Consider the following 72,089-nt stretch of genomic DNA (forward strand, 5'->3'; position numbering starts at 1 on the left):
CAGATTACCTCAAGGATGATTGCTTGAAAATAAATTGCACTGTTGGCGTTGTGGTCTCAGTAATGGATTGTCCTAGGTTACACTCTATACAGGTTCCTGAGTCTGATATGGGGCTGCATTTTGGATTGCTTCTGGAAAAGCAAGAAAGTTCAGATGTCATTTTTGATGTGGCTGGGGAAAAAATTCATGCTCACAAGCTTGTTTTGGCTGCTCGTTCTCCTATCTTTAGAAGTATGTTTTTTGATGGGCCTGATGAGGCTCTTAGTGAGATAGTTATTACAGATTTAGAGCCAAAGGTATTTAAGGTGAGGATTGCCATTGTTTTGGTTAGTTTTCACCTTAAGGCTCATTTGGGTGCTTGCAGACAAAAAATGTGTTTTTGAAAGTGATAATTTTACTTTGTTTCATTTTGGCGATTTTGAAGCTAATTGTAGAATTGAAAATTTTATATTGATTTCAAATTTTGCACAACCAAATAATGGATTTCTTCATCATTTGAAACAGATCTTCAAACTTAATGCATCCAAATGAGCCCTTAGTTGATTCTTGTATTTTTGCATGGTTATATCTTTATTCTTTTATCCTATGTATTTATTAGGCAATGCTGCATTTTATTTACAAAGACACTCTAGATGAAGATGATGTCCCTGTTGGATCCGGGTCTCCAGGAATTTCGGTGTCAGACACATTGGCCGCAAAATTGTTAGCTGCAGCAGACAAGTATGGCTTGGCAAGGCTGCGGTTGATGTGTGAGTCTTACCTGTGCAAGGATATATCTGTTAACTCTGTTGCTGGCACTCTTGCATTGGCTGATCGTTTTCATGCCATGGAACTAAAGGCTGCTTGCCTCAGGTTTGCTGCTGAAAACCTTTCAGGTATTGTTACTGGTAATAAATTCTTTCATTTATTTTTCATCACACTCGGTGCATAAAGAGCTTCATTTACAGACAATCTTTCGACTCTTAGGGTGCTTTTGCATTTGATGAAAGCTTAAAATATTAACTGGGTTAGACGACCAATTTAGTAATACAAAAAAGTGCAGCCTTCGTGAACATTCATGTTAAGTTGAAAGTGACTGGATATATTCGTATGAATTAATTTTAATATGAAATTTCATTATGAAAAACTACGTCTTCACTTACTGATGCACAAGCTTTTTCCGGGCACTGTAGCTACCACAGTACCGCAACCCAAATTTCGTCCCGTCCTTTTTCGTTTCCCTCTCTCTTCCTTTCATTTTCTATGATTCTCTTATTTTATTTCCTACTTATTTTATATATTCCTTTTCTATTTCTTTACTTTCCATGAAATCCCCCATTATAAATTCTTGTCTATTATACTAATTCCTTTTATTTTATTTCTTAATTGAAAGCATTGTCTAATATAAGTCTTAATCCCTCTTATATATAGGGGCTGTTTTTGCGTAGGAAAGGAGATTTGGATTAGTGCTGCTTTTGAGACATTCTTCCTCTTTGGAGGTTGTATCCGCGACGAGAATGTGCTCCGGCTGTAACTCGTTTGAGGGGTCGTTTTTGCTTAGGAAAGGAGATTTGGATGAGTGTAAATTTTTTAGACATTCTTCCATCCGGGGGTTGTATCCGACGATGAGAAGGTGCTCCGGTTGTAACTCGTCCGAGGTGGTGACCGTCTCCAAGGGTTTAGGTGTTATTCTAGCTGTAGCTCGACCCCGAGGAGACATGTTATCTTTTCACAACCCTTATTGAGTCTATATTGTGCCTTTATCTTTGTGTTGTTGTTTTGTCGTTGTTTATTTCTTGTTTCAATGAGTCTTGTTGTAATAATATTATTATTTATGTTATGATTTGGGCTTCCTCCAGTTTTATTTGATATCAGAGCAAGCCCAACCCTAGATCTGCCCCTACCCAAACCCACCCCCGCCAAAATTTTTCTACTTCGGGAGATTGACGCTAGAGTTTTCTGCGGGTCGCGACACTATAGCATCTATAGTGCCACGAACACATTACTCTAGCTACTGCAGTACCGCGACCAAAATTTCCTCCCATTTCCTTTCTCGTTTCCCTCTCTCTTCGTTTTCTTTTCTATGATTCTCCTATTTTATTTTCTACCTATTTTATGTCTACCTTTTCTTTCTTTACTTTTTCATGAAACCCCCTATTATAAATCCTTGTCTATTATATTACTTCCATTTCATTCTATTCCAATTTGAAAACATTGTCTAATATAAGTCCTAATACCTCTTATGTATAGGGGATTTGGATGAGTGCAGATTTCTGAGTGTTGCCTTTGAGACATTATTTCCCTCCGGGGTTGTATCCGAGGGAAAGAAGGTGCTCCGACTGTAACTTGTCCGATATCCTATTTTTTCTTAAGAAAGGAGATTTGGATAAGTGCAGATTTCCGTGTGCTGCCTTTGAGGCATTCTTCTCCTCTGAGGGTTGTATCCGATGGCTAGAAGGTGGTGCTCTGGTTGTAACTTGGCCTCGAAGAGACATTTTATCTTTTCGCAACCCTTATTGGAGTCTGTTGTGTCTTTATGTTTGTGTTGTTGTTTAATTATTATTTTGACGAGCCCTGTTGTAATCTTTGAAATTCAACAATAATATTGTTATTTCTGTTGTGGTTTGGGCTTCCTCTGATATCACTTATTGCTTTACTTACTCTTTTCTTGGGTGAACACTTTACCCTTGGTACATACTTATGTAATATGTGGAGGAAAAGTTTATTTTCACTTCCTAGAAAGTTATAATGATGATTTATTGTATATTTAAGTGATTTATCATAAGAATAGAATTATAAATCTCAAGTAAATGTCTGATCATACTGTGTGGTAGGAACCGCCTGCCACACTGTAAATTTTTTTTTTTGTTGTTGGGTTGTTTTTTCTTTCCAAAGCTACTGCCGCTGTAGGAGAGTAGAAGATCTGTTGGAATGGAATTTTGAAACGTTTTCTAAGGCATAAAGCAGCTTTCTAACCTTGAGCTCCTCAAACTCTTTTATGTAATGAAGAATCCCAACCAAATGAGCCCTGGTGGTCTGCTTGGCATTCTGCTCCATAAATCATGATTATTGTTTTTGCAAAGTTGGTCAAGCATCAGTTGACTAAAGGATGATTGAAAACTATGATATGCGAGAGTTACTTGCAAGGGCTTACTAAGAGAATTTAATTTAATTTTTTATTTGAAGTAAATTTAATTTGGAATAAGATAGTTAATTTTATTATCATGTTGAATAATTTAGATATAGAGTATATATGAGTTAGAAGGTTTAGGAGTGGTGTGAGGAGTTGCAAACAATTATTAAAAACAATGTGCTTTTAAATGGTGGCAAAACATAATTAGTAGAGAGGCTCTTACGATTATAAGAAAAATTGCAAGTTTTGCAGAGAATATGGTTAGTAAAGCAAAAGCTTAGGCTCTGTTGAATCATAAAAGAACATATATAAAATTACTAATAGGATATAAAAAAAGACTTAAAGTTAGATATCTTAATTGAAGATAATGTCTTAGTTAAAGTTGGAGGCATCAAGAAGGGATGAAAATAATATTTTGAGAAATTATGAAATGTGTTTTAAGGAAAAAATTATACTTGTAGAACACAATGAATGAAATAATGTGGTATATTGTAGATTGTTTTTTAAAAGCGAAGTGAAATAAGCTTTGAAGGAGAAGAAGTGGAGTTAGCCTTGAAGATGCATTAAGATAAAAATGCAAGTTTAGTCATCTTGTTGAGATACCTATTAATGTTTAGAGAGGTACATGTGATTTTTTAGTGTTTTGGTAGACCAAATTTTTAATGGTATTTTGAATGATAAGATAATATTAAATGATAATGAATTATTCTGATACCAATATTTGATGTCGAAGAAGATTTTCAATATTATAGTAATTATAGAGTATTGAAACATTTTAGTCATACGATGAAGTTGTGTGAGAAAGATTGTAATAGAACATAGAGTAAAAAAAAACACACCGATATCATGAATTAGTTTGGCTCCATGCTAGAGAATTATAGAATCAATTTTGTGTGTTAAATGACAATGAAATAATATATAGAGTAAAGAGATGATCTTCATATAGTTATTTTTATTGGAAAGACATGGTTAAGTACTACAAGAATTGTTTTGGGTGCATTGCATTAAAAATGACAACAAAGTTATACTAAAGTTTTTGAAACTATATATGATTGGGCATCGACCAACATTAAAAGGATTAATCGAGGGAAAAAAAATATAATAGGATTACATCAATGATAAACATTATATTTCTATATTTTGTATTGGTTATGAAGCTGCCTGCATTTCACAGATAATAGTTTGAAATAGTTCTAAGGATGAGGCATTTATTAATGTTAAGTGGAAGGTTAAGAGTAAGGGAGAAATTATTATAAGGTAAAGGACTTAAGACTACAACAAAAACAACAACAACAACAGCAAAACCTTTATCCCTCTAAGTAGGGCTGGCTACATGGATCCTTTTTCTCCATTGCGTCCTATTTAGTGTCATATTTTGATTTAAATCTGATAAATTAAGATAATTTTTATACAATATGCCTAAGTTTTCCTAGGTCTACCTCTATCTTTCTTAACATAAGTCAAATGTAAAACATCTACTCTTTTGATCGGATCATGAGATGGTCGACGTTTAATATGACCAAACCATCTAAGACGATTCTCTCTAATTTTGTCCGTCACTGGAGCAACACCAACTTTATCACGGATTTATTCAATTTGCATTTTGTCTCTAAGTGTAAAGTCACTCATCCACCTAATCATTTTCATCTCGGCAACACTTAACTTAGTTATAAAGGACTTATGACTAATAAAATAAAAAGATTAAATATTTGAAGTGTAATTTGGTAGGTGTGATATTAATAATTATCTATTAACATATGAAAATTGAAGATACCTGGTTGTAATTGGGTAAGTATATTTAATCTTCTTATTGGATTAATAAGATATAATGGTTGATTCAACAACAACAACAACAACATTTTATCTTCTTATTGAAGATACCTGGTTGTAATTGGGGAAGTATATTTTATCTTCTTATTGGATTAATAAAATATGGGCTTAAAGCCGATCCCTGACGTAGTCCAACTGAAATAGGAAAATACTTCGTCAATCCTTCTATTCGAACACAAATATCAACTCTAGTATACATATTTTTAATGACTTGAATGTAAGTGATATCAACATCTTTTTTTCTCTAGAACTCTCCGAAGGACTTCCCATGGAACCTTATCGTAAGCTTACTCTAAATCAATAAAAATCATTTGTAGATTCTTTTTATTCTCTTTGTACTTCTCCATTAAACCTCTCAATAAATTTATAACTTCCTTAGTTGACCTGTTTGGTATAAATCCAAATTGATTACCTCTCAATAAATTTATAACTTCCATAGTAGACCTGTCTGGTATAAATCCAAATTGATTATGAGAAATTTTTGTATTGATTATGAGAAATGAGAAATTTTTGTATCACGTCTTAACCTATGCTCAATTACCTTCTCCCATAATTTTAAAGTATTGACACATGAACTTAATTCCTCTATAATTAGCATACTCTTGTGCATCCCCTTTATTCTTAAAAATGGAGGCCAAAATACTTTTCCTCGACCCCTCATGCATTTTTTTAGTTTTTAAAATAATATTAAAGAGTTTTGTAAGCCAATAAACTCCCAAATCTCCTAAATATTTTCACACTTCAATGGGGATATCATTAGGTCCTACTGATTTCCTACCCTTGATTTTCTTAAATGCTCCTCAATTTCTTTTTTTACTAATGCGACGGGAAAAATGAAATTTTTTATTATTATTGACCATATTAAAGATCACTAGGGTTTATTTGTATTTTTAGAAACGTCATTGAAAAGTTTATCAAAATAGCTCATCCATCTATGTTGAATATCTTCTTTTAAAAATGCTCTTTTTTATTTTCATCTTTAATACAATTTAATTTTGTTAAATATTTACTTTTTTTTATTTTGCTAGTTTATATATATATATATATATTTCACTATTTTTAGTATATAATCTATTATAAAGATCACTAAAAACAGAATTTTTATCATCACAAATTGTTCTTTTACACTCTCTTTGGATTACCTTATATTTTTTTAAATTCTCTAAGCTTTTACATTTAAACAAATTCTTATAACACAACTTCTTATTATATTTTTTTTTCTTACACATTATTATTCCACCACCAATATTTTTTATTTATAAATTTTTTTTTCTTTTGATTCTCCAAGTACATCTTTTGTCACTTGTGCAATAGTTTTTGTTACTTTATCCCACATAAAATTTACTTCTCCATGAACATCCCAAATCTCAAGACCTTGAAGTTTACTCGTAAAAATAATTTTTTTTTGTCATTTAGGTGTCTCTATCTAATTCTTTGCAATAATTCCTATTATTCTTTATGTTGCAGCACTTCATCTTAAAATCTAAAACTAATAATTGTTGTTGAGTACTTAAATTTTCACTTAGAATGACCTTACAATCTTTATATTCTCGACGATCTCTTCTTCTCATAAGAAAATAATTAATTTATATTTTATTAGATTAATTCTTATAAAGTAAATATACTCTCTTTTCTTAAATAAAATATCAGCAATAACAAAATCAAAGATTTATGTCATGATTTTTCGACAAATTTTATACTGGTTGTTGACTAGCTAATGCAGCACTCTACTTTTAACATTTGGGGCTTGAGACCCGGCAATGACAGTGTTAATACTTGCAAGGGCAATTCTATTTCAAATGTAAAAAATTTGAAACTCTATTTCACTTGCAAGGGAAATTCTAATCCGCTTGGCATCTCTTTTATTTTTCTCCAATGTTTGCACTTATTGCACGAGGCAATTTGGCCAACATCTTCATGGTTTTACTCATCGTATCATTAACCTGTCTTATTAACGTTAGCTTTTCAAATAAGTTAAATACGTTTTTCTTCTTATCATCGTTTTTTCAGGGTATTCAAGCTCTCAATCAAATTGTACATAATTGGTTTTGCTTGCACCCTCGAATCAAAATATTTTATTATTATTTTAAGTGTTATGGAAAAGTCTATCCTGCTGAGAATGAGGCCTATAAGAAAAAATACTAATAAAAGTATGAAAGCTTCGCCAGGGGGAAATGTTCCAAATTTGAAAAGGATTAACTTGATTTCCATTAGACAGCTAGATAAAGAAGGATGTCATTTGATTTCTTGCACCAATATTTGAAATATAATCAAAGACATTGTGCTGATAACATATGGCAAAAATTTGAAACTTTTTATGACCTTTGCATTGGAATGATAGGAGTAATAATAAACTCATATGCTTAGCTCATATGCATTATGTCATTGCATGTAGGGACATACGAATGAAAAAGGGTTGAGCATTCTACATTTAAATTACAAGTTTTCTGACTCGAAGTATTTGTTGAACTTTTTAATTTAAAATTTTTAGATTCCAGTGTTTGTAAAGAATGCTTTCTTAGAAAGCGATGATGCATTCTTGGAAAGCAATGTTGTTTAGTTTTGTATTGGCTGGTAGGGAACCTAAAAGGTAGAAGTTTGAACTTGTTCACACTGGTGGCATCTTCTTGTGGCACTTTGCTACATCACATTTACCAATGAATCCATTAGAATTGTATTTTTTTGTTTTTGAGAAGTTAATTTATCTTTTTGATACTTTGAAAAAATGAAAGATCTTGGTGAATAATGAATTTGGGGCAAAAATGTGTCCAAGCTCAGAAAATGGAGGGTATGAAAGCAACATGTTTTACTAGGAGAATGCAAATTTGGAACATCGTAATAGAATGAAAATTTCAAGCACATGAAGAATACGTGAATGAAACACATCATGAACACTTTAATTTACTTGATCAAAAGGAGATATCTAGGTCCTTGTTTTATGAGGTATCTAAAAATAGTTGGACTGTTAATGAGGTAAGCATTTCATATTTAAAAGTTTTTTTTGTCTTTTATATGTACATGTGTTTTCCATTAGAAGGGATACGCCGAACTCAAGCCTAGAAAAAGTTTCCTCTATTATAGGAATTGATGATTTTTTGTTATTAATTTAAGGATGGTAAAAATCATAGGATCATTAAAAATAGAAATGTAATATTCAATAAAAGTGTTACGTATAAAGAAATATTCGGTGTAGATTTTATGAATTCTGATAAGTAGACTTCTAAAGGTGAACAAGTTGAGCTGCAGTAGACTTATAAATATGATATGCATAACGTTCAGGAGGCTCCTAAGGCTGTTGAGAGATCTGAAAGATTGTTTTAAACCTACTCATATTTAATCTACTCTGTTGCGTTCTTTTGGTTAATCAATGTGAGTGAACATTACAGGTGGGAGTTGACAATGGAGATAGACTTCTTATGTAGACATTAAATATGTTATTAAAGGATGATAGATCTTCGTAGAACAAATGGAGTTTTTTGGATCATTGAAGTGTAATTATAACAAAATTATGGTGTAAGATTGGTGGTAGAAGGTCTTCACCAAAACAAAGCTATTGATTTCAATGAGATTGATTCTCATTTTGTCAGATGGATTAGTATTAGACTATGTAACACCGATGTTTCTAAAAAGGTGAAGTCCTCTTGTCGGACACGTGTTGAACACCAACACTTGTCTAACACTCTCCAACACTTCTTTGATACTTCTCCAACACTACAAAATATATTTCTGAATTTTTTTCAGTCCTAAACTTGTTCGGGACGCATCTCAACACTGCATCAAACGTGAGCATAACACGATTTTGAGAAAATGAGCACCAAAATTAGAAAATTATAAATATACGTATATCCTTAACTATACCTCATAGTCGAAACTATCTTGTATCTCGCATGTTGAAACTCCTAACATTCATCAAAATCGAGCATTGAATGTGCATCCAAAGCATTAGTAATTCCTTCTTTTTAGTCATAAGATTTTTTAAATTTTAGTAGATTAGTTGGATTATAAGTTGGATGATTTATTTTTAAACATATTATTTTTAATTTTAAAAATTAATTTTAATAAGCATGAGGATTTACAATATAAATTAAATTTATGAAGTTAAATTTTTTCTTACATAATTTATGTTGTGATATTTTTAATAAATAATAATGGAAAATATATATTTCATATTAATAATTAATTAAATATAAAAAAGTGTCCACGACGAGTCGTGTCCCCATATTGTGTCATTTTGTGTTTGTGGCTTAGTGACCGTGTTTGTGCTTCATGGGTTTTAGATTGAAGTTGAGCATTGTAGTTTAAAGTCTTGCATCTTGAGAAGTTAGATGTCAAGACTTTTTTTTTTCTGGTGATTATTTCATATCTACATGATGAAACCAAGTGCTTCTTAAAACTGTTGAAAAGAGAGCCTTTTTTAAGCCTATTTAACTTAATGTTTGATGGGTCAAGCATCAAATTAGCTGCATCAGATGCTATACAGTTACTATCTTAAAGGAGTTGGTATGAGCTGTGCTATCTTAATTTAATAAGTGAATGACTTTTTGATTACATGGGTAAATATCTTTGAGATGAACAAGTTGAAGCAACACTTGTGAAAAGATTTTTAAATAAATGTTTTGGAAGAAGCAAGTAAAATTCTCCAGGACGAAGTTTGTCAAGTATTCCATTGTTTTGTTATTTTGAACTCTGAAAGAAACAAGCACCTACAATTAATGAGCAGATAGAGTATATTCAGATGTTTATCTGCTTTAGTAATATGCTCAATAATACTTTGTGATATGCATAAGACTTTATTTAAGCTTATGTTGCTGGAACAGTAGGCATGAGAAATTCCGTACAGGTATATTGGGTGGATGTGAAATGGATTCAATGCCTACTTAAAAAATTGAAAAAAATAATTAACAATTTAGCTAGCACTGTTTGGTTTTATTGAATTCACTCGGGAATTGATTCGAAGCTTGGAGAGTGTAACTTGTTATATTTATATACGTAGCGTTGTATTGTTATCAATTGGGTATCATGGTTATGGAAGATATTGACATTATTAATCATAGAAATAGAATATGTTGCGATTATTGAGGCCTATAAAAGAAATAGTTTGTTTGAACGACTTCTTTGTAGAGTTGGGAAGATAATAGAATCAGGATTTTTCTTTCTTGTAATAGCCATAGTTATATATCTAACCAATACTATCATTTTATCTATGGCATATTTGAACATGACATCCTACTTCTTGTGCAGAATTAAGTGACCTGAGAAATAAAAGTTTGTAGTTGAATTAGTAGAAATGATGAGAGGCATAAGGCAACACAATAAATGAGCAACAATAGTGATAAAGGTAAGAAGAGGTAAGCAGTAAAGATGCACATCACAAAAATTGACTTGCAATGGAATGCTGCAGTTGATAGCAATTAGGGCAAAGGGAAAACAATTAGCTACCTGAAAACAAGGAAAACAATGGCTGTAGACATATCGAAGATATTGAACACATCAACATTAACTCATTATAAATAATCAGTTATGTTAGTGATTTTGAACTAAATTGTTGTTGACAAAATTCAATGGGATGATTTGAACCCATTCATTAAATAGTTTGACCTAACAAACTTTTTGGAGTATTACAGAACACATTCCATTCCAATGGTTGCCAGCATCACTGTTATATTTTCACAACATAGCTAAAAGAAAACAGTTAGAATGATACAATTCATGTAAATCATAATTTTTTATTCCGTTGACATTAATATGCTTTTAGATTTTTATCAAGAGGGACTTATGTGAAACATGTATCGTGCTATGCATGGGTACTAGCGCATGCCATTGTCTCTATAGCGTGCAACTAATATTTGGGCTTTTGATTAAGACTCATTTGAATTTTCTTTATTTGATATTTTTTTATTAATCTTGGCTTATTTTAAAACGCATGAATAAATTCATTTAAGAATCCCAGCTTATTTGAATTTTCTTTTGTTAGTATTCTAATTTATTTTTTATTATCCTATTTATTTGTTAGTTAATATTTTATAAAATTAATTATTTATTAAAAAAATGTAACATCTACTTAGTTAAAATAAATTGCAAATGATATTAATTTATTAGTGGAGCAATGTGATCTTATTGGAGAAAACATCTACTAGACCAACCTTATATGAATAAGCAGAGTTCATTGGGATTTGTTTGTGGATCTTGCTGGAAACAATATTTGATTGGAGAAGTGACATCTGAACAAAAAGAGTTGTTCCTAAAGCATGAGCATATTCTAAACATTTGATTTAGCTCAAAGCATGTGTAGATTTCCTCATTCACCTTCAAGCCTTTGGACGCATTTTGTAAGGCTTTGATGCACAAAAAAAATATTTTGATTTTTTATTGGTTGAGGCATTACGTACTTGAACATAGGTATTACTTATGTGATTTTTGTTGTCATGATTATTTTTCTTTAATTCTAGTATTCTTTCATATTTAGCAAAAAAATTATCCATAGTTTTTTAAATATTTTGTGCAATATTAAATATACCATGTGCTGCACCATGCACTATATGTTACGACTCCACAAAGACGTGTTATGGTGAATTGTTCACCATTGATAAGGTTGTTTTGATTAATTATATTATGTCATTTTAGTAAATATTGTCATTTTTTTTACTTAAATTGTCCTTTATATACTTTGTATGGGTTTTTATGTAAAAAGCTAGCAGGGCAATCAAATCATTTTGCAATCCAAGTGTTCTTACAAATTATTGCTTGAGAGTCCTTTAAAAATAATTATGGAATGAATTAGTATGTCCTATAGTTGTGCTTGGTTACTAGATCATTTATGGAGTCTGAATGTGTGATACTTCCCTTTCTTTCCGAATGTCAAAGAGCTATGTTAGATAGCTGGCATCCCTCGTGTGATTCAGGAACTATTTGACATTATCAAAACTTTCTTCAGGAAGTTAACCTTCCTTTAGATGATCCTTTGTATTTTCTATTCTCATAAATTTTGCTTTTGCCTATAGCCAAAATTTTTTTCAATGCGAACTTCTGCTAACCATTTGAGGCACCACTCTTACAATAATATTCCTTCAGAGAGCAAAATAAAAACTCTTAATAGTTTAACACTATTTTGGGTAATTTGTACATGTTATAGTTAGAAGACCAAAAAAGCAAGATTAGTGATATCATTCTAGGGCTCTTAGAAGGTATTTAGGAACCATATTTTGCCAAGTAGTTGTGGAATAGCATGGGTTTGGATGTTCAGAAGGTATTATAGGGATAAAGCTGTTGTTGGACAATAGGTTTGATGCCGTTGGCAATTGTCCCAACTCCAAACAGCAGAGAAAACTCTAAATCGCTGCTGTTCGGACGTCGAGGAGGTTCCATCACCTGCTCATAAGCAAGATACAAATACATCACTTGTAAAAAGAAGAAGATAAAGCACTCTATAGAGCAAAATTTAAAGAAACGTCTCTCAAATTCATATACTTTACAAACTGAAAATCCAGACAACCCATACAGCTATATAAAATTTTCTTATAGCAAATACCTAATTAGAAACTAGAGAAATGGGAAAGGAAAATAAAGGAAAGAAACAACAATAGGGAAATTGCTAAAAATAATTTAAATAAAATAAGACAATTTCTGTCGCTATTCCCACACTCACAAGAGCCACAAGTTGCATAAACCGCGATATCACCGAAACTTCCTTCTCCTGCGTCACTCTTCCGAGATAGGAGAGGCTTCACCCTTATTTTCAGAAACATCTAGATCTCATTGTCTGATGTTTTTTTCCATAAAAACCTATACATATTTTCAAATTAGTGATTAACCACTCATATTTTACCATCTATTGGTGATGACGCTGTTGAAATGACCTGTGAGAATTTCAAAAATAGCCTAAAACATTCTCAACTCTGTCTAAAATGATATCATGATGGGTCCCTCTCAATAGTGGCAACCTAGAGGGTAAACAGATTGTAAGAGAATCCTAAAACTCCTCTAGTGACGGTCGCACTGCGTCAGATTCAATGACACTAGCTTGTAGCATCACAAAGGCTAATTTTATTGGTGCCTTTCTTATAGCATATAAAATTGTGGCACGAGCCACTAACCTGTCTTATAGCATGTAAGAATGTGGTACGAGCGACTAAAGTTCTTGTATCGATTGGAGTATCCAATGGCAAAAGTACAATATGCTTTTTGTCATTGATAAGTGGGTAGGTGTTTTTTGCAGCCATTAAGAAATGTACCTGACATTTTGCCATAGTCGGCCTAAAAGAATATGATACACATCCATAGGCACAATATCACACCAAACTTGATCCTGTAGCTTGTCTACCATAGAAAACACTTTGAGATACTTTTTGTCAACTATGATCTTATTTTCTTTCAACTATTACAGAGAATATGTTTGAAAATGTTTCCGAGTAATAAGACTCAATTTATTTATCATATATGTAACTGCCACATTTTCAGAATTGTCTCCATCTATAATGAGGCTACACACATTTTTCCTCACGATGCAATGAATACTAATATATTGTGGTGGAACCACTGTTGTTCTTATTTGAGCTCAGTCAGAAGGACCCGTCAGATTACTAGCATCACTCCCTCATCTGCAAGCAGTTGGTATTCTTCTTCATTCTTCTCCTTTGGGCCTACTCTCTCTGCCTCCTCCATTACACCCATGTTTAGTGAAAGGTATCACCATTCTATTTGGAAATTAGACTTAATTTACCCAAAATCGTGACATTTGAAGCACTTCCTTGCTAGGATAGTAGGATGGATTTAGGAGTACTGGCAATCTCCACCTGTTCTCCACTTCTCTGGCGGTGCCAGCTTGGGTGCCTCATTGGTAGTATTTTTGCCTCCTGATCCTGTCATTGAACTCTACCTGTAAGGTGTGGCGGTCATCTGGTAACGTTTCTTCGCATTCAATTTCAGGGCCTGCAGTAGTTACCAATAAGGCTGCAGCTGAATCACATTACTGATAGATGACCTCATCCCTCCAAGATACTAATGCACAACTTGTAGAAGGAAGATGATACAAAACTTCAAAGAGAAAAATTAGATAGATGTCTTTCAAAATCATATTCTTAGTAAACTCAAGATCTAAACCACCCAATACACATATATAAAGGTCCTCTCATAGCAAATATCTAATTAGAAATTAGAGAAATCGGAAAGGACAAGAAACAAAGGAAGAAAAACATAGGGGAAAGCAGCTTTTGCAGCTATTCCCACCCTCCCGGGTGCTGCAAGTTGCGGAAGCCGTGGTATCGTTGGAAATTCCGCATCCCACATCAATTGCAAGAAATAATTTTAACAAATTGCATAAGACTAAAATGTTGCTCCTCTTTGGAAAGGTTTCCTTGAGGCACTTGTGCAATAGCAAGTATGGGCAAAACACTTCATGGTTTCTTATACAATTTCACTCAACCCCTTGTGGATGTTGATGGAGGTCATTGGCCAAGCTGATGAACAACAAGATGATGGCATTAAAGCAATCTTCATCAGATTCTTCTTTTTACGCAATTGTATTAATAGGCTAACCTCTCTCCTTGATTTGTAGATGTTATTATATTGGTGCTTACAATCTTAGCATGAAATAATCTTCAGCGTCATTAGCTTTACCCCAACCGTTTATCGTCGATGATAAAAATTCTCATTAAGGGTTTTTTGAGGTGTTGAATTTATTCTTCTCAATTATTTTAAAGAACTTCTAATCATAAGGCTTAGGTTTATCATTTATTTTAAATATCTATATTGGTCTTATCAACTCATCTAATATTATATTCTATCTTTCATTGTGTTTTTTCAAACCGTGAAAGTCTACTTTGATCATCTTGTCTTAATTAGATGTCACTCAAATCTGTCTCTGATGTAATTATTTCCTAATTTTGTTTTTTCTTCGTCACATAGCCATCTCAATATTTTTATTTTCTCATGCTTAATTAGCATATCAATGAGTTTTTATTGTCAAAAATTTAAATCCATACAACATAGTTCATGAAATTGTGGTTTTTTAAAATATAAAATTTTATTTTCATAAAACTCCCTAGATACTTCTCTACTTTTAATAATTTATTTGTAACTTTAGAAGTTATATTTCCATTTCTATCTCTCTTTTTTTTTTGTACTATAGCCAGATACTTAACCTATCATACTTAAAAATATTCTTATTTTTTAATGATATCAAATGATAATTGTCAGGCTATAAGTGAACCGAGCATTCGACAAGTTAATTGTGGCTTTAGCCAATTAAATATAATTCACGGTCATGGATATTACATTATGGGATTTTTGGCTTTTTTTAAAAGCTTGTTAAATTAAAATTATTTTTTAAACTTGACTTGATAGGGCTCATTTATAATTTCAAATGAAATGCTTGTTTAAAGCTTGAAAATCACAACTTGAATTAAAGCTCCAGCCTAGCTCAAATCAAAGTCAAACAAGCATGAATGTTAGTGAACTGAGCTTGAAGAATATCACAAAGCTCACTTCAAGTTTGAGCTGACCTTGGACAAGCTTTTGATAAAAGAACTTGAGCGCAAACAGTATCAGGCATAGTTTGTCTTGGTTTGTTTGCAGCGCTAACAATTGTTAGCGACATACCCATTATAACTACATATCTTATATGCAATTTTTATTCAACTAACAGTTCCTTTTATTTCTGAGCATTTTGTCTACCAATTTAAGTGGATGTGCCACCATTTATTGGTATATCATTTGCAGAAAGTATTTATCAAAGCACCATATAGTATTCCTTCTGCATTTCAATTATGTTTGTGCCAGTTGTTTCAAAATTTTGAGTATTGAAGGCTTCGTTTAATACAACCATGCTAATGATATATTTTATATTCTGCATAAAAGTATGGTTGGCTCCATAATCAATCCATGTGCTTATGAAGACATAAGGAAGACGCATGTGCAAACTCCGGATTTTCTAATCTCATTTCCTATATAGACCAATTTTTTTTAAATTTAAGCAATATAATATAAGTAGAATCACATGATGCCTAAGTTCATCTGTAGATAACTTATTATACTGATATGGTGCTGCGTGGCTTTGGCCTTAAAACAACATTTCGCAATAGACCTGAGTCCTTCTCGATTCATTCCTATCGGAGCTTCAAGAGATGTCAACTTTAATACAGCATGTCTTCTCAGTTACGTCACTGTTGACTTTAATCATTCTTAATATTTCTTAGTGTTTTGTGTATAATAATAATAGGATTTTACAAGTTATTTAGAAAATTTTTGTATTTAGTGGTGATTAAGTTTTATTAGAACTTTCTTATAGTGAAATTGAACAATTAGTAGTTAGTCTAATTGATTAGTATTTAGTCCATAATTAAGTTTGAATTGGTATAATTAATTAAATTGTGGTTGTAAGATTATTAAATGATGTTAATTATGCATTAATTGATAATTAGGATATTGAATTGGCATTACTAATTAAATCAACGAAGCCAATTAGTGATTAATTAATATTATATTAACAAATTATTTATAGATTTGTTAATTTGATTAATTAATTATTTATAGAATGATTAATTTATGGATTAATCAGGTAAGAATTTATTTAATAATTATTTGTAAGATCAATAATTCAAATGGTCAATCAGTAATTAATTAAAATTTTAAAATGAATGATTATGTTTGCATTAATTAATGATAAGAATATTACTTTTGCGTGAAATAAGTATATTAAATTACCGGATTGATGGGGAAACTTGGTGATTAATTACTTGTTAATAATTGTAGAATGATTAAATAATTTATTGATTATATTGATTGATGATTAATTTAATTAGTTTCTAATTAATTATTAGGATAGATTTGTTCTATTTAGTCGTTCTTTTATTAATTAAAAATAAGATATATGAAGTAGATTTTAATGATGATATTTAAGTATATTTTTATAAAGGTTAGTCAAGTTTTTATTAATGATTTAAATGTTAATTTAGCATGAAATTCTTGAATAGCCCAAGATAATGCAAGAAAGGGGTGAAGAAGAAATGTGTTAGCGCAAACCAACACCTCAAATGTCTTACTTCGATGATGTTCATTTTCAAAGCATAATTCCAATGAATCCTGGGCACCTATTTTAAAATAGACTAGGTAAAGCGTATATAGGTGGCATCAGAGTTAAATCTGTCTTAAACTAAAAATGATTTTTTTTTCACCTGAGTCAAGCTCGATTTAACATCAAAGTTTTGTGAATATATAGGTGGTTATCAGTTCACATTTTTATCACTCTTTTGCCTTCAACGGTAAATGAGCAAGTTAAGGAGAAAATCTTCATCCTTCTTGTCCCTGCTGCCAGTAGGTATGAAAGAACATGGATAAATAACTGTAATATGATTTTTTTAATTGAATTCACATAGCTACAACTTGGCAGTTTTTTTTAGGGCTGTTCCATATCTTTTTGGAAATGTTTTTTCTGGCTGTTTTTATCTGGACCCTTAGAACCTTACTATTTAAGCAGATTATCATTTGCACGATGGTTTCTACTTGTACTTGTAGTAATTGCCCCTTTTTTATTTTCTATTCCAACCATTCTGATATAATTTATATGGTCGTCTAATGCTAATCAAAATATTAACAGAATATTTCAAAACATTGTAATGCTTTCGAAGTGATTAACGAAGCACAATTTAGCGTCAATCTGCTGGTGGCATCAGAAGTATCTCAAAAAAAAATTTTCAAATCTTCTTATTTATAACCTGCAGCTGTTATGCGCTCAAGTGGGTTTGAATATCTAAAAGAGAATTGCCCCTCGCTGCAGTCTGAGCTTCTGAAGATCATCGCCGGGTGTGAAGAGGAATGCAGCAGCGGCGGGAAGAGTCGTAGCGTTTGGGCCCAGCTGTCCGATGGTGGAGATTCCAACGGTCGGAGGGTGAGGCAACGGACATAAAAACACAAAAACTCGATTGCTTGTTATCTGATGAGGGAGCATTGTGTTGCGCAATTAAAGGATTGGGGAATTGCTTAAAGCCTGATTGTATCTGTAGCTTTTCTTGTGGATATTGGTGTGAGTTGATGAAGTACTTTAGGTCTTTCTGCAGCTGCTGGTATGAATGTATTTGTCGGTGATAGGACAATACTGAACATTAAAACATGAAAGCTGCATTGTAGCATAATCAAATTTACTTTTGCATATCTACCATGACTACAGTAAATCGCAGAATTACTTTCGGTCTCATACTTGCATGAGCATCAATCTCGGTGAATTTCTTTTCTTATGAGATTTTGCATTACGGGAGTAGGAATAGTTCTTATGCAATTTAGTTGGCTTGAACATTTAGGAAGTCATCTCTTGTTGCACCCGAGGCTGTTGCTTTGTATCGTAGTGTGCTTTTTGTTTTTGTTATTAGTAAGCAGGAGAAGTGTTTAGAGTCTATGGTTCCTCATTGTCTTGTGCATTGTCAATGCTCGAGTTTTAGATGTTGGCAAATGCTTTTAAGGTATATTTTGGATAATTTTCATTGTAGTTTTGTTCTTTAGGGAATGTTTTATGCTTAATTTTTCTTCAATTTTTCATAAATTTTTATGAGATATCAATTTGTTAGTTGTAAGAAAGGTTTTACAATTGTTTTATGCTTACAATTACATCATTTATACCACCCAATTCTTATGTATTTACCTATCTTAAAGTTAAAATTTCTTATCTATATGCATAACTCATTTTAAGACAACATTAAAAATACAATTATCATTATTATTTATTTTAGTGAAACATGCATTTTCATGCATCTTTATGACTCAAAAGTGCTATAAATGTGATCATGATGGTTCAGGTTTTAGTTAACGCATTAAGAATTGGGTAATATGCATTAGGGCAACTCTAATGAGTTAATGACAGTATATTATCATTGTATATTGTTCCCATTGCAATCCCTGTATGATATTGATTATCTTACAAGCATATATGTCAAATCACTCCTTTCAATTGCTCTCATATTGTATGTCAAATTACTCTGCCATTTAGGCTTTAATAGGGGATCACTTGTTGATATTTTTTTTATGGTAGGTCTAAAAAATGTGTTTGGAGGATGGGTTGCCACTGCAGCATTTTATCCAGCATTAAGATATTTTTGTGATATTTTTAATTTATGTATTGGTTATTATTATTTTTTGGATTTTATATAATTTTATTTTCATTGTGGGCTACTTCCATTTTTTCTTCAGTCTGTGTCATGATATTTCTTTGTTGGGCTGTGATTATAACTTTGATCGATTTAATTAAAAAAAATTATTTTTTTCTTATTTTTTCTATTCTTATTGTATGTATGTATGTATGTATGTATGCATGCATGTATATATATATAAAAGTGCAAAACAGATATATATCCATTTATGGAGCGATTATTACGTGCTGTGTGCGCTCTCCGCACCTAATAATTAGGCCCATTTATGACACCCAAAATAGTTAGGTTGTACCGCCTTGGGATCTGAGTTCAGCACCTATACATTTGAGAAAATTTTTATCGGGACATCGTATGTCTGGATGGCCAACTGTCGGGCTCTACTTTGTCATACATGTCTATGCCGGCTGATGTGGCTGTCTGGACGTATTATTTTCTCCACATTTACACTCTTAATTTAGTGCAATAATTGAGTAAATAAATAAATAAATATTTTTTTCTGCTAAGATAATAAATAGCTAATTCTTTCATGAGTCGCATTGATGGAGATGTACTCACTTTCAATCCAATATGAGCGGCTGAGAAGATTTTAAGATTGGGCCCTTCAATTAAAACCTAACCTGAAATAAAATAATGATTTTTATATTATGAAGATAATTTCAGGCCAATATATAATATATAAGGATGGAAATGCAATTTGAACAATGCTGAGTTCAGCTTGATATTTTTTTGAAATTTTATAGATGCTGCCTCAGCCATTCAATTTATTTTAACCCAATAAATTTAATTTAAGAGATTCTTTCGTCAACTTTTGTAATTAAATTAAGTTCTATTATTCAATGATGTAAAATTACACAGTATTAATTATTTTCATAAATCTCTCGATTTGGAAGATGCATTTTATGATAAAAATCTCTCTCTCTCTCTCTCTCTCTCTCTCTCTCTCTCTCTCTCTCTCTCTCTCTCTCTCTCTCTCTCTCTCTCTCTCTCTCTCTCTCTCTCTCTCTCTCTCTCTCTCTCTCTCTCTCTCTCTCTATAATGTATTTTCAATATGAGAGAGTTAAGGAAAGAAATAAAACACATAGGTAGCACACAACATATTATGAAGTTCAATAAATGAGAGATATTGCTTCCACTAAGATAAATTATATTTATGATGACTTGGAGTAATAAAACATTGATGAGAGAAAAATAAGAAAATGTGACCCCTCGAATCATTAGATGATCAATGCTTGTATGATCAAGAAGTTATTATGCATGCAACAAAATAAAATGGTTTCACACTAATTAAGGGTTTGTTTGAGACAAATACAACTTATTTAAAAGCTGTTGCGCAATAACTGTGGCAGAAAGCTGTTGCGGATAAGTTGAAGGTTTGTTTGTTTTTTGCAGTTTTAAAACAACTGTGTTGCAAGTGTTTATGAAAAACTGACAATTCAGCCCGTTTTGTAAAGTTGCTTTCAACAGAGCTATTCATACTAACACATTACATACTTGAAGACAAATATTCAGTTCAAATATTACAAAATAAAAATAGACACCCCACTAAACAGTGAGTAGCGTGACTATCAAAATTAAAAAAAAACTATTAAAATAATAATTAAAAATATGATAATATTATTTTTAAAATGCAGTTGATGTATGTCACGAGATAAGCTGTACTCCAGGGAAACTCTTCTTGCCCGATTACTCTTGACGATGAAATCCTCCAACCCATCTGCCTACCTAAAGAGGTAACATTATTCAATTCATTTCCTTGGACACCTCTAAAACTGTCTCTCGTAGTTATGTAGTTGTTGCGAAGTAAGCAGAGAACATTATTGTTAATAGTAGCAGTACAATGCTCTGGAGATACCTAAAATCCTCAAGCTCAACTTTCCCGAAGACTCAAAAACACAAAGCACGTACCCTTTGATCAAACATTAGTAAAAATCAATAATAAAAGCAATCAATTAAATTTTATGCGACAGTTAGGTCTCAGAGAACACAATATTTAAACCAACAAATTTGTCACTACAAGAAAACAGTTGATCTTATAAAAAAGAGGTTGGTTGTTCTTAACCCAAGTAATACTGAGATTGTGTGTGGCACATATACATATCCCAAAAAAAATGTCGTTTAGAAGAGCCTAAAAAACCATAACGTTGAAAAGAGGTGAGAAACTTGGTTGCCTTCATTAGGATTTGATATGTGACAAGAACTAATAACAATTTATAGGCCATCTAGAAAAAACCTTAAGGTCGAATGTCTCATCATAGACATCCAACACCTGCCAAAAAATTGCAATATTTATAATACATTTATTACCCACGGTTGCCTCATCGACCATCCAAGTGGGAAATAATTCATGCATAAGGAAAAAATATACTTGTATAGAATATCGACACGATAAACATTAAATGCATAAGAAAAAGAAATATAAATGACTTGTATAAATGACTGATGCAATAAACAGTAAATATTTTCAACACACATTACAAATAAAATAACAATAAAAATAGATGTTCACTTCATTCAGCCTCGAACTATAACATCTGTAGTTCTTTCTCTCAACTCAACCTTCTCGCTTGAACCTTCCCCATCTTGAGTGCATATCTCGGGAACATCAATTTCGTCCTATGATAAATATTTTCCAACACAATATTCATATGCCTCACCAAGGACATGTGAATGGTCTTCATCAGTCATATTAAAGTATATGTCGTTACGAGAAGAATGCCACCGAATATAATTTTGAAGAACCATTGTGGCGAGCACAATCTGCACTTGTTTGAGAAATAAATGTGTAGGCATATCACAGTATGACCCATTTCTTCTTTCACACTTCAAATGCCCTTCAATGACACCGTGTAAAGAGGAGTGTCTCTTGTTGAACATTTCTCTTTTGCCCCGAGTTATATTGTTAGATCTCTCAAAGTCATGTATATTATATTTTATATCAGGATAGGGCTTCATATACCTTCTTTGTAACAGATATCCAACATCAACTAAATAATATTTACTTGACATTAATACAATGAGTATTGTAGTGAGAACAATATCTTAGTAGTTAGATCCCAAACAAACCTGAGGTGGATGAGGAAAGTTGTATTTCTTAATTCATGTTACAAATTTAAAAATCAGATTATCATATCAGTGTTGGCAATGACAAAAGTGTGGTACATATTGAACTCATATACTACCATGACAGCCTGCGCTGGTGAACCGCATCGCCCGATGAATGAGATATTTTCATTATTTTGAACACGTGTTTCCATATATATTCCATTGAATTCTCTAATACAGTTCTAAAGCATTAAACAAGGTTAAATAAATTATTGTATTCAATAGTTAACTATAGTAAATAAGTAAAATTACCTGAAAATCATGTGACATCTCCATGGGTGTTCTTTCAAATGTTGGGTAAGTTGTTTTGTTAACTTGTGATGAAAAATTGACTAATGCATTTAACCCAACTGAAAAATACCTACATATTATTTCAAATAATTTTTCCATGACTTCTCTCGTGGATTCATTTCGTGATAATGTTTAGAGGGTTATTGCTAACACTTCTCATGAAGTCATTGTGGAGGAGCTATAAAGTCCAAGATTCCTATGTAGTTCCTCCAAGAGATCGATGAATACGAGTTGAGTCATACAGAACATATTGGTGAATCTTGTTGAGTGGCCTACAACCAACTCCCTAACCCACTTGTCGCCAATGTACGAGGATGCCATGCAATGAGAGCTTGTTATGTATGAGTTATAATGCCCATACATCAAACATACTATAGTTGTAATTCTCCTTATGCATCTTTTGTTGTCTGCATTCATATAGCTAACACAGAAGAATTACTGATTCAACTACTATCATTTAATTATATAATCAAACACCACGTGCAAATAAAAGTGGAGAAGCAAATACAAATATAACGATGAAAGATAAAAATTCAAATAAACATTAACAACGTCTCAATTAAAAATGAAAATCCAAAGTAGCATGGATAGCAAATCATCAAAAAGCAAAAATGACATGTTCAACTAGAATAAAATGAAATTCAAGTGTCCCTTAAGTGTCAATTTTCACATGAAAATAATGTAAATAATGCATCATACTGTTAGGGGTCATCGTCTTGAAAAACTCTCCAGGTCAAGTCTTCAAGCAACTTCATAAAGAGCAAATACAACATGTCTTCATAAATTTTTTGAGTTGCCTCTAGAATTTGAATAACCCATTGAATGGATGTTGCTTGTGACAGGCTAGGGTCATTGGTGTATGAAGCCACCAACTATGAAATATGGATTCTAATGAAAGCTGCACCCTAGTTTTTCTTTTTCTCATCCTTAAGACGCTCTGATCGGCTGGTGGACTCAATTTCATTGAGATTTGAGCTAGGGTCTTCATTGAAATCTTCTATTTTTCAGCATCCCAGTTTGCAGCAATACCACAAAACTCTACCACACTAGGGGCGCATGCATTATCGCCCATTGTCATAACATCACCAAATGTATGGTATAATTTCTCCTCAAACTCAAGATCAATGCCAATGTAATTAATTTTTTTTACAGCTGGCACCACCTATAAAGTCAGAGGATACGTTAATGCATCTTAAGAAATTAAAAACTTGACAAAACCAGTAGATGTTTCATAAATGCTCACCTCCAGTCTCTCTGCCCACCATTTCTTCGAAGCATCAACAGTTCACTTCATCGGATCTTAACCCAAGCCCGTGTATCCTCGCTTCAATTTTTTCCAGATTTTTTAATCCTTATTAAGTTTATCTCTTCTATTTTTTAATTGTATCCTATCGTACTCCCTGCCTGTACTTTCCTTGAACTTTTTAATAATAGTTTGTTAGCCTTCCTTGTTGAAATAGGTTGGTCTATTTCTCAATTCAAACCCCTTAAGATAAAGGTCACAAAATATTATTTTTGTATTTTTATCACACATAGCAGATGAACCAACTCCTTTTGTCTTAACCATTGTATTACTAACATGAAAAGAATTAATAAACATAAATATTTTCCATAGATAATATTCAGCTCAACTCAAAGAGAAATATCAATGTAATAATTTCATCACCACCCTAAATAAAAACATACCACCTCCACACCACACACTACCAACTCCACGCCACACACCACCGCATCCACATCACTCCACCACCTCACAACATATTTGGTACCCGAAATATTTCTATCAGAAAATCAAGCACCCATTTTTCAAATTCTTACTCAAACATCAAAGGTAAAGATAAAACCACATCCCATGTTTTTTTCATTTTTAACAAATTCACAATGGATTGATTGTCACAAACATAAATGCATCGATTTTGGGTGCCCTGTAAGTAATTTATCCATAACATTACTATCTACAAATCAAGCACGCTCTTCATCCATTTTTCAGATTCTCACTCAACCATCGAAGGTAATGATAAAACTCCATGATGTACTAATGATTTTGATGACTTATTTTTTTTTGTATTACATTTACCACTTTATTTAACTATCTTACTTGTACATGTTTGTTGGAAGAGTTATGCAATGTACGAGGATGTCATGCAATAGGTGTGGAACAAGTTTGGTGGAAGAGTCATCACCTTGTTAACCACCTACAAGTAATTTTTTAACTTATTGAGTTTAAATTTACCACATACTTTCATGCATCTTGGTCCATCAATTTTAGAATGTAATAATAAGTTGAGGGAATGTGATATTTGCTTAAAGTCAGGATGGAAGTGAATATTATTAATTGTATGCCTGAAAAATTTTTGTTCCATGTAAACGTAGAAATCTTTGGATGTTGAGAGACGGGATTTATGAAAATTCAAAACTTCTCATTAAAAATGCTAAGCGCTAACATCGTATCTCAATAAGGGATAAAACATAACTTGATTGAGTCTATTTAGGAACTAAGAACCACAATAAGGGATGGGTAAACATATGATTATGGAAGAACTAGAATATATAAAGAAAAAGGAGAAGGAAAAATTGGTATAATGCTTAATCAAATATAGTAATTATTGCAGGCCTTATATATAAAGTAAAAAATGGGAGATATAAATTTCTAGTCAAAGAGTATATGCAAGGCCCTGAGAAGAGGCTTGAGGTTAAGTACTTTCAGATCAAACATTTTGATGTTCTAGCCTCTTCCCTATGTCAAATGATTTACTAATATTTTTATCAAAAATCTTAGGGAATTTATAAATGCCTGAAAAGCTAAGGGGAAGCTTTAGTTGTAATAAGAATTATGTGTTAAATCATTTTTAGCGAATTAAAATGAAATCATAGTCCTACTGATTTAAATGAGAAGAAATATTATGTTTAAATAGAAGATAATTCATGGTTGGTATAAAATTGTATTGTTCACATAATCCTAACTTGAAATTTGATATCATGGAACCTTAACAAAATTTTCACTTCTCTTTATTAATAAGACCAAGAATTGCATAAAATAAAACTACGTTATTTCATTTAAAATCTGAACAAATTAAAAGGATTACTTGAGGGCAAGTAATGGGTAAAGTTTGGGGGGATTGACATGCATCAAATTTTTACACTTTTTATGTTTCAATTTCAGCAATTCCTACTTTAAATTCATGATTTTATGATTTTGGAAGGTTGGAATGGCATTTTGCAGGTTACAAGAAGACTAGCATGCGAAGCAAAGAAAAATAAGGACTTTTGGGAAAAATCCGACCATTGTAGCCACACCTAAATCTTGCATGGTCAAGCCACTTGTGCAGTGTGATCACACCGATTTTTGGCATGGTCACGCTCAATCTATAAAAGAGACCCGCTCTTTGGAAGGTTAGGCGTAATTATGCCGCAGATCAGGCGTGGTCACGTTGGTGTATATTTAACAATTAATTTTTTTTTGTGTGGGATTTTAATGATTTTTGGAAGGAATTTGAACTCAAGCTATAAATATAACATTTTTTAAGACTTTTGGGAGGATTTTCGAGAAGAGAAGTCATAAGAAGGATAGGCTTAGAGGGAGATATGCTTCTTCTCTTAGTTTTCTTGTTCTATTTTTTTATAGAGGTTTTTTAGAGAATTTGTTTGCTACTTTTATAGGAGAGGATATCAAAGTTTTGTAAGTTATTCTTATTTCAATAAAAATGTTTTTTACATGTTTGGTTTCTATGAAATTTCCTTTATTTTTCTCTCAAGCCATGAGCAGCTAAATAATTTTTGTGCCTCTATGATTTGTGGTGGATTTCTTGTTTTTATTTTTGTTCTTGATTTCTCATATATGTTTTTTTGTGCTCTTTATTGATAAATGTTGTTGGTTAACCTTCGGGTCTTTTTTAAATCCTAAGATGGGCAGTTAGGGAGTTAAAATCTATCGTGATCTATGACCTCGACAGAAGTATAGTGGAACGATTAGGTTAACCATGAAATCTAAGTAAAATAAGAATATTTTATTCTGAATCTTGCAACCATTAGCAGGGATTTGAAATTTATTCAGGACGCCATAAATATAAGTGAAAGCTATCTTTGTTGAATTCCAAATCTTCTTTGGACCTAGACATAGGCTTAAGAAGAATACAATATCCATGTTTAACACACTTAAATCACAATGACACAATGGCACGATCCTCAACAATCTTGGAAAAACACTAAAGTAATTTGATCTATTTTTTCTTCTGTTTTGTTTTTTGCATACTCTGGTAGATTTAGGATTTCTCTTTATTATTTTTTAAATCTCAGTGAACTAGGTTATAATAATATGTAAACTATAGCTTTTACGTTTTCAAATCTATTTCTTAGCACACTTCATCATGGAAATGATACACAGTATTCCTTTAAACTACTTATTACTGGAACATGTATACTTGCGTGAAGTGGTTTCCCGCTTTGCAACGCTTTTAATGGCCATCAAAGTCTAGGACTTCACTTCTCATCAGAAAATCCTTTTTTACATTACTTTATCCTTAGCTTAGGGTTTCCAACTATTCTTGTCAGTCAAATCTGATATCCCTGATTATCCCTTAACTTTACCTAATCAATTCAAACTCAACGCCAGACCTTTCATTAAATCTTTCTAATATCTTGGGCATTTCCTCTGACATGTCCTTATTAGACTATAAGACCCACTTCCCTTTTTAATGTAATTCTCCCAATTTCAACTCGCATGCTAATTATGAAAGTCTTATCTCTAATAATTTGAATCATCACATTAATCAAGAGTTTTATTTAAGGCTCATAGCTTTAATGATATAATTAACTACGAGGACTTGCACTTGTAGGAAATAAGATCCCCTAATTAAAATAAACCTTATCTTACACCAGTAAAATAATGGAAGAATTGTTGTTCCACAGATCCATAAATCTCAAAGATTTCTCTTATCCGGATTTATGAATCCACTCTAAGGTAATGTCTCTATCTTTCAAGATAGAAATTATTCTTTGAATGTTGTATTCAATCATTTTGATAGAATTCTTTTGAGTTCCATGGTGGATCCTAAAAATAAAAATCCCACCAACTAAATGTCCCTTACGTAGTCTTCAAAATCAAACTCATTAACACTAATTCATTAAGTTCCTTTTTTCACTTAATTTATTTAAATCTTGCATTCCTTATTACACATTCTTCCATGTGGACTGCAATTTAACTCAACTTTTGGTTTATGAAAAAACTTTTACTTGCAATATCATCATAAAATTATCCTCTATGTTTTTTATATTACATCTCATTACTAATGTTTGGAAAAAAGTTATAATGGTTCTTAAATATTATGACCTCTCCTATGAAATCCTCGAGGATAAAATCTACTTTACTATTCATAAAAAATGCAAAAAATCAAATCGCAAGGGAAATCCTCCTTTTATCATTAACAACCTTTATTCTTTCTAGTTTTTAAATGATATATGTTATCATTTTGTTTTATTAGAGGTTATTATTATATTATTAAAAACTGAGACTTAATTCTTATGCCTACTTGGGTGAGCTATAATGAACCTGCACATAATAATTTAGATTTATTTTGCTTCTTCTCCACTTATTATTTTGGTTCTGTGGGAGTTATTTGGACTTGTTTCTCCAAATATTATACATTTTCAGTGATAAGATACTACACTTGCATTCTTTTTTTATGTTATTCTTTTTTTGGTTGTGTTGTTACTACACTTGATCTATATTTTAAATGTTTAACAAAAAATTCTCAGTTGCTGGACACATATTTTTTATAGTGTTTTCATTTTGATTTGTTGTTGCTCTTTTCCATTCATTTGGTTGTTAGTTGCATTTGCTCGGTTTTCATTGTTGGGTGGTTCTTTCCTGAAAGGTGGTTATGTTGATATTGATGGATACAAATGTTATCATTTTTTTTAGCAATGATGAAAAAGTATATTTTAATTGGGACTCCATTTGTTATCCTATTCATAAAATTTTATATTATCTTGGGATCTCTTTTGAAGTTCCTAATATTGTTATGTTTTCTTGGTTGGCATGTTCTACACTCGATCCACCAAAGTTGAACTTATCATTAGGTTTCTCCTATAATGCTTAGTTATCTTTTAAGTTGGTTACTTGGTTATTGGCTTCTTTTTAGCTTTTGATTACTTCCACAATTTTGAGATAATTTTTATTTATCTTCACTTGTTGGGTTACCATTTTTGGACAACTCTCCTTGCTACAAGTCAGATCCTAAGATAAATTTAGGGTGCATTTGGAGGCGCCTGTTGCTTTTACAGTTGTTTCATGGAGAAGTGGCTTCTAAGGTACTGTCAGAAAGCTGTAGTTAGAAAAACATAAGTTTTTTTTGGATAATATGTTATGTTGTAGATGTTTCTGATGAGAAAGATTATTTTTTCCCTTATATATGTAATATATATGAATAACTATAGTTTTTAAAATACTTACAGCAGAATAATAGAAACAGGTCGAGTGACATAAAAAACACGATATGAGTCTAAGATTTTCTAAAATATAAAAAGTGAGCAGTCATTTCATGTATATATCTACAATAACAAGGAACGCCAAAATAATCAACAAGTATATAATGACATTCATTTTCATGTCTTGATGATCAAGTATAGTAAAATTTCCTCCCGTAGCTAGCTTTTCTTCTTGATTGGTACTCAACACACTACATGCCATAGTGCAAGATGGAACTCTCAAAGTACCTGATGATCTTGAACTTATTTTTCTTGTGATTATAATACATTATGGATTCAATTGACAAAAAAGAATAAATATGCAACATAACCATTAAACATATTAAACATTGTTATAATAAAAATAAAATGTAGAAATGACACATCAAGAAATTTTTAATATAAAATGCTTTAAAAATGTAGAAATTATACATCTATAAATCCACTAACAACATAAATAAAAATCATCAACTAGAAGAAAGTAGGTAATACTACATAAATACAGTCGATGCATTCACTAATTTTTTTGTAATCACTTCTTTTAACTAGATCATCTCCTGAACACCTTGTCCTTTAGATGTGTTGTACTCATTCATAACAAAGTCCTCATTGGGTAATGATGCTCCGTCAGATGTTTGAATGCTTCCGAAGACATGCATGTTGGATATTCATCTAAAACCCTAAAATCGATATCATCTTGAAATGGATGCCTCTGTATAAAATTATGGAATGTTGTTGTTACAACAAATATCTTGAACTATTTTTTCAGAATAAGTCATCTTATCTAGAAGTATGACATATTTATTCTTCCATACATTGAATGCTCTCTATAACACTCTGTAATGACGAGTGTCTTTTTTTGAATAATTTATTCCTCTATTCAATCACTTGGTTGTTGCACTCAAAATTAAAAAGGTGGTAGCTCATATTGGGGAAAGGCTTTAAGAAACCTTACTGTAATGGATATCTCAAATGTACAAGGTAATATTTTAATAATAATATCATGAGTGCATATCCTAAAATCAAAAGATTCATGTAAGGTTTAAATGTACTAACCTGATGGAGGCATTGAAAATTTGAATTCATGTCATCAGGTTGAAAAATTGAATATGTGGATATCATAAGCTCTCCCTTTCTAGCTAGTCATCACGAACATAAAAGGCATTGAAATTACACTACTAAAATATTTTGTGTAGCAACTCCATGTGATTTTATCGTTATTGTTAACATGTGCATCGACATTCGTGTCATCAATTTATCTGATACAATCCTATTTAAAAAACTCATTCTATCATTATTTATTTTTGTTGTAATATTCTAATGTCATAATAAGTAGAGATATTGATACCTTCAAGAATGACATGTATCTCAGATCACTACGGATTTCTCACAGTGTTTGTGCAAAAGCAGGGTCGATTGACAATTTTATCAAAGAGTTAACCCAAATGTTGAAGTATCTGGTAGTCATCTCTATGGAGTGTTGGAATCACTCAAAAGAAGCATGAATTGACTCATTATGTGGCATAATAAATAGTGAGATGGTTAAAATTTCTCTGGGTGTGAAGTGTGATGATCCATGCAAACCATATTTAGACTGTAATTCATCAAAAAAATCACAAAAAATATTTTTTGACATTTAAAATATCTTATAAATTTTGCAAAAATGATATTCAAGTAGTTCACCAATGATGATGACATACAAGTTGTCTTACACAAATTTCTCTGGTAGCACTCATTAATGAGACAAACTGTTGTGGTTAGAATCATTGCTCTCTCGACTATTTCAATAATTTTCCCTTCATCTGATGTTTCCATGTATTTAATATATGCATGTTAAAATTTAATAAAAAGAACAAGTTCTTGTAGAAGGGCAGGTAAATGATGAAATGACTCATAATGAAAGTACAATAAATATTGCAATCCATAAATATTAAAATACCATATAGAAATGACATAATTCGTAATTCATCATTAAAATGTTATTTATTAGAAACCAGAAGTATGAAAAAGTCGTAAAAAAATAAAACTAACTAATGTGATTCCTTAAAAAATATTAGACGTAAGGAATCCTCTGTTTTGGCACTAGGGTGAAGAAAGCCTCCTCTTATTTTAGTCCTCCAAAAACTCTACAACAAATAAGTAAAGGGGCATGTCCTCAAAAACCTTTAGAATAGAATTTAGCTACTTTGCAACATCTATCATAATCAGTTATCCATGCAGAGTTATGCAAGCATTTGATGTGATATTGGTGCAATTAGTAACCAGTTGTGAGATCTTCTTGGATAAATGTGCCTCCTCAGTCTTCATTTTATTTTCACCCTTCTAGTTTGAGGGATGCAAGACACTTGGACTGACTAGACTCATTATGATCTCGCTTCTCTGGCTGTACCCCGTGGACCTCATTCGAGTGAGCACATTCAACCTCTTCAAATTCTGGGAGAAGTCCTGTTTTGTTGCCCATACATTGATATATGTAGCCACAACACCGAGGAATATAGTACCAAGCTTCCACTCTAGAACCAGGTCAATGTCAACAAGCTTTACTTTTTTTTTTGTTTTTGGTAGGGCCTATAATTAATAAAATTTGATTTCATGGAGGCCACATTCCAAAATAATTATAGTGCAATAAAATAGCTTTTACTTATTTGATTTTTTTCTTTTCACCACTCCTTTGGTGCACCCATTATTTTCTTAATAGGAACCCAACCTAATCCAGTAGCTTTTCTCTTCAGGTCATTCCACAATTTATAATTCCTTTTAAGTTAATCCCACTTGTTTTTTAGTTGAGTTTTGTCATATGATCTTCTGGTTCATTCTTAAAAGTTTTTCGTCATGTTTTTCTAACCTTTCTTTTTGAAATGTGTGGTCAATCTATTGACAATTTCTACCTTCCTCAAGGATTAATCACAGAATATTATCTTTGTCTCCTCATCCCAAATGATAAATATCTCACATCATTTTCTTTACCCATCTGATGTACCATTGAGTTAAAAAAAATGTCAAAACAATTTTATTTAGCAATTAAAACAAAATTACCTTAAGATAAAAAAAAAATCAATGAGAAACAAGATTTCAAAGTAGAGTTCGGTGAGAACAAGTTATCAAAGAAAGCTCAATCCAAGATCTCTAATTGTGTCATTTAGGATTTAATATCAAGTAGTATCTATGACAAATAGGTAGGGATAATTATTGAAATCACAATTCGTGATCAGTTGAACCCTTTGTTTTTTTTTTCATTATCGCTCAGCAAAACATTAAAAAAAAGAGTCATGGAATCAAACTAAAAAACCATCACTACAAATGGTTAATTGCACAAAGCTACCAATTTCAAGTGCCAAAACTCACCAAACCTCCACTGAATAAATAGTAAGAACCAAACCAACATTTCATAATTCATGTATCAATACATATCAAACATGAAAACTTTTTTTTTAACATCCAAACTTGCTCAACATAACATTTTCTTTTAACTTTCCTCCAATTCAACGAGGAAAAGTAATTTATGGATAGATATATGAGCACTTTTATTTCTTTTAAAGCTATGTTAAATATTAAAGTTTGAATGTTAGATAAGTAATTTTGTTTCACTCACATCTCATTCAATGTGGAACAACATTTATGCAGAGAATTATGAGCACAATTGGTTTATTTGAGATAACCATATTTTCCTTTTTTATTCTATCTGCTTTTCTAAAAGCTTGCTTTGATCTGATGAAACACTAAAAGTTCAATTGTTAGATAAGTTAGATAAGGTGCATTATGGTAATTACATTTCACTATCACTGCTTTAATCTGAGAAAACATTTTTTGGAGAGAACTATGAGAACTATCAATTTTTTTAAGAAAATTATACTATGAAATTCCATTGATTTGATGCAAACATGAAGTTTTGATGTTAAATAAGTTATTTCCTTTTAGTTTTCTCTTGTTTAATTGTGTAACCAAAGTTTAAAATAGAAAATCTCGAGAAAGAACATAATATTCAAATTAATACCTATAAACAACCAATACTACGGCCCAAATGCACCCTCAGAGCTTAGTGAGAACTATTAATCAAAGAAGGCTTCATCCAAGATCATCAATTTTATCATTCAGGCTTCAAGACAACGTAGTATCTTTGGCACACAACAAAAAAAATTGTGATGTAAGACCAAGCGGTATTTGTGACAAACACTTGCATTTGTGATATAAGAGTGGGCAATATCTATTGCAAAAATTATTTATTAATTTTAGAATTAACAATTGGTGACCGGTTGAGCCCTTTGATAGTTATTTTCTATCATTGCTTTAAATAACTTTTCAAATATAAAATGCCTCGCAACAGAAAATTCATCACAAGAACCAAAGCACAAACTAACAAAACCACAACCACCACACAAAATAGCAAGAACCAAAGCTCCATCACATAAGTGTATTGAGAAAATACTTTTTTCCATATTGAAACTAATGAAATTAAAACGTTACTCATCTAACATCAAAACTTTATTATTTAATATAACTTCAAAACATTTTTTTTAAATAAACAACAATGTTCATATATCTATCCATGAATAACTTTTTATAACTGTAGAAGAGGAAAGTGAAAGGAAATAACTTATCTAGCATCTAAATTTCATGTTTGCATCAGATCAAAGAAATATCACAAGTATATTTTTTTTTTCTAAAATACCAACAATGCTTATAATTCTCTATCAAAAATGCTTTTCTAGATCAAAGAAGAAAAATAAAATAACTTATCTAAAATCTAAACTTCATGTTTACATGGGCTAAAAGCAATGTCTCACGTGTATTTTTCCAAAAAAACAAACACTGTTTATTCATCTATCCATGAATAATTTTTCCTCATTGAACAAGAGAAAAGTAAAAGGGAATAACTCGCATAGCATCAAAACTTCATATGTTTGCATCAGATCAAAAGTATTTCTCACGTAAAACTTTTTAAAAAACCAACAGTGCTCATAATTGTCTCCAGAAAATGATTTGCTCAATTGAAGGTGAGACAAGTGAAGTAAAATAACTTATCTAATTAATATCTAAGCATCATTTTAACATGGGCGCAAAGCAATCTCCCATATATATCTTTCCAAACAATTAATAGTGATCATAATTTTCTACAAAAAAAATATTTTTCTACATTGAAATAGATGCATGAGAAATGAAATTACTCATCTAACATCATAACTTTAATAGTTAATATAACTTCAAAATAATTTTTCAAAATGAACAACATTACTCATATATTTATCCATAAATTACTTTTTCTCATTAAACAAAAAAAAAGTGAAAGGAAATAATTTGTTTAGCATCTAAACTTCATGCTTACATCAAATTAAAGGAATTTCTCGTGTATAAATTTTAGAAAAAACCAACAATACTCATAATTCTCTCTAGAAATTATTTTTCTTGATTGAAAAAGAGACAAGTGAAATGAAATAACTTATCTAACATCTCAGCTTCATATTTACATGGCTTCAAGTAATCTTTTGTGTATATATTTAAAAAAAAACCAATAATGATCATAATTTTCTACAGAAAATGTTTTCCACATTGAAGCAGATATAAGAGAAATGAAATTACAGGTATAATATAATAACTTTAATATTTAACATAACTTCAAAATAATTTTTTAAAACAAACAACAATGCTCTGTTGACCTCATTTTTTGTGAGGTTTAGCCTTCCTCTTAGGACTTAGGATCTAGCCATGGGACATTCCTATTGACTATCCTAGAAGCCTATTGATGGGACCCACCCCTTTTAGAACTTCAAACCACTTCTTGACTCTTTTTGTGAAGTCTCACATGAGCGGCCTCAAGCCCTCAATTCCTATTTGAGATGGCTAGGAACAACATGTGAAGACTCAAAATTATGCCCCCATAGGATCGTGAGGCCTTATGGACAATTTTTATGACCTTGAGTGGCTTGGGCACTTCACTTTACATACACTTCAATTAAACTTTACACCCCTTCACAAAATCCAACCGACATTCAAAATATAACCAAATTCACATCAAATTCCACACAAATCCAAATATGTCAAATTCATACTCCAATTTCCCTCATGATAATCCCTAAAAATCCACCAAATCATCAATTGTCTTATGTCATGTGTCTATAAGTTGAATTGAAGTGGAAATGGGTTTAGGCTAAGTTTGCGTTTGATTTGGCTAGACATAACCCCAATAACGCCACCTTAATACCACAACAAGACTTAATAACACCACTTCAATACCACAGCAAGACCTAATAACACCACTTCAATACCACGGAAAGACCCAATAACTCCATCCCATGACCATGACAGTACACCTCAATAACACCTCCTCCGATAACACCATAAATTCTTGAAATAACACCACCCTACCACCAAAATAACACTTGAAATACTACTGACATTACACCACTGTCGCATAATCCGTAGTATCACATCGCAAACTCCCTATAACACCATAATATTACCACAGTACCACCATAATAATACACCAGCAGCATAACCTCGCAATACCACACCACAACCTCGCAATTACACTACCACACTACTACCTCCAATAACATCGCTGCCCCGCTGCCACCACAATAACACCATGTTTCTGTGGAAAAACCCCACCAATACATCTGTAATGACACTAGATCTTTAATTCCTTCCAATAATACTGAGGAAATGCCAAGCCTCAGCACCAATAACATCACCAATGGTTCTCAGGCCAATAACACCTCAACAACATGTCAAATAACATCATTAGTAACACCATTATCATGGTTCAACTCCAATACTACCCCAATACACCACGGATAACACCGTAATAACACTTCCTGAATTACATAAAATCCTGAATTTTCTCCACATAAAAACACTTAGCCCCACTCATGACTTACTTTAACACAAAAAGAGGCCCTAATCTCTATGATAAGACTAAACCATAAGCTTTCCCGAGGTGGCCGGTAACTTGGAAAACACCCAAACCCATTTTTTTTGATCTAGCTTGGGTAAAACACCAGATGGTCTCAAACCCTTTCATTTTAAACCAAAACCCTAGGACACTTGACACAACACAATGAACTTCACAATCCTCCATCCTTGCACTTCCTCGACATGAAATTGACCTCACACACTCTAGCCAGCTACCCTAGCCGCCTGAAAACTCCGAAACCCGAGCCACCCATAGATAAAACCCAAAATTAGGCCCATCCAATGTAGCTCATCTCCGTTGGAGAGTGTCTCCACTGAACCACCACCTCAACACCCTTTTCCACCCATTATCCTGGCCAATTGTCCACCATTCGTTAGTCCATAAAATGGCCACCTTTCATGGCCAAAAAAAAGAAGTGCACAAAACCTAAGAAGAACCTCTGTCAAATTGTTTCCAAGCCTTTCTACATTCTCAAGAAGCTCATTCCAACAATCCTTGACCGTTGTCTCCCACCAAAAAAGCCTAATTTCACCACACAAAATAAGGGCTTTTTTGGCCTAAGAAATTAACTACACGAAAACTCCAAGTTAACTATCCTAAAATCTTCCCCACACTGCAAAACTACTTTCCCAATCAAAATCCACCTTACCCGAAGCCTCTAACCTAGCCCTAGACCAAACTCGAGACACCTTTTGGTCAAGCTCATACTTGGACTCATAGAGAAAATTAACATGTGAAGGTGGCTCTTAGGACTTAGGCAAAGCTTCTATAATCACCAAATCAAGGCCTCACCTCTTGGGCAAAGAAGTAACACGAAAACTCTTTTTTTTTCTTTGGTTTTGGACCTTTGTGAAGAGGATAAAAACTCTATGCTTACTTAGCCATATAGATATGTTCTCCTCACTTAGATGAAGGTGTAGGAAGAAACCCCATCTGATTTAGTTGAGTATCAAAAAAGATCTTAGGTCTAGAATTTGAACGGTTCTTGGGCTAGGGCTAGTTTGGGATGACAACTAGATGTCGTTCTTTTTGCATGTCTTAAACAAACGGTGGAGATCAAGTCAGACGCTGAGTGGAGCACAAATTGTTGACTGACATGGCGAGGATGTGGAAAGCGTAGCAAATGGCGGAGTAACACTTGGACCTGTAAAATTGGCGTGGTGTTATTCATGTGCATTAGTGTCATTCCATTTTTATTTGAGTTATACCACGGTATTATTGGCGCCGCCTTTTAGAGCTGCCGAGGTTGTGCTAGCAGTGACGTGGTTAAGTTAAAAAATTGTGATTTTTTTTATTTAATTAATTATAAAAAATTAACTTCCAAAAATCATATCTTGGTGTAGAAAAATCATAAAAAAAAATAAAATACCCCTATGCTCAATGAACAGAGGAGAATATTATGGAATAAATTTTGAAAACATTTATTTAATATGTTATTTTAAGATGATTTAAAACCCTAGAGCATAATTAAATCTTAAAAAATTAAATATTGCTCATTTTGACTTGAAATTGTTTTTGATGTGATTAGGGAGATCCTCAGATTTTTCCAAAGTCAGAGGACACCTCTAACCCCAAAAGCTCAAATTTTCTAACGAATTTGTATCTGTGTATTTAAAATATTCATAAAAATAAAATAAAAATAAGAAAAATATAAAACCAAATTTTTTAAGTTCATTAAAACCAAAGGGATCAAAGAAAAATAAAATCTTATTTAAAATTTAAAAAATATTTAATATTTATTTTTCTTTTCAAAAATCATTTTAAAATTACAAAAATTAAAATAAATTTTAAAAAATCATAAAAATCTCTCTAATTGATCCAATGACTTTGTGAAATACTATATATATTTTTTTAGGATAGAAAGCATGATTTGAAAAATCAAATTGATTAGCATTAGAAATTCACAATTAGGGGTTTAATTATTTACAAAAAATAAATAATGTCACTAAAATAGAATTTCACCTCTGATGTCTTAATTGGTCCATGATTAATTGATTAGTGAACTTTCATGATTATTTAAATTAAAATGTGAGAGTTATGGGGTGGAAATCCAAGGGGCATTTTGGGAATTTTATACACTAACCCTAACTTAATTAATCTTTAAGATAAATCAGAGGGGAGGGACATTAAATAATGATGATTAATTATATGAAATGATTGAAACCTTGGGGGTGGTTGGGTAGTAACTCATTCATGACATTTTCTATAAAATGATAAAATTGTAATTATTTGAATTATCATAAATTAGAAGAAATGGAAGTTTGGAATATCCAAAAGTGAGTGGTTTGAGTTAGGAAGTCCATATGTCATTAATTTAAACTCTCAACTAATGAAGAAACAAAATTCATATCTTTTCAATTAATATCAAGCACTTTTACAAAATTTTCTAAAATTACAAGTTTACCCCTAGGCCTTTAAGACTTAGTGGTGAATTAGGTTTGATCTAATATCACTTGAGGAGTAGTTAAGAAAAAAATATAAACAAACTTTAAACAGTTTAAAATACTACAGGCTCAAACTCAATTGAGGGGTAAGCACATCCCTGAGGGAGTCTATCCACACAACTCTCCATTAAACATTGAAAACAATCATTTTCCCTTACTCATGGGTCAATTAAGACATAAAATACTCAACATAATGTAATAATTCAATATGAAATGATTAATTTAATAGTATAGTAAGACCAAAATGAACTTGAGATAATCCAAGAGATTCTAAATTTGTTCAGAGGCACTCTCTAGACACCCTTGCAAGATTTTGGATATTTTATATGTCATTTTGGGTTTGTTTAATTTGTTGAAGAAAAACATCCTTAAACATAAGGATATTCCAAGATATGATTCAATACCCTCTTAATTAATTCACATCAATGAAATTTCCCATTACAACTTAACCTATAGTAAAATCCAATGCATAAGGGTATGAGTTTGAACATTACACTCAAATCCTTTCAACAATTGGTGATATTTAAAATGGCCACATATGGAGGTGTAAGTTAGTTGTCTTTGTGGTAAGAGCAATGATGAAAAAGGCATCTAGATATGTGAGGACTATTGCATATTCTGACCTGAGAGTCAAGGATTGGCATTACTTCTCCCTAACATTTAGTAAAAAGTTACGCTTTGCTCTTTTGGGTAGTCGATGGTCCTAGCCCATCGGTGTGACTGACTCATGAATGTCCAATTTTAAAAATACACATATAATATCATAATATACTTTTTAAATAAAACACATATTTTGTTTGCCAAAAAAATATATAAACTCAAATAATTTTGTATGATAAATTAAAACTCGTTTTTGAAAGTGTCACTTTGGACAAATTCATGCGTCGGTCACATAGACCGGGTTGAGGATTGCCCCCCTATGATTGCTTGGTTGGTAGCCTTTTACCATATGTTGCTAATAATTTTCCTGCATAGTCATTCGAGCAGAATTATCAGGGTTGTTGGTTCTGATTATCAGCTTCCCTATAACTTAAATTCTTATACCCCGCTCTGATCTTCTATATGTGCCATCTAATTTATATGACATGCTTATGTTTTTCCCGTGTTTCTTTTAATGTCCTATACATTATGATGTTATGATTATAATACTAACCTTTCAACAGCGGCAGAAGCAACAAGTACGTGAAACTACTTTTTTTTTCCAGCACTGTCCTTTATTGCATTTTTACAGCATGCTTAATTTAATGTATTCGCAAAGACCCCTAGGGTAGATAACAGTATAACATATGCTAGGTGGAACTCTACATCAGGCCACGAGACCCAACATTAATTACATGCTAACAAATAAACCGTAAATCCAAAACCATCACAGTGAGAAGCTCGGAGCAAGTTTTTTGGGCAACATGACAAGGATGCAAGCAGATGAAGAAAAACTTCAGATGACGATCAAGACATGATATGAAGAAATCTACCTCAACATAACTTTCCTTAACTTTAAACAACATAACTCATAGGACTTAGAGGTTGTTCGTCTAGCACGACATAAATTGTCACTCTATCTTTTAGTCCTTTGTACGATCATGTTGTGCAATATAAACTCTAACTCTTTTAATATTCTGAGGTTATCGTTCGGTACAACATAAATCATTCTATTATCCTAGATTATTTGCACGGTCGGATATAATGCGAATGTAAGTCATAAATTCTAAAATAAATTACATGATTGAAAAAGTAAATAATATCACTTCTAAAATTTGCAAAAAAAACAATAGGATAGTGCTCCTCAAGATCCGTGGCATCCCCTACTCTTCTCTCATTTGGACTCCTAAATAGCTGCTCCTATTTGGTCCTTTCTCACCTGATTTTCCATATCTAATTTTAAAAATCTAAACTTTAAAATCTTGAAGACAAAACCACTAATCTTAATCGAGAGTTTTCTTAAGTGACTTCGGTCATTTGAGATATAATTAACTATAGGGACTTGCCTTTATAAAGAACTAAGAACCTAAGTAAAATAAACCTTGATTAATTCCTATATTAGATAAGAGAATTGTCAGTCAGAAATTTTACAGACCAAAATAGATTCATAAGCTTCTTAGTTTAAGTGGTTAAACCTACTAACAAGTGATATGCTAATCTTTTGAGATGGTATATCACTTGTGATATCGTGCTCAACTATCTAAACTATTAGATATATAAGATCTATTTGGTCTCTTTTTTCAAAAATTAAAATACTAATTTTCAAAATAAAAATTATGTATATTAAATATCACTATTTTAAAGCGACATGCTCATATATCTATCCATAAGTTATTTTTTTCATTCAACGAGAGGAAAGTGAAAGAAAATAATTAGTCTAACATCAACACTTCATGTTTACATCAGATCAAGGAAATTTTTCATGTATAATTTTTTTTTTAAAAAAAACTAACAGTGCTCATAATTCTCTCTAGAATATGTTTTTATAGATTTAAGAAGAGGCAATTAAAATGAAATAATGTTTCTATCTTCTAATCTCCATGTTTACATGAGCTCAAAGCATTCTTCCATGTATATCTTTCCAAAAAAATAAATAGTAATCATAATTCTCTACAGAAAATGTTTTTTTTCAAATTGAAGCATATGTAAAAGAAACAAAATTACTCATGTAACTTCAGAACGTTCATATTTAGCATAAATTTAAAATAATTTTTCACATATATATATATATATATATATATATTATTTTTCTTATTGAACAAGAAGAAAGTGAAAGGCACTAACTTATCTTGTATCTAAACTTCATGTTTGCATTAGATCAACGAAACTTCCTGTATATATTAAAAAAAAAAACAATTGTGCTCATAATTTTCTCCAAAAAGCTTTTCTAGATCGAAAAAGAAATAAGTGAAATGAAATAATTTATCTAACATCTAAGCAACATATTTACACGGACTCAAAGCAATCTTTCGTGTATATCTTCCCAAAAGAAAACTAACAGTGATCATCATTACATACAGAAATATTTTTTCTCATTAAAACCAATGTAAGAGAAATGAAATTACTCATCTAACATCAAAACTTTCATATTTAACATGACTTCAAAATAATTTTTCAAAATAAACAACAGTGCTGAAATCCTTATTCATAAATATTTTTTCCTCATTGAATGAGAGGAAACTGAAAGGTAATAAGTTACCTAACTTCTAAACTTCATATTTGCTTAGACCAAAAAAAATTCCCATATATAATTTTTTTAAAAAACCAACAATGCTTATAATTTTTTCTAAAAAAATGCTTTTCTAGATTACAAAATAGGCAAGTGAAATAAAAATAACTTATCTAACATTCAAGATTCATGTTTATATGGGCTCAAACCAATCTCTCATTTTTATATTTCCAAAAAAACCAACAATGACCATAATTCTCTATAAAAAATGCTTTTTTACATTAAAGCAGATGTATGAGAAATAAAATTACTCGTATAACATCAGAACTTTCATATCTAACATAACTTCAAAATAATTTTTCAAAATAAGCAACAGTGCTCATATATCTTTCCATAAATTACTTTTCCTATTGAACAAAAGTAAAATGAAAGGTAATAACTTAGCCAACATCTAAATTTCACGTGAAAGGAAAATATGGTCATCTCAAATGAATCAGTAGTGACAAAATTGAAGCAAAGGTAATGAAATACAATTAATGTAATGTAACTTATCTAACTCATCTACTAGCTAAACTTTCAGAATTCCATCAGGTCAATGTAATTTCTTAGGAAATTAAAGAGAATAAAAGAAAAAAAAATTATAAAATAGAAATCATCAAACCACTAATAGGTAAACTTGGAATATGATAAAACACAAACGATCAAACCATCAAACCAGTCAAATGGGAAAAAGACAAAATAAAAATCATCAAACCATTATTATAGAGAACAATGGAGATGGAGAGATACATACAGAGATAGGCAGAGAGATTCGACGACACCGAGAATGAACATATGGTAAAATGGAGGAGGCATTCTGCCGTAAAGACACAAAACGAGCGAGAATAGGAGATGAAGGCGGTGAGGGGTATTTGCGGGGATAAAAGGAGGAATTTCAGAGATTATAGAGGCAATGAAGATATTTTGAAGCTTAAACAACAAAATGTAGCCCCTCACCCCACCCCCTCTTCATTGCCTCTCTAAAATCTCTGAAATTCCTCATTTTATCCCCGCAAATACCCCTCATGCCTTCTTCTCCCATTCTCGCTTGTTTTGTGTCTTTAAGGCAAAAAGCCTACTCCTTTCTCCCATTAGTTCATTCTCGATGTCGTCGACTCTCTCTGCCTATCTCTGTATGTATCTCTCCATCTCCATTGTTCTCTATGATAGTGGTTTGATGATTTCAGAGATTGTGTAGAGGCGATGAAGATATTTTGAAGCCTAAACGAAACTCAAACCACAAAATGTACCCCCCCCCCACTACACTCCCCTTTTGTGGTTTGAGCTTCATTTAGGCTTCAAAATATCTTCATTGCCTCTCTACAATCTCCGAAATTCCTCCTTTTATCCCTGCAAATACCCCTTATCGCCTTCTCCCATTCTCGCTCGTTCTGTGTCTTTAGGGCAGAAAGCCTACTCCCTTCTCCCATCTGTTCATTCTCGGTGTTGTTAACTCTCTCTGTCTATCTCTGTATTATCTCTCCATCTCCATTTTTCTCTATGATAGCGGTTTGATAATTTCGGAGATTGTAGAGAGGCAATGAAGATATTTTGAAGCCTAAACGAAGCTCTAACCAAAATGTAGAGAGTGGACGACACTGAGAATGAACGGAGGGGAGAAGGGAGCGAGCTTTCTGCCATAAAGAGACAAAATGACTGAGAATGGGAGAAGAAGGTGAGAAAGGGGATAGAGGGAGGAATTTCATAGATTGTAGAAGGGGAAATGACGATATTTCGAAGTCAAAATGGAGCTCAAACCGCGGACATAACACCCCCACCCCTACGTTGTTTTAGATTTGTGTCATTGTGCACTCGAATGACGCCAAAATGCACGTGGGAAACGGGCTCCCAAACACGACATTCTGCATTTTGGGGATGAGAAGCGACAAAAGCGGCACCCCAAGCACACCTTTAATCCTTCTTATAATGAATGTGATTTAAGTGTAAATAGAGTCCTTAATTTCTATTCTAATGAAAGATATTTTATGTGCTCATTTAAAATATTTATTTTATTTCCTTTTTTAATAATAATTTTTTTTTCTCTTATAGATATATATTTTTTTTATTTTTATATGTAATTTTTCTTCAACCTTTTAGGGCAACTTTAATATAGTAGCTATAGATACACATTCATAGGCATAATAGACGATCCCTTATCCAAAAAAAAATAATAATAATAAATAACAAACCTTCATATTGATGTCAATTAGCATCACGAATTGCAAATAAAATCGCACTACTAATTATATTATTTCTCTCTCCCTCTGCAAAATCACCAAACCCCGAGCCATGGCTGCTGCCGCTGCCTCCCTCACCGCACCGCTAATCCCCTTCTCCTCTTCTTCTACGCTTCAATCACTAACCAGAAAGCTCCCATCTCCTTTCTTCCGAATCCCTAAATCGCTCTCCGCAACCTCTTCCCTTCTCTTTACACGCTGCCCCAATTCGCTCAGTTACCGTTGCATTGGTGCTCGAGCGGCAGCTGGTGAAGATAGCGACAACGGGGCCGTAGTTGAGCGCCATAACTTCGACTTCGACCTCTTCACGATCGGCGCAGGGAGCGGAGGGGTCCGTGCCTCGCGCTTCGCAGCGAGCTATGGGGCTTCTGTTGCGATCTGCGAGCTCCCTTTTGCTGCGATATCGTCTGAAGAGACTGGTGGAGTTGGTGGAACGTAAGCTGCCGTGCTTTTTCTTTGTATTTTTGGTGAATTGAAAGTGATATAGCAGGGGAAGATTCTAATGATGAGTAGGAACTATACGCAGATATATGAGGAGTTATTAGCTCAAAATATGTGTGTTTTTCTTGCCATTATATTTAATAATCATTCAGTTTATGAATCATTGTATTGGAGACCTGAAACTAGAGGAAAATCTGAATTCGAGAATGAATGGTGGGGTTTTACAATAAGTTTTTTTTTTTTTTTCATTGTTGGATTGATATGTATTGTAGTTGTCAGTGGAATAATCTATGCATAGAGTCAGATGGCATCTTATTATTTATATATTTTTCAATCTTTTTAAGCACAGTAAAATGTTGTTATGACCATGAACTATAGGAAATGCAATGGCTTTATAATCTTTCTTTTTTGAAGAATTTGTGTGATGCGATCATGAACTATAGATCTATGGTTCTTTTTAGATTTTTATCACAGTTTTTTTCTCTCAAATTGAAGATTATTTTATTTTTAATACTATTATTCATCAAATTCTTATATTAGTGGACTTGATAAAATTTGAATTTAATTGTAATTAAAGTAACGCTTGTTTTTCTTTTTTTCTACCCTTAAGCTTTTAATATGATAGAAATGGTATTATACTTAATTATGTGATTTTCTTAATAAAAGTATTTACATTATTTGGTTTAATTATAAATTTTATATCAATAATTTATAAAACATAATTTTGTATCTACGACATGTTGTGCCCTATTTTTTATTGTTACGACGTGTTATTGTATTTTTGTTGTGTCATGAAGTTACTATCATGTCGTATTCGTGCTTCATAGTGTGCTCTATATCGTCATTGATTTCTTTAACACTCATCTTAGAATGGATTAGGTAAGGTTATTGAGATAATCTAGTCTGCTGGGCATGCAAATGTGGCACATTGTAATATGGACATGGAGTCTATGGTAATGATTGTAATAATGAGTATTATAGGAGTGAGTGAATTTTACTTGTGTGAAATACTTATGGATGTGAATTTTAATCTGCGATAAACCTTATAATGATCTCAATTTCTAACTTATCATTTTGTAGGAGCAATTAAACTTGAGATATGCACTTCTACCTTTGTCTATATGGAATTTCAAACATGCACTATTGATGATTTAGTGATACTCTAGTTTGAATTGTGCCAAAAAAACAATTGAAAGTTAGAAGTTGATTATGCAATCATTTTTCTGGGGCTCTTCGTGTCTAATTAGCCCAGATTTTTTTTTTCATTTTGATAATTTTTTTGCATTTTCTCCTTCCTTTGGGAGATGCTGATTTGCATGATTTGAGATCATTGGTATCAAATGCTCCTCTCAACATTTTGATTTAATCCTAGTTTGAGTCAAGATTTATTATTTGCATGGTTAGTATCCTTTTTTAAAATAATATTAGTTAAGGAAATGATTTTGTGTTGCTGAAGTTTACATGAAGATTTTTTTTTTGTTTCACCCTTGTAATGTAGATGTGTTCTTCGTGGATGTGTGCCAAAGAAATTGTTGGTGTATGCATCAAAGTTTTCTCATGAGTTTGAAGAGAGTCATGGCTTTGGTTGGAACTACGAAACTGATCCTAAGCATGATTGGAGTACTCTGATAGCCAACAAGAATGCCGAATTACAGCGCTTAACTGGAATTTATAAAAATATTTTAAAGAATGCCGGGGTGATGCTAATTGAAGGCCGCGGAAAGGTTTGATTTTGTTATAAATCAAATTGAAATATAAGGCATATTATGTTGAATGGCTTGCCTTAGCTATTACTTTAGGGGGCATTTACGTACATAGCACACAATTCTTATGTATTTACATATCTCTCACCTAATCTTTCATATTCACACACATATCACTTTGGTACTTTTAACCTATGCATGACAATGTGTATTTCACTTTTAAAAATTGAAATAGTGCTATTTTGATGTGATATTAAAAATTTGAGTACTATGTGTGTAAATATGAAAGTTTAGCTGTGAGATATGTTAATACATAAGAATTGTGATGCTAGATATGTAAATTTCCCAAACTTCAGTTCTATTTTTTTCGCTTATTTTTATCGATGATGTAGGTTGTTGATCCACATACAATCGATGTTAATGGTAAACGTTACTATGCGAGGCACATACTCATATCTGTCGGTGGGCGACCTTCAATTCCGGATATTCCTGGAAAAGAGTTTGCTATCGACTCAGACGCCGCGTTAGATTTGCCTTCAAAACCCGAGAAGATTGCTATAGTTGGGGGTGGATATATTGCATTAGAATTCGCCGGCATCTTCAATGGTCTAAGAAGTGATGTCCATGTATTTATCAGGCAAAAGAAAGTTCTAAGAGGCTTCGACGAGGAGGTCTGTAAATCCCTGAAAGTCTAGGCTAGGTGCTGTTTGGGATTACTTTTGTTTTTATTTATTTTATTTTGTTTTATTTATATTTTAATTTGAAATAAAATATGTTTGGTTGCAATAATTGTATTTAAAATCACTAAAAACACATAAGCTATTTCGAGTGTTTTTAAAAATAAATTGATCTTTTATAAAAAATAGAAAATAATACACTAAACAAACTTGTTTTTGAAAACAAAAGAGAAACAAAAAAAAATCATAAAATAAAATTGATGCCAAATGAGCGTTTAATCTTTGTTTAAAAAGCGTTTAATCTTTGTTTAAAACTATGTAGATTAGGGATTTTGTTGGCGAGCAGATGTCTCTAAGGGGCATTGAGTTTCACACTGAGGAGTCACCTCAGGCTATTCTCAAATCGGCAGATGGTTTGCTATCATTGAAAACTAACAAAGGGACTATCGATGGTTTTTCTCATGTAATGTTTGCCACAGGCCGAAAGCCCAACACGAAGGTTCATTCTCTTAATATTTTACTTTCTTTTCCTACATAATTACATGGTGTTAACTTTCAGCCATTATTGTTTTTTACAATTTTGCAGAACTTGGGTTTGGAGGAAGTTGGTGTCAAATTGGGAAAGAATGGAGCCATAGTGGTAAATTTTTCTACATCAATGCATGTATTTGTAGATTGAGTGGTATCGTTATTATGAAGTATAAATATTTTTTCTGTTTATCTATTATGATTGTCCTCAGGTCGATGAATATTCTCGTTCATCTGTTGACTCTATTTGGGCAGTTGGAGATGTAACTGATAGGATAAATTTGACACCTGTCGCATTAATGGAAGGGGGGGCATTTGCAAAGACTGTATTTGGCAATCAACCTGTGAAGCCAGATTACAGGTGCATTTTCCCCACATTTCATTGTGGTAGAGCAATTTTGAAAAGGAAGATTTATATTCATACCTTTCAATTCCTCAGTTACTATCGATTTTCATATCTAACACCTAAACATCAATTTTTACATGCATAGCACCTTACCTATGCATAAAAAAATGTATTTGACTTCTTAAAAATTAAAATGGTGGTATGTTTTATTTAATATAAACTATTTGGGTGGTCTAAATTTAAAAGTAAAATTTAAGTGTTAGATATGTAAATCCATTGGAATTGGATAGTGCTTATGTAAATGCCCCCCTTTAAAGAAAAGGTTTTGATTTATTTTGTTCTAAAATGAGGTGATCACTACTACATATTAAATTTAAGAGACCTGGGTTGACTTGACAAACTTATTTACATAGTTACATGTCAAATTCAACTGATTCTGGTTGAGTTGACAAACTCATATACATTCGTGCAAGTTTTTGGGGTGGGAGGGAGTAGTGTTCATGTTGAAGGATAAGACCCCTATCCTCACACAACTTTCACCTTCCGTCATAAATTTTGAATGATTAAGATTCAATGCAACTAAATTAATAAAAATTTAAATTAGTTTTAATCTCCACCATTAAAAATTTTAGATGGCCGGTGAAAGAAGTGCAAGTTTTTCAATCATTTTAAATGAATGGTGCTCTCTCTCTCTAAATTTGTGCATGTAAAATATGAGCAGTCAAAGTAAATGTGTGTACGCTTTTAAAATATATGCATACTTTTTTGGGGCAATTGCATACATATCACCCAATTTCTATGTATTTACATACCTAGCACCTAAATTTTACTTTCTTACATATGTACCACCCAAGTCTTTCATGTTACGTAAAAAATGCTGCTATTTTAGTTTTTAAAAAGTAATTTTTCTTTCATAGGTTAGATGTTATGTATGTAAAAAAGTGAAGTAGCTACATTGGAAGTGATTGGTATGGTATGTATGTAAATCTTCCTTCTTCTTTTTTTTTAATGATGCATGAAAAATGAAACTTTTTTTCAATAATTCATTCGTATTTTATTGTTCAAGCAATACACACAACTTCGCTAACTAAGTTTCTTATTACATCTTTGTGAAAGGAAAATGTAAAGTTGGTTTAGTTGTTGAACTTTCCTTTATTATATCATTTCTACCTCTTAATGAGAGACAGCTGAACATTTTGTTCTTATTTATCCACTTAGTTATTCTGTTTTTGGGGTTTCTGCTTATATATGATTGTGTTGAGTTTAAAAAAGGTCAGTTGGTTATATATGCCACGCCCATTACTTATTTGATGGGTGTTGTATGGTTGTCTAGACATATAACTGACATAATTAATGAAATTTTCAGGGGTTGGTTTGCACGGCCGACCCTAATTTTTTTATTTTTTATTTTAAATGATTATGTATAGTTCATTATCTGTGTTCTCTCTTACATATTCCACATATCAAAATTATAGGGCTGTCCCTTCAGCCGTCTTTTCTCAGCCACCAATTGGCCAAGTTGGTCTTACCGAAGAGCAGGTGAGGATATCATAAAGTTTATATGCCAATTTTTTTTTAAAATTTGGAAGATTTACATACAAACCATTCCATTCCTATGTATTTACATATCTAAAACCGAAACTTCAGTTTTTACATACATTCAACCTTTCCTATGCATGAAAAGGTGTATTTTACTTTTTCTAAAGTAAAAATGGTGGTAGTTTTAAGGTGATACGAAAGATTTCATTGGTGTGAATGTAAAAGTAAAGTTTAGGTTGGATAGATATGTAAATACATAGGAATTTGGTGGAATGTATGTAAGTGCCCTTAAAAATTTATTTACAGTTCTAAATGTTCCAGGCAATTGAAGAATACGGCGATGTCGACATTTTCACGGCGAACTTCAGGCCTTTGAAGACAACTATCTCCGGCCTGCCCGATCGAGTACTCATGAAGATAATTGTTTGCGCAAAGTCAAACAAAGTTTTGGGTGTTCACATGTGTGGAGAAGACTCGCCGGAGATGATTCAGGTTGGTGATTTTGTGCTGATTGTTTTCTGTTTTTAATCTGTTTCTTTTCAGGATCTCGTCAGATAATTTGATGGGGCTTTTACATATATAGCACACAATTCTTATGTATTTACATTAAGCGCACCTAAACTTTCATATTTACGCATGTAACACTCAAAACTTTTAATATCATATAAAAATAGCACTATTAACACTTCTTAAAACTGAAATACACATTTTCACGCATAGTTTTAAAGCACCAAGTTGTTATGTATGTATGTAAATTTCTCTAATTTGATTTGATTCAGGGTATTGCGATTGCCGTAAAAGCTGGATTGACTAAAGCGGATTTCGATGCCACCATTGGGATCCATCCTACGTCTGCTGAAGAATTCGTCACAATGAGAACTCCAACTCGCGAAATTCGAAGGGCACGGATTTCAGACGAGGTTTTTAATTCAAAATTATAAAATATCAAACTTCCTATGTTCACTTAGGGACCATTTGAGATCACTTTTTTTTTTTAATTTGGTTTTATTTATTTTTTATTTAAAATAAAACATGATTAACATATTTGATTAGGACCTGTTTGACATTACTTTTGGTTCACTTAGGGGCCATTCGGGATCAAGGCTGGTATATTTGTTTATATATTTTTATATTTTATTTTTAAAAACAAATTAACTTGTTAAAACACTCAAAACATCTAAATAATGCTTTGAATATTTTAAAAACAACAACCTCAATTAAACATGTTTAATTTAAATCAAAATATAAAAAAAAAAGAAAAGGAAAACAAAAAACAATAGTTATTCCAAACGGTATGATTGTTTTTAGAAACACTCGAAACAACTAAAAGTTTTTTTTGAATGTTTTAAAAAATATGTTAATTTGTTTTTGAAAATAAAAAAAAATTGTAAAAGAAAACACTATACAAACATGTTTTTAAACATAAAAGAAATATATATGTGTGTATGTGTGTCTGTATATATATATATATATATAGAAAGCAATAAATTAAAATAATCCCGAACAAGCTTAGAATGATGTGTTTTGTTGGGTCCTGGCCGTTTTAAGAATGCTTCTACAAAAGACTATTTGTGCTATAATTGCTCTGTGTTTTCTTTGTAGGAGAAGACCGAGCCGGTTAAATCTGCTGTAGATATTTAATTCACAATGAGAGAATGAGGTAAGTCATGATACTGAAATTTTTATACGAGCTTGCATTTTCTTTCATGTTCACAGCATTTAATATTTATTTTTGGTTTAAAATTTACATATATGCTCAGAGTTCCAAATTATTGAGGTTTTCACATATGTAACTTGTTATATCAAGCTCGTCGTATAGTGTAATTTATGTTTATGACATTATTTGTTAGTGTTTTAACATATTTTATTACACCAGACTCTCTTTTCTTGTGGTTGGAGATGAAATTGCAGAATTAACATTTGTCGTATTACAGACTTAGGGTCTGTTTTGTGAAGCTTTTTCATTGCTTTAATTTTCAGACGGCTGTCACACATCTATTTATGTACGATTTTATTGCTAGTTCTTAGAAATTTTTGTGGTGAGAAATTATTTTTGAGAACCATTTCAGCTGAAATGTGGTTGTTATAAAAAAGCTGCTATCTGAGTTTCTTAAAAACAAAAGTATATAGTGGCAATTACATACATAACACTCGAAAAATTGCTATTTATAAATCTAGCATCCTCTTTCATCCTTTTTCATTTTTATGAAATTCTCAATGGTTTGACCGTGGCATGCGTAAATGCATTGATTCGATAGTTCCAAAAAATCTCCTAGGTCCTAGTATTGTAAATAGTAATGTTTAGAGTGTTGCATATGTAATTATCCCAGAAATTATATATAATACTCACAACAGCTTTAAAAATTTTATTTGTTCCACAATAGGTTAACAATCTCATTTATGAAAAGTTGCAACTGTTCCCAAAAAAGACCCTTAAATTTGAACACATTTTGTTTCTTGAAATATTTGGTTTGTATGCTCCTTTGCATCTTGTCCCTCTTATCATTGAAGTTAACATTAAAAGCTTTATAACATATAATATATCTTACTTTTATATTTATTCCCCCCTTTTTTGTCAACAATATTGAATCTTTATTGAACATTTGAAGTACAAAAATCTATATATTTGCAATTGTTTTAAATTGAAGCACATCTTATCTTTGCAGGCATTGTTGTAAAGAGAATTTTGCAAGACGAGCCTTTGCTATCACAGACTTATTCAGTTGTGACATTTGTCCACGTTTGGCTTCAAGGCTTAAAAGAAGATCCATTGAACAAAAAAAGGGATTTTGGAGGGAAGATAACTATTCAGAACTTTAGACTGTCATGCAGAGAAGGTTAGTGCTACAGTTTTAATTCTGTAACTTTGTGTAGTAATTGGTCTTGAACATTATTGCTTAATAAATTTGCTGTAATGTTATACCTATTTGTGCCTGTGGAAATTGACTTTATCTGATGCAATAAACAGAACAGGCTTTTTTATTCTGTATGATTTATTTTGGAAGCATTGAACAGAATACCTGCTTAATTTTTAGGGATGATTACTTACAAACTGCCCGAAACATTGATATTTACATATAAGCACCCAGGTGATTTTTTTGAACTACTGAACCAATGTGTTTACACGTGCCACGATCGAAGTATTGAGAAATTGATAAATATTCAACTTATTAATATTAGAAGAGTAAGGTACTTGAGTGAAAAATATCTGCATCACTACTTTTTTTTATAATTTATTTGGAGTTTTGGCTGACCAAAATAAAAATTACAGGATTACCAATTCCAGTGTCCCAAACTATAGAATTAGTTTCATCAGTAAGAATGACAGTAAATGGCTTTCAAGAGTTTTATATGGAACTCAAGGAGGTTTCATGTGAATGGTGCTTTTGTTTTGACTGCAAAACAGGATATGAAGAACAGAAACAAAGTTTAGGGAAATTTACATACATAACACACAATTCATATGAATTTACATGTCTATCACATAAAGCTTAATATTTTTATTTATAATATTTTGGTATCAAAAACCTAACCATGAAAATGTGTATTCGCTTTTAAAATGCTAGTAATAGTGGTATTTTTTGTAGTGTTAAAGATTTGGGTGCTATACATGTAACATAAACATTGTGTTGTATGTTTGTAAACGTCCCTAAAATTTGTTAGAATAAGAAAGATATCATTATGCCAATATGCAGTTTTGGTTCAATACTTCTGCCTGAGTTAAAAAAATTGGGGCTCTCTGTTTGGGGGTAGTTGCAGCGGCACAATTAGGGCGTTTAACAAAATTGTGTTTTGCCTATATCGTTAAGAAATGTGATGGAAAAGCTGTATTTTGTAAACTGATCTTCCTAAGTGTGATGACTGTCAAAAAGTTATGGTCCGACTTTTTAAAAAAATAAATTGTAATAGCAATCGTAGCTTCTTGAACAACAGTTTCTTCTGCAGTAGTTTGACATATTTTTCAAACAACTACAACTATCCCATATGCTTAGTGATCTTCTGAAGTGCATACATGAAATAGAATTACTTTTACAAAACTGAAAATTTTAAGACAAATATAGATAAATGTACACAAATGACCAAAAATCATTATTAAAGTTGTGAACATATAAAACATAGCTCAAGTTTATAATCATTAATGTTGACATGTTAATTACATGCTAAGAATCCATACATTGTGATGAGTCAAAGTTCGAGGTCAATTCATGTACTCTTACCCATCGTGATATTTTCGCATTTGAGTGAGTAACATTTTCGTCAATATTTTTAGTCCAGAATCATTCACCAGATTGCTAGGAGGTAACCCCTGCAGATTCAAAAGATTACCCTCACAATAGGTTATAAGTTTTATTTTTGGTTATTTTTGAGATTAGTACCAGATGCAAATATAAGGGCTGAGCTGCAGCTTGTTTTGAATGAGTAGATGGTGCTCAATTATTTACTAACCTGGTTCCCTCCGCTGATTAATTAGCAAACACTGCAATTATTTTAAATTTTGACACGCGGCTGCAGCTTGATTGAGAGACTGCTTGAATTGGAAAAATCACCTAATTTCATATAAATAAGAAAATAAGAATATATATAAATAATAAATTGCTCTTATAGATGATATAATTTCTAATTAAACTTAAGATCATTGGAGTTTTAATTTTGACATATTAATGGTCAAATGCAACAACTAAATCTAACAATATTGACAGTGATTTAATTCGAGTACAGACGAGTTAAAATCGAACACGTAAAATATATTTAAAAAGTGTGATGTATCAATAAAAAGACTAAAATATATTCAAATCTTATATGTTTATAGTTACATTAAACTTGATGAGAGGAATTTAACAGGTTTGGGATTGCTTAATTTTGAGGTTATTAAGGCAAAATTCTATTGAATAAACCATAATTAAAGAGATCAATATGATTCATCCTATGATGTGTTTTTAGGCTTTTGTTATATTTACTAAAATGCCATAAATAAATTATGAATAGCCTCAATCTCTATTTGAAGGGGGTCCTAGGCTTGAGTGGAGTATAGAGATTTGTAAAATTTTAGAGTTTTGTCCAACTACAGACATCCTATCACTATTGTCCCGCCACCATTACCTAATCATCATTATCCAAGCCATCACTCAAATATAATCACTCAACCATCATGGTTTGATTGTCATCACTTGACAATTATTGTCCTACCAGTAATATCGTACAACTGCTATTGTCAACTATTATTATTCAACCATCATCATCTGAGACTAGCACCCAATTGTAGTTCCTAGATCTTCATCTCTCGATTATTATCATCAAATCATTATCACTTAACTGTCATCACGTCATATTCAATCTACACTTGAGTTGCCAAAGTATAAATTAGTGTGTAGTACATTACTCGGTAATCATTTCTTCTCTAATTAAAGAAAAGAGCAATCATTTATAATTTTAACTATTATGGTAGATTATTTTTTATGGGTTAGGCCACAAATTTTTCTGGTTTGAGTTTTTCAAATAGAAACTTTTTGTGTTTTATACTTTTTTTATTTATTTGTTATGCAAGATTTTCATGTAAAATAAGTATAAGATCAAATTCTTTGCACCAACTTTAAGATGAGATGTAAGCTAGTTAATCCATATAGCAAGACAACTCGGTTAGACCCTTTGCCTAAGGAGCTTGATCAAGTGACACAACTAGATAGTTTGTCTGAGATGGTCAAGCAATGTTTGTCAACCATTGTAGCTCAGTTATCTCGCCCAAGAGACCAACCTGGCCAAGCATATATGACAAATTTAATAGTGAATCCTCCAAACCGATTGAGACCTTGGCCGCTCACATCAATAACCAATTGAGTGGCGAGGGCATTATTAAAGATAAAATGCCAAAATGAGAACATTTATGAAGGGACCAATTATCATGGCAAGGTGTTACAAAAAAAAATCATTATAACGAGCATGCTAGAAGGAGAGAATGGGGATATATAACATATCTATTAATATTCTTATAAAATTAATATACTATTTAGAACATATATGTTAACCCATCTATAAATACGAATGGTTATTGCAACAATAGTAATTGATTTTGAGAAATCGAAGAGCACTTATTTTTTTTTTAAAGTATTTGTTATATGTGCTCTTGCCTTTCTATCATTCAAACTCTTTTGTTTAGTGTTTGAATCAACATACAATTCATAATCTAATATCATGAAAGGTGTGGTAAGTGTGAAACATGCCACAAATAGGAAGATGAGTTATCCAAAGAGTAAAACCAAGCAACATTGTAGTATAAAACAATATAAAGTGCATCAGAGAGTTTATAATGTAGTAGATTAACGAACTTAAGGAGCAGATAATAGTGTTTATAAGGGAAACCATAGAGCATGAGCCAAGAGTAACTCCCTTGGTCTAATGCCTTCTTCTTTTTTATAATTAGCGATATGGTAGAGGAGAGTACCCACCATTGGTGTTCGTGCCTCTTTCTGCCTTGGCTAGAATGACCTTCTTTGTGTTTGTCCCTTTTCCAAATCCGTCCTTTTTCTAGGTCACCTTTGCTTATAAAAGCTAAGGAAGAAAGAGGAAAATTAAAAATGGAAAAAAAAAAATGAAATGAAATAAAAGGTGTAGCTACAAAAAGAAATCTTTTTTAATATAAACTAGAGAAGAGTGATCCCAAGTAAATCAGATCTTACTCGATCCGAGAGAATATACAAGAATCTCCCTATAGAAAAGACTTTTGTAACCAAATTAGAATAGAAAATCAAATTTATTTTATTTTGGGTTCAAAGAGACCTCCCACGACTATGTATCCTCATTGCTAATTGCATCAAAGGGGATATCTAGGAAAACATATAATAAAAGTTAATTTGTTTGCTTAAATAGTTCTGAAACATTGGTAGTCAATGTGATTTTTAGTAGTCTCGATAAGGAGAAATCCTCTAACCATCGGAAGAATTGTAACCTCGTTGGTAGCCATCACTAAGCTAAAAGGGCTTACAATACGTGCTTACAAAAGACCCAGCAAAGGAAATGATTGTGCCTATGAGGGATAGATCAGAAAAAAACATAGAAATGTAGAGATAACCTGGTTGGGCTTCATGGACCCATCATTCTAGACTATTGAACCATAAATCTACTAAGTCGTGAAAGAATTCATCCCAATCTGACTGTGGATCACTTTCTTAATAACCCATGGGATGCATCATATGAAGTGATCCAAAGTCAAAGAAAAGAAACATTTAAGCTCCTTTGACTCTGTTTGTACCAAAAAAGTTGAGTGGTGATTATACTTGCAAAGGGTGTGGACACGAAATCTACACAAAAAGGAGGAATGGATGACTCAACTACAATGCTTAGTCACCCCACATAGAGCTTATAATATTATCTTGATCAGGAACACATCGAACACCTTACTCCAGCACTAACAAAGGTCAAAGATGAAACCCTACCAACACAAAACATACCAGAAAGGGTGTGCCTCATGAGCTAAACCCTACCAACAATAACACTAGGTCAAATTTCATTAGAAGATGATAAAATTAGGAATTCATACAAAATTCATATTCAATATGTTTTGGTGATTGAACCCCAAAACCTCAAACTCATAGTCCAAACATCATGAAACTGACACAGAAGTCATGCATACAAATGCGGGTAAACATGCAGGGCACACATGTGCAAAGAACCACAAGCTTTTAAATACATAAATGTGTAAATCACCTCTCCCATCATCATAGAGAGGGTAGTTTGATGTTATGAAGATGGCTTCATAGAATAATTTTTAAGGATTTAGAAGTAAAAGGAGGTGACACCCTAACACCAACAAATGGTACTTAGAGGTCTACCCCTTTTAACTCTGGAGAGAATAATGGACATGTTGACAAACAATACATTCTAAATGTAGTCTGTGGCATGACTTAAATACTATCCCACACACCTCGCCTAGTTAGCATAAAAAAGGTGAAAATTTGGAGAAAACAAGCTTACTTTTAGTCATGTTAAATGATGATATAAATGATATAAGGCATGTCAACCAGTCGATTAAGGTTGAACCAATGCCCATATGAAAGGGTGTACCAGTGGTTTAGGATGGCAAGTCCCCGGGTCGATGATCTATACATATAAAGGACCCAATCATTCAGAAAAACCAAACATGGTTTAAAGACATGCCAAAAAGTTTTCCACCTATATGGAAGGGTGTACCAACGATCAAAAAGAGAAAACCATTAGCTTCTTCAAGTTTTATGATGGAAAAAAATTTTATTGGTTTCCTTATTGGTAAAAATTGGTCCCAACGGAACAACGAGTGCCTTGTATTTGCTGCACTACACAAAATAGCACATCGATTACATGCTTACAATGAAGCAGGGATAAACTTGATTAACTCCTTGTGCTATAGTGCCAAAGGTCAGTGTTATTACTGTGAGAGAAGACCTCGATGTCATGTTTCTATCGATAAAGAATATGTCACTAGACCATAAGGTTAGGACTATAACTGTGGCACATGAATTGGGGTCACGACATTAGCCTGGGTAGAAACAAGGTCCATCTAGGGCCATAGTGCTGAGATCAACACTATGACAAAGTCCTAAGGATTTAGTGTTGCAAAAATGGAAAACGCCATCTAGGCATTGAAGCAGAACCGAGTGTGATGGCCTTGCACTATTGTGAAAGTAATGTTGTGTGGCTACCACAAAGAGTAAAATAATGCCCATATGTTGAGAAGCGACATTCACATCATTTTAAGGCCAAAATAGGATCATCACAATGAAATTAACAGGAGTAATGTTTTAGTGTCAGGGCATATCTAAATTCATAACCTCAAAGGAGGCACTCAAAAATGAGGTTATACGATGAAAAATGTGCGAACCTTGCCCGATTTGTCTCTAAAATCAACCTAGCCTACCTCTTCTGACATTGTGCCTAGAGCTTTTCTAAAAAGGAAATCACGAAGGAAAAAAAACCATCATCTATGGAATGATTGAATGATCTACAAAGCCTTAAGGCTTGGTCGACCACTCTGAAAGCTCCTATGACTTCAATGGATAACACCTTCAATGCCAGAAAACTCCACTTAAGGGGAAGAGAAGGTGTCAAAAAGGCTAGAGGAACTCAAATAGTCTCATGACTGGCTATAAGAAGCTTTTAAATGCCCAACATACTCAACGAAGCCAATCTTTGGGACAACATAGGGTTGTCCCTTTTATACCGACTTTGAATATGACATCAGGATGCTGCTAACGTGGCAGATGTCACATCAGCCAACAAAATAAGGTGTGTAGCTCAAAATCTGACGTGTGTTAAGTAAAAATAGAGGTGTAAGTGAGTCATGACAACTTGTGAGTCTGTTCGAGCTTAGCTTGATAGGTGGTTTGTGAGCTGAGCTTGACGTGCAAACACGCCAACCTCAAGCTAGCCCCAACTCGACTCATTTGCTAGTGAGTCTGCTCATTTAAAAAAAATAAATATAAAATATACTTAAAATATATTAAATTTGAAAACTTTATTTTTAAAGTAATAAAAAAATTTCAAAAATAATATTTTATTTTTTATATTAAGTGGTTTCTTATTATTTCTCTCATAATTGCTCATTCTCTTTGTCATTTTATTATAACTCTACCTTAAATTAATATTATTTTTCTCTTTCATAATAAAATAAGTGGGCTCGTTAGCTGGCTCGAACTTCTAGACTTAAGCTCGTGCTCAAACTCAATACAATTAATCAAGCACAAGCTCAATCCAAGGGTGGCTCAAGCTCGACTCAACTTGATTAAACCCCTAACTTAGACATCGTGGCTTGATTGAAGGTGTTGGGACACAACAGAAATGAATGATGCCACATCAATAACCATCATGGCGGTTGTCCAATCAAAATCCGCTTTTGGGATCCAATTAGTCGAGGTTTCGTGATAGTAGACATGGTGTCAGAGCACCGTTGATGTGTGTAGTGCCATATCAGTATCTATTATGATATCCATCCAATCATAAATGTCAGGGGCTTAAAAATATCAAGGAGCCATGGAGCTGGACCTGACATCGTGATGTTGGCATGGTAGATGCTACTAGTCATTGCCTTGGGTCCTTATAAGCCGCAAAAAGTGGATATTTTAGGGTCAAGGAGCTCGAAATGATGTCAGGACTTTCGAACGAGACATGTTCGCTCGAGTCTTGTTGATCTAAAAAATCTTATGATATTCACATCATGACTTATCGGGCGAGCTAAAATTCAAAGATTGCATATGAATTTGATAATCAAAAGTTGGTTCTATGCTCTTCTTTAGCTTCTTCTTCTATTATTGCTGAAGCAGAAGCTGTAATTGTGGAGTTGGAAATTGTTGTTGAATGTGGCTAGGGTAATATATGTATGGAAATGGACTCTTACGATTTGTGGAGCTATTGTTGCAAGAAGAAGGATTATCCTTGGAATCTTGTTATTCAGCTGAAGAGAATTTCGGTTCTTATGAATTTTGTGCAGGTTCTGTGGATGTTCATACATCGGGAGGGGAAGGTTTGAAGTCTCAGAATTACATTTTTTCTAATAAGGCTCCTATGGAACTTGCTCAGCTCAGGTTATTAAAGGGAATACGTTAAATGTTCTCTTTATTTGTGTTAATATGTGATTTTTTTTCTTCTTTTGCGTGAGTTGTATTGTGGCCAAGGTTTCTTAGGATTTTTATTTTCTTAAGTGAGTTGTAAGTGTGATGGATTGTAGTAGATCTATTGGCCACCCCCATATTCTAACTATTTTTTTGGATGAAATAAAACTTCCTACGGGGTTACTAAAAAAAATATCTTTTAACCTAATCGAATTTAACACTTGAACAGTATATCAAACTAAATCCAAAATAACTCACAAGTGTACTTACTAAATTGTACACCTTTATCTCTCTTCTCTTCATATCAACTTTAGTATTGTATTTTTTATTGCTAAATGTCAAACAAATAATAATAATAATAATAAAACTTCAAATTAATTTATTTTTTCGATTATATCCACTAGTAAGATTAATTTCAAGAATTAATTTATTTAAAAGAGGGTAATGATAAACCATATAATATCTAACTAAAATTTAAAGTTATCATGAAAAGAACTATTCTCTCCAATTATCGGCCACAACCCTTTTCACTTAGGTTGGTTTTTTTTTCATTGAATATGTATGCATTAGAAATGTCGGCACGAATCTCAAAGGGAGCGAACAAACAAGATAAAAGAGCTTTTCTTCGAGTTAAGCAACCAACAGACAATTCAATGACGATCATGAGAAACCGCATCTCCAAGCCCGGGATAAGTCCAAGCTCTAGAGATGGTTCCCCGCTCGGTAGCTGTCAGATCCATCTAGAGTGAGGCGTAGATCCTCTCGGCAGCAAGTTTCTCCAGATACCTCACATAGGCCACAAGATCCGCCCAAGACATTTTGAGAAAAAATATCTGACCGAGGCGATGAACCTGATCCATCCGATCGGCTTCCTGGTTGAACCTCATCAAATCAAACAACCCGCAGAGCACCTCCAGTTCGTGCAACAGCTCATTCATCTCACTTTGAAGAGCGACAAGCTCTGTCTGCAGAGCCGCTACTTCAGCATCCAGGCGAGCGAACAGCTCCTACACAGAATCTGCAGCCAACCGACGCCACCCAATCTCGACTACCCGCTGCTACGTGATTATGAGGGATGGCGCTCCCCCGCTTGTCCTCCTAGTTGGAGATCTATCACAGGCGAGGGACCAGGTAGCTGATGAAGGATATATAAATAGGAGATAAAAATACAAGTAAAGGGGTCTCTCTCTCCTGTTTCTCTCGACATTAAACTCTTGAATCACTCTACTCTTTTTTCTCTCTTTCACTCGATTCTAAACTCTCAAAGCGTGTCCACAAAAGATAATACAAAATCCAACAAAATAAAAGAAGATTTGCATACATACCACATAATTCTTTTGTATTTATGTATTTAATTCACAGTGTAATTTTTACATCCATACCACTTTATCTATATAAGAAAAAAATGTATTTCATATTTTAAAATTTAAATTAGTTATATTTATGATATGATATTAAGGATTTGGGTGTTCCAAATGTAAAGAGCAAGATTTGGCTATTAGATATATACATATAGAGAAATTAGGTGGTATATATGTAAATGTTTCTTAAATAAATGAATCATAAATACATAAAAATTGTGTGGCTCAATTATCAATCTTAAAATAGCTTGTTATCATAATCAATTTACCTCTGGATTATAAATGTCACTCAAGGATAGAGTTGTTAATGATCTGATCTCAAGCCGAGTTGGGATCGGCTCAAAATCTGCTTAAAAAAAATTTAAACTAAAATTTTGGCTCGTAATTCAGATCTCGATTCAGACCAAAATTCATATCAATTTTTGAACGATTAATAATCTTTGGGTTAAATTTGTTAAACTCACATTCCTAATTAATAAGACTCTTAACGGTTCGATTTCGATTTGAATTGGAGTTGACTGCTTAAAAAAATTGACTTAAAATTTTAATTCATAACTTAAAATTTTGAATTCTTTAATGATCTTGGATCTAAGGGCATGTTTGAGGCAGTTTATAAGTGCGGGGGCGTTTTTGAAAACACTACGTTAGCGTTTGGATCGAGCTTTTCGCCCGTTTATCCAAAAACATGTTTACATATTTAGATTAAACTTAAATTAAACGCAAGCCATGAGTCAAATCCCACGATCGAAGTCGAACAACATTTATCCTCAAATACTGACTCAAATGCACAGTAAATTTACAGCGCTGCCCCACCAATTGGTGTAATCATTTTGTCCTTTCCTTCGAGTTTCGGGTGTACGCACTCGGCGTATAATCCGACAAATCGGAAATAACTCGTCGTCCAACCTCTGCGCTGTCCAGAGCCTATGTATTAAAACCACTGAACTCTTATTAATTAGACTATTGGTGGACCCACAGAAGCGTCATCCCCATGCCGAACTCTTCAGGATTCGTGCAATCCATTAAAGCTATGTGTAAGCAAATCTTAAAGCAGTATCGAGGAATGAGATTTCATTGTACAAGCTAACACATAATTAGCGAGTTTTAAGTGCGAATCAGCACCTGGTTCCCTCCGTTGATTGATTTGCAAACACTTCAATTAAAATTTAGAGGCGGGGAGCAAACCAGAAACACTGAAGTTGCACCGATTCTCTCTCTCTCTCCCTCTCTCTCTCCGTCGATTGGGAGAGATTTTGCGTTCCGGTGATCATCGGAGGTGATGTGATCTTTCTTGTGGTTGGGAGAGTGAGTTTTGAGCTTATGGCTGGATTAGTGGCGCGCGACGGGGCGACGACGCCGACGTCGGCTATGGAGGGGTTAAAGAAGAAGGCGGCGGCGAGGAGCTGGATTTTACTGGATTCCACCGGGGAAGAGACAATCCTGGATGTGGATAAGTATGCAATCATGCACCGAGTTCAGATCCATGCTCGGGATCTGCGGATCCTCGACCCCCTCCTCTCATATCCTTCTACTATATTGGGCAGGGAACAGGCGATTGTTCTCAATCTCGAGGTGCTTGATAAGAGTTCTTTTTCTCGTCTGTGTTGTTATTCGTTCTTTGGGTTTAGTTATTTGTTTGTTTAGTGCTGATGATTTGATTGTTTTGTTTGACGAGCAGCATATCAAGGCGATTATAACTTCTGAAGAGGTACATTGTTTTTTGTTTTCCTTGGATTCGAAGTTTTTCTCTCTAGTTTTTACTGATGTCTGCGAGGTTAACTTGTAATTGTTTATTATTACTATTATTATTATTATTTGATTGGTGGCTTGGAGCAGGTTTTGCTGAGGGATCCTTTCGATGACAATGTTATCCCGATTGTGGAGGAACTTCGGAGACGCCTACAGCCTATGGCTACGCAGCAAGGCGAAGGGAGGGAGAACTTGAGTGGTTTGCATGATTTAGAAGTTCCTGATGAAGATGGTAAGTTGAGCTTATTTCATTCTAGAAAATTGCACGTTCATCTGAAATCATGCTTCATCTGTGCATGCACAGATCAATATTTGCTTTGAATCCGCTTCCAGCAGTTTCATTTAAAAAAAAAATTGCTCTTTTTTATTTTCTTGAAGAACAACATTAATTGCAGGGCTCTGCATTTTAATTGTAACAGCATTAAACAACAACACACTAGACGATAGGAACTTTTGCAACATGGGAAAATGATATTCCATTATCAGTTTCTACAATAGCTTCCTGATTATTCAATTTGTTATAAATAATAATTTGTGTTTGTCATACATGAAAATAACAATTAATAGATCTTGGAAATTAAATAATATCCATATAAAAATATAAAATAAAGCAAGTATGTAGACTAATTGTTTTAGAAAGAGTAATTATTCTATGAAGATAATGTGGTATTAAATTTTATTACTCTCTTATATTGATGAATCAATAGAGATCACCAAGCTCTCTTCTAGAAACACTGAGGTGATCTACCACAAAATTTTCTTGGAGCTATCTGTAAAGTGATTCTCTTAATAATTAAGAGGAAGCTCCACCACTCATGCTTAAACTTTTAATTAAGGAAGCTCCACCCCTTGTGAAATATCTTCTTATAAAATTCTTCGGAGAGATCATTATAGAGAAAAGTATTCGCTTGACATAAATTTCACCCTTAATTAATGGTCACAGTAAGAAAGATGTGAATAGATTTCAGTTGAGCCATTTAAGAAAAGGTCTCAAATGATCAATTTTTTGAACTTTTGTATTCTTTTGCCTCCAATCGAGTCTTATTGCAAGTAACATCTGGATGAGATAATCATTTGTGAACCTTACTGGTTGGCTCAAGCCTCCTTGAAAGAACTTGGTGCACCTTGCCTCGCTAGCATTCAATACATCTCCGATAGTCACTTTTGGATGAAGATGGTAGATGATCACATTTTTTCTTTGTATCTTACTAAGCATGTTGTGACTCACTTGAGCTGATCTAGCAGATCACATATCAGCATTATCATGTTTGAGAGTTCTGCCATCATTAGAACTGTCAGCAGATAGAACATAACGCTTATTCACTTTTCTCTCTTTAATGATAAACTTACCATAAACGTTAACATTATAGAAAAATTATTGTTTATATAAACATTACAATGTCGTTTTTATGTTATTTGAAAAATAAAAAAATAAACTTTTATCTCAAGAATACAATATCCATTGCTGATAAATGAAAGCTAAGTCAATAAAAGAAGCTCTTTCATGTGTATTTTCATTATAATTAGTACTCGAATCAAGGATGCAAATGTCATCAAACAATATCCTAGCTTCAGGAAAAAGCTAAGATGGTGGAAAGCCAATTAGAGAGTCTATATTTTGTCTATCAACTTGCTTTAGTAATGCATCCTCATTCTCTAAAAATTGGATTTGTGTCTTGTTGGTTATAGAGTGGAGAGCCGAGAAGATATCCTGTGGCTTATTTGGTTACTTCTACTTTGAATTTACAGGTGTTCCTTTTCCATGCTGAATTTGAAAATATCTATTTATCTACCAACTATGATTTGCCACTGCCTCCTCGCTTCTCCGTTGTTGAGAGCACTTATATAAGATGTTCCCCATCCTTATGAACTTTGAGCTTTATCATAAATTTTCATCTTTGATTCTCAGCATTCTTCTTGCTTCCATTTTTTTTCAGTAAATCGGCTTCGTATAATGGTCTCCACGCCATTGACCACTTTTTTTGGATCCTGGTTGATTAATTAGGATTTGATGCTAGTCTTCCAATTTGTGTACTTGGTGTTGTTTAAGTTGGGAATTTGAAGAGGAGACATGGTTGAAGTCTCTGAGACTTGATTCATAATTGTGATCTATAATCATGGTCAAATTCAATGTGCTTGAATATAAACGACTTACTGGATTTGGGAATTCAAGACTAAGTCAATGTAGATCATCATGCACAATCACCAAACTTTGATACCAAGCTGAAGTACTAAAAAAATTTGCACTCCCATGTTTGGAAAAAAAATTAAGCAAGAGTCTCATCCATAACAAATAGAGCAAAATATGGAGCATATTTATTTTTGACGGACTAAACATACCTTAAAGAGATTGAAGCACATTGAAGCAAAATATGGAGCATATTTATTTTTGACGGACTAAACATACCTTAAAGAGATTGAAGCACATTGAAGCAAAATATGGAGCATATTTATTTTTGACGGACTAAACATACCTTAAAGAGATTGAAGACATATATATATATATATATATAATAGAAACAAGAGATACATGTATATATATTATATATATCTATATATATATATATATATATATATATCCCCTCTATCAGCTTGCAAATTTTGGGTTAAAATTTGATGCGCTCATATTAGACCCAATCTATTCCTATTTGTTTCACCACAACTACTTTATTTTGGCGCATAATTTTTGAAGCATCAAACTGAAATTTATTCACCCAAAATGAAATCACTTTTAATTTTTAATTCAATCAAATTTATTGAATCTCATCAAATCAATAAATGATGATTAAAGAGAATGAAGGTAGTATCATTTAATGTACAACATAATATTTGCATCATCAAGTACAAGCATCACCCTACTAGTTCTACTTTTTCAAAATGGTCAGGGTATTAATGTAATCTAACAACAGCCAGAAGTAGTCAATGTTATTTTCTATGTTTAGGTTTACAACCAATTTATGCAAGACTTACTGAGTAAGCAGCCTAATATTATCTGATGTTCTCAATTACCAACTATTGAGTTACATGAGATTGTAATTTTATTTACAAAAAAGTCATCATTATTGGGGCGCTAATTCTATCATCCCTATTAAATTGCTTCTAAGAAATTAAATGATGATTAAGGAAAATGAAGTTAGTATCATTTAACGAACAATCACAATATTTGCATCATTAAGTTCAAATACCAGCTTACTAGTGGCTCCCTTTTCAAAAACATCGGGGTTTTAGGCTCTACTTAACAAAGCCCATATCCTCCATGTTATATTACAATTTTAGGTTGATCTCCAATTTATGCAAGCACCTACAGAATGAATGGCTGGATGCATAAAAGACATATTTACTGCCTTCTTTTTAACTTTGTTAGAAAACTAACCGAAAAAAAAAAGGAATGGTGAAATATGGATTTTTCCTTACTAATCATATGCATACCAATTGCTTCTACTATATTTCTTAAAGGTAAGACATGATTGATGTAGAATCCCCTTTCGAGTTCCGAGCCCTGGAAGTTGCTCTGGAAGCAATTTGCAGCTTTCTTGATGCCCGAACAACAGAACTGGAGACAGCTGCCTACCCAGCCTTGGATGAACTTACTTCAAAGGTTTGTGAGAATTTTTTCCTCGCACTTTCTTATGTTTATGCTTTTGAAATCGCAAACAAATCGTTTTTCTTTTAGTCATAATTTTGTAGTTCACCTGGAACAAAGCAATTGTTACTACCTTACCATTGCCATTTTCTGATACCGTGGAAATGGTATAGTTGAGTTTACACCTGTGATTATAGCTTGGTTCCTTGTATTTTCATCCATGTTGATATGGATCAATGAATTTAATTACATCAAGAAAAAGTGGAATATTTTTAATAAGGAAAATTTACATACATACCACACAATTTTTTAAATATTTACATATCTAACACCTAACTTTTATATTTACATTTGTAACATTTTGTTGAAAAGACTATGCACAAAAAGGTGTATTTAACTGTTTAAAAGTAGGTAATAGTGGTATTTTTAATGTAATATTAAAGATTTGAGTGCTGTGTATGTCAATACTAAAGTTTTGGTGTTAGATATGCAAATGCATAAGAATTGTTTGGTATGTATGTAAATGCCCCTTTTAATAATTGTGAACTGAATAATATTTTGTTTGAAAAAGATACTTGACATTAAAGTGCTTTTCATGTGCCTGTATCTATGTATACTGAAAATGTCAAGACAATACTTGGTCACCTTGATCGCAATGATGGTTTGATAAGATGACTTGAAATATTCAAAATTTTAGCAGAACTGCCTAACAATATAAGTTTGTTTTTTTTGTATATTCCGCATGCCACTTGTTATCAATTTGCAACAATATTTGCTTAGTTTACCATATCTTATTTAATTTTTCACAGTATTTATTGTTTAATGTTTTTTTTTTCGTTATATTGTTAAAGTTTATATTTCTCTTTGTATACAGTAAATAGGGTCTGATTATTCTCTTTACATTGCTGGTCATACTCTAGTTGGGCTGACCCTATTAAATCCAGTTTAACTTTTCCCCATGCAGCATAGTTTGCTCATCCTTTTTTTTGGCTGTTGTTTTCTTTCGATCAAATCCTTCTCCATTGTCATGGTGAATTGGTTATCAGGTGTAATCATGACCTGCAGATTAGCAGCCGAAATCTGGACCGGGTGAGGAAATTGAAGAGTGCAATGACTAGATTGACTGCTCGGGTTCAGAAGGTATATTCTTACATACACTGGCTTTTTCCAATACATAAGCTTAAGTGAAAAAATGCATGTGAAAGTAAAGGCTTTTGGTCTAATCCTGCACCATATGGTTGGCTGAAAAATACTTTTCGTTTCATTAAGTGGCTTGTTATGTTAATTTCATATGGTTCTACCATCTGAAATGATTTTTGACGTGTGTGATTTGTTTCTATTATGTGTGATGGGTTTTTTTGCTTCTTGCTTGAAGTGCTAGTCTTACAGATGAATTTTGTGTGCCATGGCTTTTTTTTTCCGTCATACTGCTGTCGAGGAGTGAAATCAATCTGATTATCTGTAGCTTATTAACTAATATTTTGTTGATATTTCATTTATTCTTTAATATTTTTATTATATCTCAAGAAAAATCAAAAATATATGTGTGAAGCTCAATTTGTAGACTTAGGAGATGAAGCGGAAGAAGCTTATCAATGTGGCTATTAGATTTATGGGCTTTTCTATACGGCAGTTAAAGGGTGTACTCTTTCGTGGCAATGGATTACAAGTTTGCACGGTCTTGTTAGTGTAAATTGTCCATGAATGGCTTTGAAGAAGAACTACACTTATTCTTAGTTATGCATGCTTAATAACTTGCAGAATAATGCAATGTGTGTTTATCATTTTTTGGAAGTGCCCACCCTATTCTTAAGACGCATTTATTCTTCTATTTGTGTTGAAGTTCTAGATTTTGAAGTGCTTGAGGGGAAATCAATATAGATGATTCCATAAATTTCTTTTTTGTTATGACCAGCAAAACATTGTGCGTTAATGTAGTATTATCTAGTTAGCCAAGTCAGCTGAAAGCACATGGCCACTTTTCTTTAACAGACTTTGTTGTGATTTGTTGTTTTTGAATGAATAGTTAAATACAGGATGTTAGTCGTTGCATTCTGTTTGTGGTTCTTAATCAGTGAGATATGTTTCTAAAAATTGTTTATTTTTTTCGATAAATTGGTTCCAAGTTCACTTACATATGTTTATTTTGCATCAACTTTAGCGTAATACGGTGGCAATTCATTAGCAGATGAGGCTTTTGAGAGATCCTAATGTCATGTGCATAAATGATTTGAAAAGTAAATTACTAATATTTGCTTGAGTTTTCTAGATGTGTATCCTGCCATTTTATATTAAGTTGCTTTTCTCGTACGCTAAATTGGTCTAAAAAGGTTTAAGAAAATCATTTTATTTTTATTTGAACATATTTTTCAATTCAGACAAGAATAATAACAAAGACTTTTTCATGTGAGATGGCAAAAGTGCAACAATAATGGTTATTGTATTTCCATTTCTATACCACTTGCAGTATACCAAGTATGGCATTGGGAGTTATCTTAATTTTAATAAGATAAACATCTCAAAAGCATGTCTATGATATAACTATATTTGACTTTGGATATACATTTTACAACTACTGTTTTTTAAGGAAAAAACTGTCTTAGCATATATGGATGCAATTTACTAAAATCCAAAACTAGTCAGTAATTCTAGTTGACCTACCGAAACTTGATGAATTTAAGTTTCTTTTCTGTTTTCAGTTTCTACTAATTCACACGTCATCAGGTAAAAGTGATGCAACTATCTTCAGAAATTGTGTTTCATGTCTCTTGCATGAATAAAATTAATTTATTAGTTACATATTTAAGAAATAACAATTTTTTCAAATAAAAACGAGAAGAAATGTGTCATATGAGGTTTGGGATGGTGGTTCATCTGTGATTGCATCTTGTAGAAGTATTATTTTTGATACAGAGCTCATTCACCATTTTGATAGTCAGAAACCTCATATGAATTATTGACTAGCAAATTTTATAAAGTGCACCATTTTACTTGGTTTAGAAGGATAGTATTCCTTCACGCGCCATGCCAATAATTTTATATGATCCCTAAAGGTTTCAACTTTTTTTTTGTAGTTATTTTTTATGTGGATCTATTGACCCTTAAATGAGTAATTGGTTAGAGGATTCTTGCATTTCAGTATTCATGCATGAAAGCATTTCATGATTGCCTTTTCTTTCTGCAATTTTTTGTGGTCAGGATCTTTTTTTTATCATATTATAATTTACAGAGTATCTTGTAATTTATTTCTATTTTGTGTAAAATGTTTATGACCATCATTATAATTTTTATCCAATGTATTTGAATAATGTTTTTACAGTTATGGTAAAAATTCGAGCACATTGTGACATAAATTTTAGCTGCTAAAAATTGTGTAATGAACTTGACTTGTACCATATTTTACTTTCTTAGGTTAGGGATGAGCTTGAGCAATTACTAGATGATGATGACGACATGGCAGATCTGTATTTGTCAAGAAAATTGGCTGGTGCGTCATCACCTGTAAGTGGCTCTGTTGCTACTATTTGGGGACCTGGTTCACCAACTATAGGCTCAAAGATATCTAGAGCAAGCAAGGCAAGTGCAGCAACACTTCATGGGAATGAAAATGATGTTGAGGAGCTAGAAATGTTACTTGAGGTCATGAAGACTATTACATTCTTGTCTTTTTTTATGTGTAAACCTTTAAATTGCTGAACATAATGGCTATCCAAGTTACGTACTAAGTTTCCCTAAATATGTGCAGGCATACTTCATGCAGATTGATGGAACATTAAACAAGTTAACTACGGCAAGTCAATTGTTTTATTTCATTTATGTTAATTATTCATTTTTGTTATTTCATTGACATAATAAAGCTATATATATTCGAGTGATGGAAGCAGCCATTTTGAAATAAACCCCTCAAACAAAAACTCCATGCATTGCATATGCCATATTTATATGCTTATATGTTAAGCAACTCTGCCATGTTCTAAATATGATTTGAATATTTTTGTAAATAGAGCTGAGATCATAATGACTATGTGCAAGTAACTTGTTTTAAGTGTAACTTCTATTATAAGTTAAATCAAGTTGCATGTTTTCATGTTCTGACTTGCTAAAGAATTAAAAAAGATGATAATACGATCTTTATCGCCATTTTATCTCTTTTAAAATGATCCGCTTATATCTTATGCAAACAGCATCATGCATTTCATGATTTTCCTCGTTAGTGATTCCATGCCATCAATGAAACACTAATGCTAGTTGTGAATGTATCTATGAAGCGTTTTGGATGGCAGTACGGCTATGTTCATATTGGTGAGACATGTTGTCATGGAAGGATGCTTGTTGTATGCGTTCATGAATGTTTCCCTTTTAGGCTTTGGAAATGTTTTTGGATAGTCCTTGGATGAATAAATCATTCTTTATTTACAAACAATGCCGTGGCCTCTTCAACTTGATTAGTTCAAAAAAATTTCTTTCTTTCTTTGGCTCTATTTGATTTTTTTTTATTTTAATTACTTCTCGTCCAATATCCTCTCCTTATTAAGTATTCAAATGTATAGTTTGTTTAGATTTTCACTTATATTCTTAAGATTTTATTTCGATGTAACATGTTTGTTTATGCTTTTATTTTGTTAAACTTAACCTTTCAGATTGGGTGCTGCATGTCAATGTTATGTTTATACCTATTCTTTATGGAATTAAATTAGGACCTTCTGCTTTCCTGGATTAATCATCTGGACCTCGATTGTCTGCCCAGTAGATCCTGCTGGAGTCATCTTAATAACCTAGATCTAACCTTGGTTTCCGGATGATATTCTTGTTTCTTTTTAAGTAACACCTTACTGATGTGATTGCTCCTTTATTCTTAGTTTTGCTCTTCTTCTGGTGGTACTATTCTTATCCTAAGTGATTACATTATTCTTTTCTTATTAGTTTGAAGTATTTTTAGTGAGTTTTAAGGACCCGACTCTATGTATAGTGTGCATTAAGATCGTATGAAAGTAATTGAATGATTATTAAATATTGGGATTTCTCCAACTATCTCTATTCTTCTCTTTTTCCATACTCTTTTATCTCTCTCTTCCTCTCTTTATCTTTGAGTATCTCTTGTCAGCACTCATTTATCTCTTCTCTAAATTCGGTTGTGCTACACCATATCAATAGTATTTAAGCAAATTGTTTTTACTTTCATTATTGGTTATCTTGCTATAGTGATTGAACACAAACCCCTCCATCTTGCTTGCTAGTCAAATCTTAATCCAGATTACGAACTTCACTTGGCATGTTCCATCACACATCTTTTTGCACTAATATTACTATTATAAGCTTCCCAACATCCATGCCCCTTGCACGCATTTCCTTCTGCCCACACATGTGCGATTTTAAACGCATCCCACTTCTTTCATGTTGCTGCTTTATAAACTTCTGCCCCAATTTCAGCCTAGATTGCCTCATTACACATGATTGTCTGTGCACTGCACATGAGACTTTGTTCAAAGTGTATCATCCTTAGTGGTCACTCACGCCTTACACATTGTTTTCATAACATTATCACTTGTTGTGAATCCCAATTTTTTTTCATCGCAACCGGCACCTGCACTACCAACACTAACACATTATTCACTCTGGTATCCAGACTCTCTTATCTGAAATAGTGCATACACTTGATCGCATTCTCAAGCTTTTTTTTTTGAAGCAGCCTTAAACAAAATTCTTAATTGTTCGTTGCTTTGAACATACATTTTTGGCCTCCACATTACTTTAAGATATTACTAAGCTAATGTATTCTATACATGCAGCATATGCTTCCTATCATGATCCTTCTGATGAACATTATAATTTTAAGAGGCATCTTAAAATTTGCTCTTTTTATCATGATACT

General features: G+C 32.5%; 3 protein-coding genes across 7 annotated transcripts in view; all 3 read left to right on the forward strand.

The window, feature by feature from the left end:
- Positions 1-18,088, forward strand: part of LOC110028512 (BTB/POZ and MATH domain-containing protein 4-like) — a 23,757-nt gene extending 5,669 nt beyond the window's left edge. The window contains exons 2-4 of one of the 5 annotated variants that reach the window (XM_020730394.1): positions 1-305; positions 599-875; positions 17,659-18,088. The exon at positions 1-305 is cut by the window's left edge and continues 41 nt beyond it. In XM_020730394.1, coding sequence (XP_020586053.1) covers positions 1-305; positions 599-875; positions 17,659-17,843 — 767 coding nt within the window. In that variant the 3' untranslated portion in view covers positions 17,844-18,088. Of the gene's footprint in view, positions 306-598; positions 876-17,534; positions 17,619-17,658 lie in introns of those variants that run through there. The other 4 variants (XM_020730398.1, XM_020730396.1, XM_020730397.1 and 1 more) reach the window with 4 other exon arrangements.
- Positions 18,089-43,703: 25,615 nt separating this feature from the next.
- Positions 43,704-51,973, forward strand: LOC110028545 (glutathione reductase, chloroplastic). The gene is made up of 11 exons (XM_020730444.1): positions 43,704-44,148; positions 45,653-45,878; positions 46,250-46,528; positions 46,857-47,033; positions 47,121-47,174; positions 47,275-47,423; positions 48,884-48,947; positions 49,269-49,439; positions 49,727-49,867; positions 50,550-50,607; positions 51,614-51,973. Exons 1-10 carry the CDS (start codon positions 43,766-43,768, stop codon positions 50,586-50,588), a joined length of 1,683 nt encoding a protein of 560 aa, XP_020586103.1. The 5' UTR covers positions 43,704-43,765; the 3' UTR covers positions 50,589-50,607; positions 51,614-51,973.
- Positions 51,974-62,037: 10,064 nt separating this feature from the next.
- Positions 62,038-72,089, forward strand: part of LOC110028519 (magnesium transporter MRS2-I-like) — a 29,904-nt gene continuing 19,852 nt past the window's right edge. The window contains exons 1-7 of the mRNA XM_020730414.1: positions 62,038-62,457; positions 62,564-62,593; positions 62,722-62,866; positions 66,111-66,232; positions 67,283-67,357; positions 69,629-69,856; positions 69,963-70,007. Of these exons, the coding sequence (XP_020586073.1) occupies positions 62,206-62,457; positions 62,564-62,593; positions 62,722-62,866; positions 66,111-66,232; positions 67,283-67,357; positions 69,629-69,856; positions 69,963-70,007 (897 nt within the window). The 5' untranslated portion in view covers positions 62,038-62,205. The remainder of the gene's footprint in view (positions 62,458-62,563; positions 62,594-62,721; positions 62,867-66,110; positions 66,233-67,282; positions 67,358-69,628; positions 69,857-69,962; positions 70,008-72,089) is intronic.

This window comes from Phalaenopsis equestris, unplaced genomic scaffold (assembly GCF_001263595.1).
Source record: "Phalaenopsis equestris unplaced genomic scaffold, ASM126359v1 Scaffold000513, whole genome shotgun sequence".
Lineage (NCBI taxonomy): Eukaryota > Viridiplantae > Streptophyta > Magnoliopsida > Asparagales > Orchidaceae > Phalaenopsis > Phalaenopsis equestris.

Bases quoted from the DNA above. Each gene is read 5' to 3' on its own strand.
- LOC110028545 (XM_020730444.1), top strand. From the start codon at position 43,766: ATGGCTGCTGCCGCTGCCTCCCTCACCGCACCGCTAATCCCCTTCTCC. The intron at 46,529-46,856 runs GTCTGTAAATCC...AAAACTATGTAG, and splicing joins TAAGAGGCTTCGACGAGGAG to ATTAGGGATTTTGTTGGCGA. The intron at 48,948-49,268 runs GTGAGGATATCA...TAAATGTTCCAG, and splicing joins TTGGTCTTACCGAAGAGCAG to GCAATTGAAGAATACGGCGA.